Source organism: Centruroides vittatus, unplaced genomic scaffold (assembly GCF_030686945.1).
Source record: "Centruroides vittatus isolate TY-2023 unplaced genomic scaffold, ASM3068694v2 contig_564, whole genome shotgun sequence".
Taxonomy (NCBI): Eukaryota; Metazoa; Arthropoda; class Arachnida; order Scorpiones; family Buthidae; genus Centruroides; species Centruroides vittatus.
Genome location: NW_027122335.1, coordinates 2253613 through 2325701, shown reverse-complemented (window position 1 = coordinate 2325701; position 72089 = coordinate 2253613). Strand labels below are relative to the sequence as shown.

Below are 72089 nucleotides of genomic sequence, written 5' to 3'. Positions count from 1 at the left end.
GTAGGGAAGGGGATTTTTTTTCTTTTAAACCTACAGTTGGTACTTGTAGGAAAGGGAATTTTGTTTCTTGTAAACCGACAGTTGTTATTTGTAACAAAAAGGGATTTTGTTTGTTTTATCTTCTTAGCAATATTTTCTTGCTATTTATATTTTATTCTTTTATACTAAAATAATTGATATGTTATTTATTCGTTCATATATATTTTAAAAAAGATTTTTTGCTATTTATATTTTATTCGTTTACATTAAGAAGAATTTCATGTTAGTTATTCGTTTCAGTATCTTCAGAAAAGTTTTTTGTTATTTAAATTTTATCCTTTTATACTAAAAAAATTTGATATGTTATTTATTCGTTTTTGTATATTCAAAAAAAAATTTTTGCTATTTAAATTTTATCCCTTTATACTGAAAGAATTTGATATGTTATTTATTCGTTTATATATATATTCAAAAAAAGTTTTTTTGCTATTTAAATTTTATTCCTTTATACAAAAAAAATTGACATGTTATTTATTCGTTTATATATATATTCAAAAAGAAGTTTTTTTCTATTTATATTTTATTCGTTTATACTAAGAAAATTTCATATGTTATTTATTCTTTTATATATATTCAAAAATAATTTTTTTTGTATTTATATTTTATTCGTTTATACTAAAAAAATTCGATATGTTATTTATTCCTTTTTGTATACTCAAAAAATGTTTTTTTGCTACTTAAATTATATTTCTTAATACTAAAAAACATTTAATATGTTATTTATTCGTTTTTTTTTATATTTAAAAAAAAGTTTTTTGCTATTTAAATTTTATTTTTTCATACTAAAAAAAATTGATATGTTATTTGTTCGTTTTCATATATCTAAAAAAAAGTTTTATTGCCAAATATATTTAATTCGTTTATATTAAAAAAGATTGTTTGTTATTTATTCCTTCTTTATATTAAAAAAACAGTTTTTCTGTCAATTATATTTTATTCGTTTATATTTTAAAAAGTTCATTTGTTATTTATTCGTTTTTTTATATTCATAAAAAGTTTTATTGCTATTTATACAGTATTTAATTCGTTTTTATGTTAAAAAAAATTTGTTATTTATTTATTATTCATTTATATTCAAAAAAGATTTTTGTTGTTTTTATATTATAATTTTTCAAATATCATTAAAATATCTTTGATATATTTTGTATAGTTGCTTTTGAAATTTTCAAATAAATAATAAATATGTAATCTTATTATGTTAAAAATGTTTTTTAATAAATCAAATGTTTTAAATTAAAGTGTTTGAATGAATTATTAAATTTGTTAGTTCAAGAATATCATTTGGTGACACTCTATAAGGCTGTTATAGTTTTAAACGTTAAATAAAATTACTACAAAAATAAGAAATTATATTTCATTTATAGAGCATTATAAAATAAAATTTAAACATAAAAGCTTTTATATATATTCTGTAAAGTATACTTTTTTAAGTATACTGTATTGCAATATACAGTATATTGAACTCACGCAGAGCGTTTTAGGTGTTCATACATACAAAGATGAAACATATCTTTATTCACAGGCTATTAAAATCTTTGCATATTAAACCCTTTGCATTAATATTGTATTATCATGGATGTGTTTCTTTGACTTTCTCTATTAAATTTCAAAATTCCAAAGTTAATTGAACCTCGATCCTTGCCACGTGGGATGCGCTCTGCAATTCCTTAGCATAGCTGCAAAGGCGACCCTTGTCCTCAAACAATAAGAAAGTTGGCAAATCGATTAAAATACATTGCTCTAGACAGAAGAAGCACAACAAAGAATGGTGGAAAAGAAGATAGTTTCCAGTCTTGGTTGGCCAAAAAGAACAACGAAAACTGGCAGCATTATACTGCAGGCAAGCAGGATACTAAGAGAATTGTAGCTGCAGCGCAAGCAGAACATCATCGAGATCTTTATGAGCAATTTGACATTTGGGATGATAACATTTATTGATTGGCAATAGGGTGAATGAGGGCAGCACGTGATATCGAGCACACGTGCGTTTATAATAAGAATGGTCAGTGTCTGCGGGATAAGAAGGAAATCTTCAGCCATTGGCGCGAACACTTTAATGAAATCACAAGCATTTAATTCCCACACCCCCGATTCCCGAGTCTTCACCGCGTTGGGTTTGTCCTTCGGATCAACCCAACGCGGACAAGACGATAACTTGTATTGTTTTGTTATAAACAATACATTGTAAATCGTTCTTTTTCTATAGAAAGCAACGCTAGCGACGACAATCTTTCCTCCGACTGAGTGTTCCTGGCGAATGTATGAATTCGCTTCATTGTTGAAAAACTACGCTCAACAGACGCACTGGTAGATGGTATTGTAAAAATTAATGATATTAAACCATATAATTCTATTAGTACGTCTTTGTTTAGGTCATCATTAATTATAATATTTTTTATGTCTAAGAGTGACTTGCCAATATAGTCCGGACACGAATATAAATATTGCAATTCACTACGTAATTTACATAAATCAAAAAATTCTCCATAAAATTTACGTAAAGCATTAAAACTCTCTTCGGGAAATTGTTTTTCATAATATTAAAATTATTAAAATCTAAAAGTGATAAAAATTCTAGAGATTTTATGTTGGCAAATCTGTCAATACAATTTTGTATCAATGTATCCATTATTTCATAAAACAGACGTCTATATAAATCCTTTTCAGACTCAATATCAGTATGTCTCATTCCTCTTTATGGTTGAATTTCTAAAAAAGTTTCATTTTTTTCAAAGCGTCCCAAATCAAATCAAAATCATTTCTTTTCTGTCGTAAAAAATCAATAAAGTGATTTATTCTAGTAATACAATATGCTATATTAAAATTTTTTTTTGTAATATATCAAAAAGGATATCTGAATGTGCAAATATTTGATGAAAAACTAGTAATAAAAAGTGAAAATCAAAATCTATTAAATAATGGTATAATCCTCTTGCGGCAATTGTAGTATCAGAATCCCATTGTTCTGGACTTTCAACCATATTCAACAACAAAAGTTTTAATTCTTCTTTATACTCCATAACGCAGTTTACAATCCTGCTATAGTAATTCCATCTAATAGGTGTGGCTGAGGGAAAACGCTTATTGACTTCTAGGTCTAAGGCGTGAGATCTTTTAGAAGATTTAGAAAAAAATGAAGAAAATCCTGTCATAGTTTGAAAAAATATTTTACATTCTTTTAAATATCCAACAGATTGAGAGAAAACTAGGTTCAATCTGTGAGCATAACAGTGTACGAAAATAGCATGTTTGGATATTTCTTTAATTTTAGCTCGGACACCATTATGTTGTCCGGCCATTACGGCAGCACCGTCGTATGTTTGTGCCACTAATTTTTTAGTGCATTGAAATTCGTCTAAGTAACTCTTAATGTGAGTGAATAACGAATTTGCGTCTCTGTTCTCACTCACATCAGTAAAGCCCACAAATCTTTTTTCGACGTTACCGTTTTCTTTCACGTAACGAAATACAGTCGACATCTGGGCTCTGTGGCTAATGTCCGTTGTTTCATCTACAATTATAGCAACAAATTTTGCGTTTTCAATTTCTTTTTAAATTTCTTGCAATAAAACGTTTCCTAACGAATTAACGAGCTCATTTTGAATTTTGTTCGATAAGCCAGTAAAAACTGTAGACTTCTCTAAATGCATTTTTAATTGATTATCTGACGTACTTAATAAAGAAACGAGTTCAATATAATTACCTCTGTTATTAGATCCAATACATTCCCTATGCCCTCTAAATGCCAATTCTTGCTTTGCTAAAAAGCATGTAATATCTATTAATTTAGATACAATATATCTATTAGCCGTAACTATCTTGTTATAATTTTCAATATTAATTTTATATTGTTTACTAATGTTAAATTCTATTCTATTTTGATTTCCAAATTGCTTCAATTTTACGAAAGAATCGATGTGACATTTACGATTTTCGTGTCTTTTTCTAGCTTTACTCAAATTATTTAAATCGTCAAAGCCATTCTTATTCCACACACTAATTTCATTTGAAAATAATAGGCAAGGCCAACAAAACAATTTTTGCATTTTTATGCATCCACAAAGCCATTTTACGCCTTGATAAATTTTATCGTGAAAATGTCGAACAAATTTTTTTGTCGAAGTACTTATATTTAATTTAGGCGTTGGTCTTTCTCTTTTAATAATGGCTTTCTTTTTCATTATATTGTCTTGAGCCAAAACTTTTTTTAAGTAAATTTTCAATATCACAATTACAGTTTAAATCGCTAGCCATGATATAAGGGCTAAAATTAAAAATAAAATTATTAAAACTTACTTAGTAAAATAAAATTTGTGATGGATATACAATTATACATACCTGGTACAAAATATTCAATTGTATGAATATACTTTTGCGAAGAAACGTATATAAAAATAACATAAAATATTGTTTATTTTTAAATATTTAAACAATCCACTGAGTTAAAATTGCTCCCTGCGAGTGGCTCACGAATGGAAACAGAGACGATTTTGGTAGGTGAACAGTGAATGCATGCATGACAAATCCCGAGGGTGCCGATACCGGTCAATGTCAAATGCCTCTTTTGTCGCATCACTAGTATATCTCAAAGGACGCGACGGGGTTGTTGTAGATTTTAAACGTTTCTCACCATAGATGTAAATATGTTAAACTTAATAGTCATTTGTTTTCTAACTACTGCAATTCGTTTTAGTATCAGGTGTACACGGAAATCAGTTTCCCACTGTACTGAGCAAGTGACTGGTTCGGTTAAGCTTTTGTTTAAGTAAAATTTTGGCTCTTTCAGTAGGGTTTTATTTATGTCCCCATACCCTAATCTCTTAATTATTTAACTACTTCTTAGTAGAAATAAGTCTTACTTTGTACTTGAATATCTGTAATCTTGGGAAAACATCGGAAAGACAAATTTTTATGACAACCGATACTTAGATCGTACATTTAAGGAAAATAAATTCTAGAACTTTTTTTGTACCATTGTACGTCTCATTCATTAAATTTGGTTGTAAATGATGATGCCAAAGTAACAGTTAATTTTTTAACATTATACAAGAATTGTACACGTTTTTTCTGCATTCCCTTACAGATGGGACATACTATAATCGTAATATCACCGGTTTAACATTGAAACCCGTAAGTAATATAAGATGGGAGAGCAGACTAAATACAGAATAAATATATCAAATATTTTAATAGATTTTTTTAAACTCCTGTCAACTATACAGAACTATCGTAAAAACATGTCAGTAAACTCCTATCGGTTGGGTTAAGTTATAAATCTAGTCTAGGGTGGGCAATCTTTTTTATAACACGGGCCAGAATAAATTTTACGTTTTTCCGCGGGCCGTAGTAGTTAATTGACGCCTTTTTGTGACTCGTAATTTTTTTAGTCTGCAAATATAAAATAAATAAATAAAAAGTTAATTACTACATTTATTTTTTTTATCGTTTTCGAAAATTACAAAGAATTGGAAAAATAACTAATTAATAGTTATTTTTCCAATTTAATAATCTATTAAAGATCTCGCGGGCCGGATAGAAACTTTTCGCCAGCCGTAGCTGGCCCGCGGGTTACCCGCCGTTGATCTAGTCTGCTCATGATTCACATAATCGGGCGAGGGTGGCCGAATATCTAGCAGGCGGCTAACAGCCCACAACCGCTCCGAGATATAAAGTCGCGTACTCTTTACGCGTGTATCGCTTCTACCAGCTAAACCGGGTGAGGTTGGTGCACTGTAAACCGCATGTGCTAATGCCTATATAATCTGGCTGATTGGAGACTGACCCGGTTTCGACATTCCTTCCGCCACCGAATTATTCGAATATACAATAGCAATCTTATCGTTTTTTTTCACATGTAGTATAGAAATTTGTAAAAGATACATAATGCAGTTATAATAAAATATTAATTAATTCAAAGTACGTTAAAATATGAAAATTTATATTTTATAAAATTCAAGGGAAAGTCATTGGAAGGTGGAATCGGCGCTTCCATCGCTTCCAATGACGGCACGCCACTGAAGTTTAACATAGTTAGATTTTTACAGCTACGGTGAGAAACGTTTAAAATTTACAACAGCCCTGTGGCGTCCTTTCAGATATACTAGTGATGCGACAAAAGAGGCATTTGACATTGACCGGTATCGGCACCCTCGGGATTTGGCACGCACACACTCACTACACACCTACCTGGACCGTCACTAGTTCCATCCATTAGCTACTCGTATCAAGATATTTGACTAAGTGGATTGTTTTAAGATTTAAAAAGAAAAGAATATTTTGTTATTTTTGTGTACGTTTCTTTACAAAGCTATATTTTAATTATAATTTTCTTTAAAAGTATATTAATACAATCGAACAATACATTGTACCAGGTATGTATATCCACCGCACATTTTATTTCACCGAGTAAGTTTTTATAATTTATTTTTAATTTTAGCTTTTATATCGTGGCTAGCGATTCAGAATGTAATTGTGATATTAAAAATACATTTAGAGAAGTCTACAGTTTTTACTGGCTTATCGAACAAATAAATACGAATGGACCCTAGACCAGTAATTCTTAACAGGGGGGCCGCGGCTCCTGGGGGTCCATAAGAAGTTTGCCGGGGGCCGCCAAATTATGCAAAATTTCCTTCAGAATATAATAAAAAGAAAATTGATGTATAATCCGAATATCGTATTGAAAAGTGAAATAAGAAAGATAAAGTTTTTCTATTTAGTTTTTATTTATTTATTTTGTATTTCTTCCTACATACAACTTTGTTAGTACAGAAGAAATAAATGCAAATATGCTATTTACACCGCAGTATTTACTTCTTTTATTCCAAAGCAATTTTAAGAAACTATTAATGCTTGGAATTTTAAAAATAATTAGGAAAAATAGTAGGCTTTGAAAATTTAAATATTTTTGCAAAAGTTATGCAAAATCCTTACGACAAGTGGGCGTTTTAGTTTTAGTTTAGTTTTAGCATCGACATTGGATCGATTTATCGACATGTTTCTTATTTTATTTTCTGTTAAAAATTAATGAGTTTTCATGTTTAATTGTGAAGTTTGAATGTTATTTAAATAGATAATGAAATAATAAAGTTATGATTTACATTTATTATATAAAAAATAAAGCAATAATAAAAAAATCAATTTATTATAGATAAATTATCAAATTATCAAATATAAATTATTATTAAAAAATGGGGGTCACAAAAAATTATGAAATATTTGGTGAGCCGCGAGTATAAAAAGATTAAGAACCACTGCCCTAGACCATCACTGACGCGCAATTAACTGATTGCCCCTGGAAGTCGGCTTCTTACAGAAACACAGCTTCCCTGTCATCAAATGTCACTGCACGCCACTGTTAAACTTAATAGTCATTCGTTTTCTAACTAATTCGTTTTAATACCATGTGTACACGGAAATCAGTTTCCCACTGTACTGAGCGAGTGATTGGTTCTGTTAAGCTTTTGTTAAAGTAAAATTCTGGCTCTTTCAACAGAGTTTTATTTATGTCCCCATTCCCTAATCTCTTAATTATTTAGTCACTTCTTAAGTAGAAATAAGTCGAAACCAGTTACTTTGTACCTGAATATCTGTAGTCTTGGGAAAACAGTGGAAAGACAAATTTTTATGACAACGGATATATAAATCGTAAATTTAAGGAAAATAAATTCTAGAGCTTTTTTTTTTGTACCATTGTATGTACTGTACATCTCATTCATTAAATTTGGTTGTAAATGATGCTGCCAAAGTAACAGTTAATTTTTAACACTGTACTAGAATTGTACACGTTTTTTCTGCATCCCCTTACAGATGGGACATACTAAATCGTAATATCACCGGTTTAACATTGAAATCCGTAAGTAATATAAGATGGGAGAGCGGAATAAACGCAGAATAAGTATATCAAATATTTTAATGGAGTTTTTTTAAACTGTCAACTATACATAACTATCATAAAAACGTGCCAGTAAACTCCTATCGGTTGGGTTGTTATAAATCTAGTCTAGGGTAGGCAACCCTTTTTATAACGTGGGCCAGAATAAATTTTACGTTTTTTTCTGCGCCGTAGTAGTTAATTGACGCCTTCTTGTGACTCGTAATTTTTTTAGTCTGCAAATATAAAATAAATAAATAAAAAGTTAATTACTACATTTATTTCTCTTATCGTTTTCGAAAATTACAAAGAATTGGAAAAATAACTATTAATTAGTTATTTTTCCAATTTAATAATCTATTAAAGATCTCGCGGGCCGGATAGAAACTTTTCGCCAGCCGTAGCTGGCCCACGGGTTGCCCGCCGTTGATCTAGTCTGCTCGTGATTCACATAATCGGGCGAGGGTGGCCGAATATCTAGCAGGCGGCTAACAGCCCACAACCGCTCCGGGATATAAAGTCGCGTACTCTTTACGCGTGTGTTGCTTCTACCAGCTAAACCGTGACGTTGGTGCTATGTAAAGCGCATGCGCCAATGCCTATAATCTGGCTGCTTGGAAGTTGACAGGCAGGTGGCTAACAGCCCACAACCGCTCCGGGATATAAAGCTGTACTCTTTACGAGTGTGTCGCTTCTACCAGTTAAACCGGGTGAGGTTGGTGCACTGTAAACCGCATGTGCTAATGCCTATATAATCTGGCTGATTGGAGACTGACCCGGTTTCGACATTCCTTCCGCCACCGAATTATTCGAATATACAATAGCAATCTTATCGTTTTTTTCACATGTAGTATAGAAATTTGTAAAAGATACATAATACAGTTATAATAAAATATTAATTTTAATTAATTCAAAGTACGTTAAAATATGAAAATTTATATTTTATAAAATTCAAGGGAAGGTCATTGGAAGGTGGAATCGGCGCTTCCATCGCTTCCAATGACGGCACGCCACTGATGAACTCGAAGCTCTTGCTATAATAGAGGCTTTAAAGAAATTTCGTGTATATCTATTGGGAATTCCATTTAAAATAGTCACCGATTGTTCTGCATTTGAGAAGACTCTGGCGAAGAGAGATTTATCCACTCGCATAGCTCGTTGGGTTTTGATCCTACAAGAATTCAATTATGTTGTTGAGCATCGTTCCGGTACTAAGATGGCTCACGTCGACCCCCTTAGTAGATCTCCCGTAAATGTACTTTGTATTTCTGTCAACAATATTATACCAAAGTTAAAATCAGCCCAGGATAATGATAGCGAAATAAAAGCAATTAAAGAACTGTTAGAAATTTCTAAGTATGAAGATTATTGTGAGAGACAAGGAATCTTATATAAATTTGTGGACGGTAAAGAATTAGTCCTTGTACCTGAAAGTATGCAAACAGAGATTATAAGAGACTCTCATGAAAAGGGACATACAGGAATTAAATATACTGAGAAAAACATCGAAGAATATTATTTTATCCCCAAGCTTAGACAGAAAGTAGAGAAAATTGTAGCCAATTGTGTTCATTGTCTACTAGTGAATCGTAAGAAGGGAAAGAAGGAAGGACTTTTACACCCACTTCATAAAGAAGATATTCCATTAAAAACTTATCATAATGATCACCTCGGACCATTGGAAAGTACACATAAGAATTATAAGTACATTCCAGCAGTAATCGACTCATTTACCAAATTTGTGTGGATTTATCCTACGAAAACCACTACATCCGCTGAAACTATTGCGAAAATTAGAGATACAAAAGGCTGCATTTGGGAACCCTTCTCAAATTATATCCGATAGAGGTACAGCATTTACCTCTAGTGAGTTCGCTGGCTATTGTTCTAAAGAGAACATTAAGCATCATTTAATAACTACTGGCCTGCCTAGAGCAAACGGGCAAGTAGAACGTATAAATCAGACTATTATATCAATTCTTTCGAAGTTATCAATAAATAATCCAGCTCAGTGGTACAAGTGTACAAATGAACTGCAGCAAGCGATTAATTCCACTTATCAGCGTAGCATAGACACTACACCTTTTGAACTACTTTTTGGAACGAGGATGAATGTGAATGGACTGGAAAAGCTCAGGGAAATGATCGAAGTTGAATTTCAAGCAAATTTTGAAGCTCAGAGAGAAGAACTTAGAAAGCACGCTAAGCAACAGATTTCTAAAATACAAGAGGAAAATAGGAAGACGTACAATTTAAGAAGAAAAGAATCTAGACCTTATCGAGTTAATGACTTGGTTGCCATCAAAAGAACTCAATTTGGACCGCAATTGAAACTAAAACCAAAGTATCTTGGACCCTACAGGATCGTGAAAGTTAAAGAAGGAAACACCTATGACGTAACGAAGGAAGGATGTCACGAAGGACCAAATGGCACGACAACGTGTTCCGAATTTTTGAAACCGTGGAATGCTATTCCAGAATGCTAATGAGAAGACGACAAACAACGTTTAAAGACGAAAGGGCTGCTTAAAGAAGACTTAATGAGCCTTAAGACGAAAGCTGCTTCTTATCCATTTTCCAAGAAGACGGACGTTTGACGGACTTAAAAGACGATCAACCTTAGAACTTTTACTTTTCGAAGACTTCTATTTTTGTAGTCCTGTTTTCTTTGTTTTTCGTTTGTATTTTAGTGTCGTTGGAGGTCCAGACGAATCCAGGACGGCCGAATGTGGTGCCCGTCCCCCGCGCTAGCGACATGGTCAAGCCGAATGTCGTGCGTACCCATTCTGGCACACGCGGGAAAAGACGAAGACGAAGCTTAAGCGCATTCTTCTCCCCCGAGGCAAAAAAGAAGACGACGGTAAGAGTAGGAGAGGAAGAAGCTACGACGCGTCCGCCTCAAGACGATTTGTTAGTGTTCTTTGTGTTGTAACGTCCTCTGTATTATATTAAAGTGTACGTCCTTATATGTTATAAGAAGTTCTTCGTGTTTTCTTAAACTGAGTTCTACATGCGCCTCTTAACGCTCAGCTCAGCCATCCACAGACCCCATATATATCATATATATATAAATATATAATATTATATTTCAGTGATATTTGCCGATTCTTAAAACGAGTCCACTTGTAAAGTCACTTATTTATGCTATGCTTGGGCACGCAACGCTCATCATTTAAAAATTAAAATTATGAATATGAAATTTTCAAATCTCTTTAAAATTTGTCAATGTTTTCACCAAAAAATGTATACTTTAAGAATTCGGAACATGTAAACATTTATCTTTGATTCTTTCGGCTCCGCGGCACTAAGACTAACAACGCCTTTTAATCGTACCCATCCCATTGTGAGCGTGGGTTCAGCTACGCTCACAATAGGAGCGCCCGTGTTGTGAGTGACGGTGCCTGACATATTCGGGACAGAACACCTCCGAAAAATTTCTGGGATTTTTTGACCGCTCGGGTCATAGAAACGTTTAAGTGTGACGCCATAACCTCCTCGACCTTCTGGACTTCACATGTAAACATTTTCGGAATCTTTGAGATAGTGTTACCACCCGTCCGGTTTTCACCCGGACAGTCCGGGTGAACTATTAATTTTGTCCGGGAATTTCGTAGAAATTGTGAAATTACGATGAAACAAAATTCTTGCAAATATTGTTATAAATTTACACTATTTGAACAACGAAAGACCTCACACTCACTGAAACTCGTCTGCCGACGGCCGGATGGCCGAGCGGTCAAGGTGGCAGCCTACCGCTCTGGGGGACCCGGGATCGAATCCGAACGGGTCGAAAATCCCCAGGAATTTTTCGGGGGGTGGTCCGTTCGGATATGTCGGGCCCCGTCCCTCACCACCCAGTCGCCCCATTGTGGGCCTGGCCGAACCCATAATGGGCCTTCTAAAAGAGGCCCTCTTAGTGCCCACAGGGCGGAAAGAGTTAAAAAAAAAAGAAAAGAAACTCGTCTGCCATTCCGCCATGTTACTCTGTTTATGCTGACGTGCAACCTGTCTCTCGACATTTTTTTTTTTTTTTGCGTGTTTGTTACAGGCACGTTATTCTTCGCATTGTAAAATGACATTGCGCATGCGTCAGGAACTTCTGTTCGAATAAACCTGACCTCCCGTCCGGGTCAGCGATTTTGTAAAGGTGGCAACATTACTTTGAGATGTAGTCACAATTTAAAGCATAATTCTTGAAAAATCAAGATAAATATTTCAAATATATTTTAAATTTCGGATATACTTTTATTTTTAATCAATACAACTTTTTAAAGTGAAATTCACTTTATTATTTAAATTTCTGTAATAATTTATTACTTTTTATATTTTTCTGAATAAATACTGTATATAATTTTAACGCGATATATATATATATCGCGTTAATATATATTAATATATAATATATTTAATAATAAATAATTAATAATTAAATATTAAATATAAATAATTAATAATAATAATAATAATTAAATATATTTAATATATAAATATTAAATATATTTTAATTATGACGAAAATTATTATGTCATAATTAAAATATATTTAATATTTGCTATATATACTGTATGAAAAATAAATAAATAAATAAATAAATAATCGGCCTTAAATTCACCTATCGACGCTGCTAGCGACTCTGGCGACAATTTTCTGTATTAATTTTCGGGAAATTTGAAATTGCTTATAATCATTTGTGTTTTTGTAAGTGATTTTTATAATGGCCGACCTTTTATTGGCTCCAGAAGCGGAAGCTCGAATAAAATCTTTGCAGACATTTGATGTTGCGTCTGTAGGATCCACCAGGTGAAGACTGTTTTTGTTACTATGGCAACTATGAGCACTTACAACATGAAAATGTTTTGCTGATTGTTTTTATTGAATATATTTTATTATTTCTGTTGTGAATGGAGTAATGGACTAAATTTGGGTTATTATAACACATACACAGTCCTGTCAACCATATATGTAACAGTGAGGGACAACATGGTCTGAAACGAAGGACATATGCCTTGCTCTGAGGAACAAAGTTTATACATTTAAAAATACAAAATTCTTTTGAAAACTAGAAGGGCATTTCTATGTCTTCAAAAATGTAGAAGTACTTACACTTTATTATAGAGCAATGCAAATCCTGCCTTTTATTGATTTCTAGAACAAAAATGTATTTGTATTCTAGAAATTGAGAGTTTTACAAAGGAAACGTTGTTGCTGAAATATTGTTTTAAGACTACCAAAAATGCAGTTTTTATTTGTGAGAAAAATTATGGTATTTCTGGAACTCGGATGAGGCATGGGAATGCAGGACCGTCCCTCTGGTAGTAGAATGCTTGACGACTGAATTCTTAATTGCATTATGAAATAGATATAGTGGGGTTCTAATCCAGTCTAAACTCTGAAGCCTCGTGGGCATTTAGAAATGAATGAACTCTGGTCTTGGTTTTAAGGTTGCTACTGTGCTTATATATATATTTATTTATTTATTTATTATATATGAAAAGCTTAAAATGCAGTTATTCACATTTAAATGAAAGTAATAATACATTCAGTTTTTATTTGCACAGGAATTAAAATCAAAGCCAGTCTTGAAATTATTTTTCTATGAATAAATAAAACTAGACGCTGTCTACAAGGTGGAAAGAGTGAAAAGAAAATTTTGTGATAAAAAGAAAGCTGTTTTTTTTAAATTAATTGACTTGGACAAATGTGAAATTTATAAAAAAAAAAAAAAGTACATGGTTATTTATGTATTTATGATATATTTATGAAATATTTTTAAAAGTTAACTCTTTATAATATAAAGAAATATTAGTTCATTCTAAAATTTATTTATTTATTTAAATTAATACAGATAATGTCCAATGGAACAAGAAAGAACCTCCCCAATAACAAACTCTTAAATAAAAAGCAAGAAACAATAATTAATATACCATAAATGAATAAACAATAAAAATATATATTAAATAATCAAATAGAAGACATAATTATTTGTATCTATTGAAATATATACTTTTTTATTTACATTTACATTATTATTATTATTTATTCAAAGTTTATTTCTTTGGAACAATGCAATCATCCCTATTTAATTAAGAAAACTTTCAAAAATAATATTTACTATAAAGTAAAAATTAATTTATGTTCATTTATCTTAAAAGATAATTCAATATTTAACATTTTCTAGGTGGTTGCAACAACATGAACATCTAGTCAAATTGAGTATGCAAGCTGTTAAAAATGTTATTTCAAGAGAAGATGAATTCATTAAGGAATTCTTTATCTCCTATGATAAGGTATATTACTTTTTCTCAATACGTAGACTTTTAGTCTTGAAGAAATATACTGTTCTATTCTTAGCATGTTTGCTGCCAGTTAACATAATTCAGCATCATGCAAAGGTCCAAGATGGAGAATTATGTCAACTGAAAGTGAATATGTTAAAATACATAATTCATTCTATTTTAAATTTTTTTCAGAAGAACAAACTATCCAGAATTGAGGAGTTCTATGGAATAAGGCACTTAGGTATCTTTTTCAATTAAGTGTTTTATTATGCATATCAAATAGAGTTTTATGGATATGTATATGTTATAGTAAAAACCAGTTTTTAGTTAGAATGCATTTTAACTAGTTTCAACTAGTTAAAATGCATTCTAACTAAAAACTGGTTTTTACTGTAACATATATATACTCCTTACTCTAATATGAACTTTACTCTCAAGCAAATTTGACATTTAAACTCTACTCACTTCATAATAAACCTCATGGAAAAAAGTTTTTTGAGAATTCCTGAAAACATCAAAATTTATCTTAGATGCCTTATTCCATAGAACTCCTCAATTGTAAGTTAAATAAACAATAGAAAATACTGAAAAAGTTTCAGTAGCCTTATATATATATTAGAAAGATGTTTCTCAAATTTTGTTTTACAGTTAATATTCTTAACACACAATAGATATGACTGAAGTAAGTAATAAGCTTTGTTACAACAAGAACCACTTCAGTCAAGATCTCTGATAAAATACTTGATAGAAGAAATGAATACTTATAGTACAAATAATAATATATGAAATATGTTGAAAGAATCAATCAATCAATCAAGTTTATTAGCATAGTAGGCATTAGCCTGTTACAAAGGGGGTTAAATATACATTTTTTAGGATAACATAATCTACAATTTTAGGTATCCTTTAACATTGTATACCTTTTCAATTTATTAATTAGCCATAAGGCTTAATTAACTATTAACACATTGCCTTAATAACCTATTGACAATATTATACAGCCCATAAATGTCATTACTATTGACTTTATCTAGTTTTCTATACATATCAGTTTCTGTCTTTTGGTTATAACTTTGATCCTTGATAATATTTAAATCTTGTTCTTCCTTCTCGTTACATCCGTAGATTAAGTGTAGTTTTGATAATTTTTTCCATATTTGGAGCAGGTACATTGATTATATTCTATGTATTTATTTATAATAACTAGACCTTTTTGATTAAGTCTTAACTGAATGAAAAACTTTTTAACATTAAATGGGAGATTTGAAAGCATATAGTTGTTGATTTAAGAGTAGTTAAGGATTATATTATAGTGTGAGTTATTTCTTCTTTTTCTTATATCTTCATTTTTCTGGCTTATTGAATGTTCCATGGCTTTATATAGTAATTGACTGATTTGTTGGTCATTATTTTTGAGATACTCAAATACTAGTTCTATCAAAAATCCATAAGCATTGAAAATCTTTGATAATTGAGTTATCCAATTTCGTTGAATGTTTATATTTCTAGATCTATTGTATAATAAGTACATTAGTTTAGATGACAAATCTTCTGCATTAAATATTTTTTGAAGCCAATTAATATATCTTTTTACCGGAATAGTATTAATTTTGAATCTCTTAAGTTCCAAGCTCAGTGCACTACCTGGCGTATTGTATTCTAATTGAAATGTTTTTCAAATGAATATATTTTGGATTCTTTCAAAATCATAGAATTTGTTTAGACTCCAGATTGGAGCGGCATAGCACAATGCATTTATTACTATTGCATCGAAGAGCTGAAAATGAGTTTTGATATTTCTTATTTTTGCCTTACAGCATAGAGCTATTAAATTAATTGTTGAAAGAATCATTTAATCAGATATATTTTTTTGTAACTTTATTTTTATGAAATTTTTAAGACATTGTATCATGTAACAATTGTATATTAAGAATATAAAACTGTAAGTTAAATTTAGGGATTACATTGTTACAATATTTAACTTCTAAATTTGCTCAGTCAAACTATATTTTCTCCAATTACAAATTTATTCCTTATCTCCTCTGATTAGTGCATTAAAAATACATAAAAACAGAATAATAGATCTTATAACACATTACAAATACATGTTAATATATTTTAATAGTAATTTATCATCAAATTGGAGTTTTTAAATTAAACTATGATTCTATTTTAAAATTCTGAATTTAACTCTCCACTCATTTAGAATGATAAAAAACTTTTTAATATATTTTTAAAATTTATTATCTTCAGAAATAATATATACATATTTATAGAATTTATGTAATTGTTTTAAGTTAAAGTATGAAGTTTAATTTAAACAAATATTTTAAATTAAAATTCATAAGTTCAAAAGAAATGCTAAATTAGAGTAAAAGTATCTTCTCAGTTTCTCCTCTTTCACACCTTGGAATTGGATAATGTAGTCTGAGGAAGCTTCTGAATTTATGAATTTTAATTATAATTGTTGTCCTGGAGTTTTATTTAAGTCTTTTAAAGCTAGTTGATATTCAAAATAGATAACATTATTAAAAATTTTAATTATTTTCTTACAGATAACAGTATTGATTCATGAATTAATATGTGTTGAAGTTTGGAAAGAAAAAGTTTTTTACCAGTTAATAAAAGATAGATTTGAGCCTACATCAAATATTTTTTTATATACTGTTGTAAGTAAAATTATTTTGTTTTTATAATAATTAATATTACAACTTTTTTATTTATGCCTCTTATGCAAAAATAGATTAATAACATAAATACAATGGAAACTCGATTATCCAAACTTGATGGGACAAAGGAACTTTTGGATAAACAAAATTTTAAATAATCCAGAAACTTGTCTGTTTTTGTGTTTTGGGTAGATCAAGTATTGTACATTTAAATTATCACGAAGAAAAAATACTTTAATACAATTACTATATTTGAAGATAAATTAAATTATTCAAAATATAATGTAATGTTATGTATCTGGTTGTAAAGGTGAAATTTAGATTTCTGAAAGAAACTTTATTGACAATTGACTCAACAACAATTACAATTCAGCCTGCTAGGTAATCATTCTTCAATATCAATTACATCTTGCTATTTTTGCTGCAAACTTTCAATCTTATAAGAAAAATCCCAATCATTATGCTTAAGAGAAAGTCTTGAGCATTGAGTATTGTCATTGAACTGTATATTGGCAATAAGGTTCTGCAGGACACAAAATAGATTGGTAGTCATTGGCATCAAGTCAGGGCTGTAAGATAGATAAGGCAGAACCTCCCAGCCTAGACTCTAAAGTCATCTTTGGTCTATGTGCTGGCTGTTGTGGTGGTATTAGACTTGGTCAATTTTTGGATGAAGTTCTTTGATCTTGATGTTCAAATGATCTAATTATTCACAGTAGAGTTCTTTCATGATGATGGTATTGGTTGGAAACAGCTCCATTATGATGGTACCAAACAAACACAGATCATTGCTTTTTCCTGCACTATTGGCTCTTTGATATTTGCAATAGATGGTTGACCTTTGTTCATCTATGAATGCTTCAACAAATGCTTTGCAGATGAGATCACAAGTCTTTGTTGTGTTCAGTGCTGTCTTTAGAATGTAAGGGGTCCTGGGCCAGAAGAATGTTGGGGGCCCCCGATGAAGAAACAGAATCAATACTAGATTACAGACCTAGGGGTTGCTGGTGTAGCTAGCACGGGCGAGACCGGTTATGGATATCATGCTATCACCCTTTTAACATATCCCAGAAAATCTGTTGACTTTTATTTTAGCCAGTGAGATTTTTCACCCTGTACTCAACACTTCACACTATGTGTTGGAGGAGTAATTTCAATTGTATTATTAATGGTTTCTTCATTTCAAGTAACCTATTTGTTTTCTTTGAATCCAAAAGTAATAAAGTTACAAAACTTTATTACTTTTGGATTCAGGGGCCCCTACGACCTTGGGCCCCTAGGCCCTCCCCTAAAGATGGCACTGGTTGTGTTGTGACTAGTTTTAAAGTGATAGACGAATATGTTCTTTTGAAAGTTTCATATTGCCTGACAATACTAATGTGCCTACTTCCAATGAAATATATGATGAAATACCATTTGGTTACTTTACTTATATACCCACATTGAACATTCTTGGCATTTTTTTTCCAGTCATTTCTATAAAATAATAATAATGTGTAAATTTTATCTTTACAACCTAATATATGACCTACTTTATGGTTTTACAGATTTTACAGATGATGTAGTGATTTCCAGTTATGTGAGGAGAGTTTGGTTTCTGTGTATTATACTTTGTGGCATATACAATGCTACACCATTTTTTTCTTTGTTTTGAAAATTATTTTGAATATGTTGAATTTCTTGTTTTATCAAAAGAAATGAAAAACAAATTCAGTCTTATCTCTTTACAAAAACTTACTATTATGTTACAAAAAATACTCTCAGCTTTACATATGCTGGGACCCTCTGATGGTGCTTGCCCAATTACAGTGATCTTTAGTGTTTTTTCATTTTTGCTTACACATTAAATACAATCACCAACATTATCCCTTAAGCCAAAAACAAGACTCTCAAGACAAAAATTCTAACAAATTCTCAGACTGTTTTTTTTGGGCTGCAATTTGACAAAATTGTAGACCTATAAATTCCCACTGTCATCTGCCCATTTGTTGTCTTTCCTTAATCTTAAGGATCTAACAATGGAGTTAGGTAGATGAAATCTGAGACCAGATATGGAAATCTTAAGGGCAAGAGACCCTGATTAACTATATATGAACTTCTGATGCAAACCAGAAGTCATGTTATTTCAATTCAAAAATTTTCCCCAGATAGGTGTTAGATGACCAGCATGACTCTATTGTTAAAGGAAAAGTACAATGTACAGGGGAAAGCCATTACTAAATAGAAGTGTAGAGCATATATTTTAAATTAAATAAATTAAAAATTGTAGTCCAGCATTGTTACAATGTCACAATAAATAATTGCTCATTTCATTCATTGAAAGTGAATTAATTTCAAAGAAGGGTACACACATTTTAAGCACTTGGCAATCATTTTATGACTATCTGGACACAATCCAAGAAAATTGATTTTATTAATTAAGGAAAATTTTATATCATTTATAACATTTATTTAAATTTATATTATTTATTACATAGATTTAAATTGTAAATGTTTATACTAAAAATGTGGAGTACACTTTTAAATATCAAAGTTATTCCAAATTTTGAAATGTTGTAACATTCTCATTTATGAAAATTATTCAATTATTCAAACATTCTACAATTGATTCTCATTTATATTCCAAAAATTGAATGTAAAGTGATATGGACCTGATGCAAACCTATCACTAGGTTGAAAACATTTGTCTGTGTTGAATTAAAATTTTTGTTGGTATTGTATTAAGGTTATTTTTGTATGCAAAGTGCATAGTAGCAAATGCACTAAGATAATTTACATGATCATGTCAAATAGTGAAAAATTGTAACAGGATTATCTCAGAATTAATATGAATATAGCAGAAATAAATCATTACAGTAAAATCCAATGCATTGATTTTAGGGGGTGGAAATAATAAATAGGAATAATTTCAGGACATCATTAAAAATTATAGGTAAGAACCATTGAATCATTATTATTATTATTTGAAATATATTAAATAATGTTATGATATATTTAAAATACTTATTCTTTCTGAAGAACTCTAATTAACATTTGTTTTGTGCAAACTTTATGACTTAATTTAAAGTACAATTTTTAAAAGACTAGAATGCTTTCACAAATACTGACTTTCACATAAAAGAAAGAATTTACTTTCATCAGTATGACAAAGTTTGCATAACTTTGAGTTTACTATATTCTTTTCTGCTAGGAAGCTGTCACACAGCTCTGTATAAGAATATAAGTCAGTATGTGGGGAAATAAAGATAATGATGCAAGAGGTTCTGTATTAAGAAATGCAATTAAAGTAGTAAAATTGAAAAATAAGTTAATCAAAAATACTGCTAAAAAATATGTAAAAATTAAAAACGGTAAGATAATAATCATCAGTAATAAATAATTTTGTATTATTTTAATTTACATACTTTTAATTTATTTAACATTGCAACTTATACCATACACACTTACCAGATATACAATATACATTTTTAAAATTATTCAGATTTATTTGGTATAATTTAAATTTTTAGTGTTGTTAATATTTAAAAATTTTAAATTAAATTTCTATAGCTATATCATGAAGTTACTTTAGTAACATTATTGGAAGCATTTTTATATTATGAAGAAGCTGTAGAATGCATTTCATCTGTGGTGATTGATTTGTTGGATTATTGTGCTCGTAAATTAACGTGGTTATGTTCCTGGTAAGAAATGTTAATGTTGATTAGACTTTTTAAATAAAATAATGATAAAATATTTCTTCCTCTCAGTTCAAAATGAATAACTTTTAATGTATTAATAATGTGCTAATAACAAAACAACATCTAAATTAATGAAACAACTAAAAAATTTTCAAGAGAGTTAAAATACACACCAAGCACAAACAACACAATGTCACATTGTAGAATACATTGACACACAGAAACAAAAACTTGCAGCCAAAGCCTGGTAACTCAAGCAATACAAAATAAATTATTCACAAACAATGGAAATCTTTTCTACAGGTGAATTATTACCAAATCCATTACAGATTACCAACATAATGGCATGCCAGCTGAAGAAGAACTCATAAATTATTGGTCTTCTCTTTGGTCTACTGCTGTCATGCACAATGCTGAAGCAGACTGGATCAAAGAGGAAAAGACATGCAGGACACATCTAGTATGCATTGCTTTGAAATAAATACACAAGACATTCATTGCACAATGCAGAAAGCAAAAAACTGGACAACATCTTGTGTAGACAACATTCACATTACAAAAAAATTTACATTCCTGCACCAGGAACTAGCTAAACATTTAACTCATATCATCAACAATCCACAAGACATGCCAATTTTTCTCACACAGGGCATCACCTTACATAAAACCAAAAAAACATCACCACCAAAGCTCTTTGCACAGTACATACCAATTACATGTCTTCCAATACTCTTGAATTGCAAACAAAATATACAATCATATTGATGAAAACAACATTCATAGAGAACAACAAAAAGGCTGCTGTAGACATCACAAAGGTTGCAAAGAATAACTAATCATTGACTCTGTTATCCTACAGCAAGTTCATAATCAACACAGAAATGTACACATTGTATACATTGATTATAGAAAAGCATTCGACAGTGTCACACACACTTGGCTGGTGCACACACTTCGCATCTATAAAATCCATCCCCAACTCATTAATTTCCTTGATTCTTTCATGCTCTACTGGAGAACAACATTACATCTTAAACTCCATAAACAAATCAAATACACATCAAGCAAGGAATTTTTCAAGGAGATTCCTTGAGTCTTCTTTGGTTCTGCCTTGCACTTAACTCTTTATCTAACACATTGAACAAAACACAATATGGCTACAATATCAAACAAAACAAAACAACACTGTTCACCTTACCACACCTCATGTACAGCACATGGACAATATCAAACTTTATGCATTTACACAGAATCAGCTTTATCATCTCTTACAAACTACACACACATACTCAAATAATATACAAATGGATTTTGGTCTAGACAAATGCAAAACATTACACATTGAAAAAGGAGTTCTGAAGAAAGGAGACTTTGTACTCAGAAGTGGAGAAATTATTGAGTTCATGGAAGAGGGAAAGTTTTACAAATATTTAGGATTCCAACAGGCCAAACTTACAGAACATGCACAGATAAAACAAAGGTCAACACACAAATACCAGAACACATATGCAGTACTAAAAACACACCTAAATACAAAACATACTATTAAAGCTATTAATATCTATGTTGTTCCTATACTCTATTTTTTTGGAGTTATACACCGGATACACATAAATCTCGAGCAACTCCAAAGGAAAACAAGAACAACACTTACTAAGCATAAACAATATCACCCAAAATCATATGTAGAAAGACTAACTCTTCCTTGTAAAGAAGATACCATGGCTTGACTAATTTTCTACCAACTACACTACAAACAAATCAGACTCTGTGGGAGTTTTCCACAAAAAACAAGAAACATTAAGATTACATAAAGCTATAATTCTGTAACCACACACTTTTAAATTTACATTCTGAGTACTGGACATAGCTCAACACACAAAAAACAGACACTAGTAGGCTGTCATGGGCCCAAAAGGCATTTTATGGCAGACATGCTGATGCCGATTATGTTAACAAAACTGAATCCAAACTACTGGATGACTAGGGGCTGCCTATTTGGAGAGACAGGGTTTTATGGTTGCTATTCAAGATCAGGTCATAAACACTAAAAACTATGGAAAACACATCCTGAAGGATACATCACTCACAAATGACTCTCGTAGTAAATGCCAGAAACAATACAACATATAACTTTCTGGTTGCAAGCTCTTAGCACAAACAGACTATTTACATAGGTATAATCAAGTAGCAGATACCAAGAGCTTGCATACACAAATTATTAAACATTCAGGTACCATACTATAAATATACTCCACAGGCAGTATTAGAAAATGACACACAAAATATACTATGACAGAGCCATAATCACAGATAAAACAATTCATTGCAATAAACCTGACATCACTCTCATTGACAAATGCAGTAAGATCACTTATAGACATCTTTGTTCCAAACACTCATAACATAAAAAATGCTCACACTGAAAAAATCAACAAGTACATTCCACTTACTCAAGAAATAACACATGTGGAGATTGGATAGGGTATTTATTGTGCCTGTTGTCTTCTCTTCTACTGGTGTTATATCACATACATTGCACAAAAGACTAGAAACATTAAACCTTAATAAAAACATATATATGGCACTACAGAAAGTTGTAATATTTGAACACATGTCACATTGTTAGGAAGTTTCCAGACATTGACAATAACACAACTTAATGTTATGCTTGTTTGGTAGTTATGCTTTGACTTTAGTCTGGCATAGCACTTGGCACCAGTATGAGCTGAGCATGACATTTGCAACATTATAATAATAATAATAATAATAATTTATTTTAAAGAAGATCTGTTGCATGATGGTAAACATTTTGAATCTATTTCACATCTAAGATTTGAAGGTAGGCCATTAACAATTGCATTACTTTGAAAATTAACTGTATGCTCAAGTTGTTTTAAATATATTAAAAAGTCAGTTAATAATATTTTTGAAAAAGAAATATGATTTAGTTAACTATGAATTTTATGTAAATGTAATAAATTATTTAAGATTTGTTTTTTCATTTGATTTCAGTTATAATAAGGATGAAGCATTTACTGAATCTGAAACTAAATCTGGAATGGATGAACTTATTAAACAAGAAAATGTGCTGAATTTTGAAATTAGCATGAAAATATTGTCAGTTGTTGGTTTTCTAACAGAACATTATTCTGTGTTAGTATTTGATTTTTAACATTATTTGAGTGTATTAGAATATTTATTATGGAATATTTAAAATTAATTATACATTATGAAGTATTTTAAATTCATGTAAATTATTATTAGTATAATAATATATATTTTGATTTATAAATTATTTTAGAAAAAGGATTAATTTTTATTATTTTTAATATACCATATTTTTCTGTACGGGATATTGATTATTGTGTACTTTAGAAAAAATTTAGGTCATGTGAAAGTGGAAGTGCAAAATAAATCAAAACTTATTTAAAATTCCAGTTGCTTTTATTAACCTTAAAATTGTTCAAACATGGGTTAATGAGAACCGATTGGATTTTAGCTGCAGTTATTCATTTTTGTGTTTTTAACTCTTTTCACCCTGTGGGCACTAAGAGACTCTTTCTAACAAGCCCATTATGAATTTGACCAGGCCTACAGCGGGCAGCTGGGTGGTGAAGGATGGGGTCTGATATATTACGAAAAGACCACTTCCCAACAGTTATTCATCTATTAATGATGGTCATAGGAACAATCTTATGTTCTTCTGATAGTCCTGTGCTGGATTTTCTTCTTTGAATGTCTTTCCCATTCTATTCTTCATTCTGTAAACAGTCACTGTGGTCAACTTTACAAGAAATATCATGAAAAGATGTATTTATTTTATGCATTCCAATAATTCAGCATTCTCAAAACCTGACAAGTGTTCATAAAGAGCTCTAACTTTACATTGTGAATATAACTTTATAAGTTACTTTAAAAAGAGTACAAAAAATATAAATGTAAATGGAAATGTTTGCATTTATATTTTTTGCATATACATTTACATTTATATCTATATTTAAAAGGCCTCCTTAGCTCCCAGGAGCATGAAGAGTTTTTTAAAAAATCACTTTTTTGGTACAGTTGAGTTTAAAAGTACTATAGTATTTATGTGCTTGGTTCATTCATAACAAAGCTTTTATAAATTATAAGAAAAATGTATTCACTTATATATTTGCCTTAAGTAATGCAAAACCTCAGTTACTTGGTATTTATTTTGTTTTGAAATTGAAACATTTTTCTAAAGATGTCATTTTGGCATTATTGAGGACAATTCAAGCCATTAGGATTGCTACAGAAGATTTCAAAAATAGAAGGCATCTTAATGCCTTCTATTTTTGAAGTCTTCTAATACAAATTCTTTTGACTAATTTTTCAATATTAGGATAGTTACCTAATATTGAAAAATCAATGTTCAGAGGATAAAAAGATAAGTCACTTTTTATCGATTCTGAGTTTTTTGTAATTATAAGTCTTCACTAAACATAATGTACTTTTATCTTTATCACACTAACATCCTAGACAAATTAATTTACATTATTTTCATCTATATAAGCAAAAATCAACATTATAACAACCTAAAAAATGAACTACAAAGTTTTTTTAGTTTTCCAAAAGTTGATTTTTTTGACTTATGCCTTTTTATCCTCTGACCATCCAAATTATAATAATTATGTATTTGACATTACCTCAAAAGTAATTTCTGTATTATATTATATTTTAAATAAACAATTTAATTATCCTACTTTATAAGAAATTTATTGTAATCATCTAAATAATTTTTGGATTAAAAATTATTATGCAAGATTGCAAGTAATATAACTTTTCTGCATTTTTCATCCTTTACTAAAACTCTAAATTTTCTTTCCTTACTTTATTTAAAAATTTCTGAAAAAATTCTGAAACTTATGGTTATGATTTCTTAGTATCTTCATGTTAACCCTAATAACATAACTATGTTCTTACTAGGTTTTTTCATTTTCCAGTCTTTTGCTTGTCCTGGGATAAAAGTGAACTGTTTCCTGGGATCTTGGGAAATCCTGGGATAGAATTAATTATTTTTTAAGATATATGAGGTACAAATATCTTGAAATCAAATGATATAATTATTTTTCATTTTTTAAAGTAATTTAATATGTTCTGCAACCTCCAAAATCATATTAATAATGCTGTGTAAGATATATATTAAAAATTACCTTTGAATTATGTAGAAATTTTCACAAATAGAAAAGTTTTATTAAAGTTTGCTGGAAACTGCATACAACAACAACAAAAATGCCTTTGAATTGAGTTGAAAATTTAAAGAATAAAATGAACTTAGATCAAACTTCTAAGTTAGAAGGTAATTTTCAATATTTAAATAAAACATAATACAAAACAATATTGTAAATTTTTATAATAAGATTTTATAAAGCAAAGATGGTCAATATTTTGATCACTCAATCTGATTCTTATTTTAGTAATGAAAAATCCTGGTACTGAGAATGCCCTTTCTGATTCAATTGATGTGAGTAGAATTGTGTTTAATGCATTTAAGAGAAGACAGATGTTATATGTTTTTCACATGTAGCCTGGAAGATTTCTAGTTCGTTTTCGAGATTGTAGTACTTCTTTTGCTTTCTAGTATTCTTGATTTGTCTTCCTCGACTGTGCCTGCTTTAATAGCGGCATCGAGCTTACAGTCTGATAATTCGAAAGTTTGTTTGGTTTTAATAATCAGGTTTAAGAAGAAAAATTTCATACTTACAGACTTCCTACTCGTTTGCATCCTTGCTCAATTTGCACAACCTGGCATTATGCAGTTATTGAAGCTCTACTTGGCATGGTTAAAAATTAAGACAGCATAAGCACATTTATTTCAGATATTACAGGTTCTGACAAGTAAAGAATTTTCAGAGTCCTCTCACAAATAGGCTACATATTGATTATTGACAATCTGTGACATGCCATAACGAGGAAAAATTAAAAAAAACTAATAAGTAGGTTTAAAATTAATAAACACAAATGTATTCTGACAGTTTATGAGTTAATTATACTTTCTATTTTAAAATTTTCTCAACCTTAACATGAAATAAGAAAAAAGTGAACTTTTAAGACATTTGTGGGATTTCCCGGGTTAAAAAACAACCAGGATACCATTTGAGAAACCCTAGTTCTTACATATAACTAATTGTAATTATACTCTAATTAATAAATTCTTTCTTAGGTATAACAGTTCAGCTTTGTTGCAATTAATATTTTTTCTTAAGAAGAATTACATAAGTCATTTAAATTCTAATTTTATTATTTTAATAACCATGAATATATTTAATTTCATAGCTTTTTAAACTTATTCTTAAATCAGGTAATTTAATTCCAAGATATATTTGCATGTGGAAAGTAAAACAATATATTAGATTGGTTTTCATATTTTGTTTCTCAATTGCTATATTCTAAACACCATTTCAAATAAAATGATCAATTAATCACTTCATTTTCAAAAATGGATAATGATTGATGTTTTTAACATTATTCTAAATAAAGTAGAGTGAATGACAAAATTACATGGTGTTCTGTAGTTTCTATACCTTGTTTATTGATGAAATAACAGAACACCATGCACATGTAGTTAAAAAAGTCATTAACACTAAATCTCTATGGAAACCAGGAGCAATACAATAGCAACAACATTATCCTCAACAAGAAGATATCCATAGACTCTGTTGTGATAACTTAAATTGAGACCAAGAGTAGACTATCTAAGTTATTGTATGTTATCAAAAAGGACATCATCTGTAATTATTTAGGATATGTATCTGTTTATTTCAAATAATTAACATACATAAAAAGTGTTGTTATCTTTCATATTTCTACATTTTTATTTCTTAGTATATTGAAATACTTAATTTAATAATTTAACAATAACTATTCACTACTAAAAAAACTGGATTTAATTATAAGTAATGAAATGATACTAGTAATATCCAGAAATTTACCAAATAATAATGACATCATCACAATGCCGGGTTGCAATTATTGATTTATTTAATTTAAAATATAATATTATGTTCTCCATTTCAAATTAGTACTGTAGTGACTTATCCCTGTACATCATACTTTTCTGTTAGCAATGGAGTCATGCTGGTCATCTATTAACTGCTTTCAGAGGAAAAGTTTTGAATTGAAATAACATGACTTTTGGTTTTCATCAGAAGTTCATATATAGTTAATCAGGGCCTCCTGCCCCTAAGATTTCCATATCTGGTCTCAGCTCTCATGTATCTAACTCCATTCTTGAGATTAATGAAAGATAGATGAATGACGGTGGGAATTTATAGATCTACAATTTTTTCAAATTGCAGCTCAACAAACGTCTTCTATAATTTTTAAATTGTCATCATCAGGTTAAAATGGCAGTCAAACATATATATAAAAATTAGAATGTCACTTTAAACAAAATGCTCTACTGCTATTTTAACCTGATGATGATGATTTAAAGATTGTCGAAAACATTTGTTATTATTTAGTACATTGCTAGTTATTACTGATATAATTTTGTTATCTAATAATTTAGTAAAAATAAAATTTTAAAATAATTTTATGATTTAAATTTTAGGTTACCAATAAGTGCTCTGCATCGATTATTAAGTACTCATGATTTTCCTATATTTCTAATCACGATTCTTGAAATGAAACCATGGCTTCAGTTTCATTCTAATGAAAAATGCAAAAAATATTTTGAAGGTAAATGGATAGAAGTAGATGCTGAAGAAAGATTAAAACTGACCAAAACAGAAGGACAGGTAATAAATAAATATATACAGTAAAACCTGTATAAACTGGAATTGCACATTACCAAATATATTTTTCAGTTTGGCAGGTTTCCGTTTTAAAGGGTTTATTTAACATAGAAAATTGTTTTATTTTGAAGAATTTTTTATGTTTAGACAGGTTTTATTTTATTCAGGTTCCATTTTGGACAGGTTTTATTGTACATATGTATAATTTTTTAATTTTGCATACAAGATTTGGAATCACTAAATTTGCCTTAATATCCATTTTCTTGAACCAACTCTACTACACAGCCTGTTTCAAATTAAAGTATTAAACATTCTATTTTAAATAAATGAAAAAGACAAGTTACCATATTTACTCGCATATAAGACAAAATTTTTATCCATTTTTCACCGCTTCAAAAACCTAGGTCATCCTATATGCACGAGTGAAGGATTCTTTTCATTTTTGTAACTGTGTATTTGCATTTTTTACTGTATTCTCACCCTCTGGTGTTTAAAAACAAAAGTATTATCTGGGTTGTTTGAATCGTTCTTGTATATTGTCAGGAGTAAAGATGAATAGCAACGGGAAAAGCAAAGCTTTTGAATTGAATTCCAAAATTACACAGGAGCCCGATATAAGTTTTAATTCATTCCCACGTGAAAACAGATGATTATTTGGAAATCAGAAACTGGAAGAAACTCTCAAATGTAATTGACAAAGAGTGAATTTGACTGTTAAGAATTGGCAAAAAAGATTCCTGATTGTCCAGCTTTATGTGAACAAATTATGTTGTCAATTTTACAAGATTTTTTCTTGGTTTAACACGTTGACTGCCATCTACGAGATGACTCGTAGTTACCGTTTCTGCCTAGGACGCCACCTACGAGTTATATCGTAGTTTGTTTCCTTGCCATATTTGTGCAGCTACGATGTAATTCGTAGTATATCAGTGTAAATATGAATAGATAGCTTCAGGGGCAAGAACAAAAAATCAAGTTTGGCTTACATGAACAGAACATTTATTAATTAATGAACAGAAAATATAATCATAAAAAGTTTATTCAAAATCGAAAGCAAAACAATATTTTTATTGTTTGTGATAATTTATAAAACAGAAATATAAATTTAAACAAACAGAAAATATTATAAAATGTTTATTCAAAATCAAAAGCAAAACGATATTTTTATTGTTTGTGATAATTTTTAAAACAATCTTCTACGCAAAGGGCTGGCTTCTCAAGACAGATTGGACAGAAATAACGCGTTTCTCAGCGTTTTTTAGCTTTGGTACAAATTCGACATGGCTTTATCGGATGTTGTTTTTTCTGAGTAGATGGGATACTCTGTAAATAGTGAAGCTTCTGAAATTTAATTTTTTTTGAAACTGGTTGAATCTCTTTTCCAATCAACGCTTTGATGAATGCTTCTCTAAACTTTTAGTTTAGAGAAGCATTCATCATAATGAGAAGCATAACTTTTATTTTAGAGAAAAAGAGAAGCATAAGTTAGCTTATAGAGAAGCATAAGTTTTATTTTAGAAGAAGTTGCTTTTTGAAAGAGTTTGTGCGCATTATGTATATATATTTCTATAATATGTAATGCAACCTTTTTGGGCCATCTAATAGTCTTTCTTAGAGCTGTGTAGTACGATAGCATTTGATCTGATCGTCAATGCCAGACATTCCATGATTATAATCTCGAATTATATTCGGTTTCATCGAACATTTTCCATTGCGATTGAACACCTCTACCATTTCAACAACGTGCATGTTTGAAATGGTAAGGACTTCTCGTTTGTCTTTCCATTTACATACAGTAACAGGACCATTTCGCTGCCAAATAAACTCCCCCATCCTCACCAAAAATTTTGTCAGATTCTGAATCACTTAGATTAGTGTAGTAATCAAGTTGTTTTTTAGTCAGTGGTCTTTTTTTATCCATTTTGGGATATTTATAATTTGATTATAAAAATAAATAAAAAATAACACTCTCAAAAAAGACGTAAATGTGATGTGCTCGCCTCTATATCCGATTTATTACTAATGAATTTAGACGCACATCTCTGATTGGCTGTAGCGAAGTGACAGGACGAATCGTGTCTGTGCACGAATTAACTCGTAGTTTGGCTTTAGCGAAGAGCTTTCTGTTACATAAGCCAACTACGAGATAATTCGTAATACCTTTATTTTAAGAAAAACACATTCTATATGCTATTTGATTATTACTATATACTCTGATTAGAGTTTTTAATAATATAATATAATTAAATTAAGTTGGCGTTTTACAACAGAATCCTAAAAAGTCACATGGCAGTCAACGTGTTAAAATGCCAGTAATTTTTGCGGGACAATGTGTGCATCTATGTGCATTTGATATTTTATTTGTTATTAAATGAAATAAAATTAGAATTGTATTAATAAATCTAATTTTCTTTATTTTGATCTTTAAAGTCACAGCTTGTCCTATATGCAAGGTTGTCTTATATTCGAGTAAATACGGTATATATAATACTACAGATATAAAAATATCTGTAGTATTATATATGTCTTGTAATATGTCATTTTTCTTTCTTATATTTTAGTTTTTAAAATCTTCTGTTTATCATAAAAATGTAATAACACAAAAGAATACAACAGCAGATTAAATTCAATGCTGAACAGCTGAATGCAAAACACATTTAAAGCAATCAACAAATTTCATTCCAGCATTGACATATTTATTTGAAGTTATACAATGGGAAACATACAGAACTAGAACAATTTCAAAAGAAGAAAAACACAAATAGCATTAGCAAAATATAACAAACATCATTTTAACTTCTCTGCAGAAAGACTGTCTTTTCCTTATAAATGGGAGGACAAGGCCAATGGCACAACCTCAAGTTAGCAGGCTCAGAGACAGACAGTTAAGAGTGGACTCCCATATCTAGATCAGAAATCTCAGAATAAATTTTGATGCACTGCTACTGACAGTATTATCTAAAAAATTCATTATGGACTAGGTATAAATTGAAATGCTTGTTTTACAATTTTTCAATCATTTTTTTTTTGTTTGTTTATTATCTGCCCATTGTTTAATGCTGTGTGCAAAAGTGATAGTTCTTCAAGAATATCATGCTGTGAGCAAATTTATTTTACATTTAATTTCTTAGAATACATAAAAATGCATAGCTTGTAATAAAGAATAAACAAACATCATCTTATTTCATCAGTGCTTCATCAGAAAATAAAATACAATCATAAGAAACACAGCAACTGTGATAAAAATATATAAATGAAATTTGAAATTAAAAGAATATGTAAAAGTTCAGGTCACACCTTTCACCTTGTGATGGCACACTGGTTGCAGAACACTGATCTATGGAACTCCATTCATAGGAACTTTTTGAATTGAAATTGCGTGATTTCCAGTCTAGACCAGAAGTTTGTATATAGATAATTGGGACCTCCTAAGCTTTCCATATCTGGGACTTTCATCCATCTAACACCATTCTCAAAATTAAAGGACAGAGACAGACGGACAACAGTGGAAATTTATAGGTTTACAATTTTTTCAAACTGCAGCCTAATTTATGAAATACAGGAATTTGACAAGATGTAAGGTAGCAAGACAGAATTTTTTATTTATAGTTATATTTAATGCTACTTTATTTATTTTCGGTTTTTGGGTTAAGATATGTTAAATCTTGGTTTTTGGGTTAAGATATGTTAAATCTCAACTGCTATCTCAAAACTTTTCAACTAGAGCTTCATGCATAATTTCATAGTAAGATTTGAATAATGAATGGAATTTCTTCTCACAAAATAATATTGTAGTCACATTTATAAATATAAGTAGACAATTATATAGAATTTTCTAATCATATTGTTAGAGGCATAATTTAAGCAAAACCGTATTTCTTATAAGCATATATTGTATGTAAATCAGCAAACATATAAAAGAACATTGCCAAACTGATGCAGCAAGCTAGCCTTCACTTCTGTTGTTGTGTGTAGCTATTGAATTGTAAGCAATTTGTGTTGATTAAGGGTTTTTCTTTAGCTAGATACTTTTTTCTAATCAAGTTAAGTGTTTTAAGAGATTTTGGAATAATTGTAATTTGTAATTTTTACTAATTATGAATTTTTTGTTGTAATGTATTTTTTGTTTGGAATCAGAAAGTCCAGCTGAAATCTGCATGCAATAGAGAAGATTAGATTTAAGTATCATTCTGGATCATCTTTCAGAATCTTCTAAATTGCTTATTAATAATTATAAATTAATTTAATTATTGTTGCAAGATACATAAGTTTAATTGTGTATTTTCAAGCTTAATCATTCTTCTTATAACCTGATCCAATTCATTAGACTTTATATAATTTTTATGCAAATTAATTCATAATATTATCTATTATATATCTATTTTGTTAAATTTTTTTAGATTTGGATTAGTTTATTTCATTTATTACTTGATGATGATTGCAAGAGAAAATATATAATTAATAACTACAGAAAAAACAAAATTTTAAAAGTAAGAAAATCTATTTTCTGCAGTTACTTGTATAATTTATAATGGATAAAAAATTTTTATGTTTAATTTAAAAATTTTTTTCTAATGAACCTGTAAAAGGAATGCTTGCTTTTTTATATTTTTAGCTACAAAATTATTTGAATGATATTATCATCGATCAGATTCCAGTTTTAGAACAATTACAGAGATACTTATATTATCTTTCTATATCGGATCCGCCACAAGGAAAATCTGAAGTAATAATAGAACAAGTTAGTAATTTAAAATAAACTTTTAAAATTTTTAGTTGTTATTTTTGTAATTTTGGTGTTAATTTTTAGGTGTTGAAATTTCCACTTTTTGATCTTTATTACATTTATTGATGTTTACATTTTTTTAATATATAGTAGCAATTTATGTAGTAAAAATAAGACTAAATTTTTTTAAATTGATTCCTGTTTTTATTAGTTACATTGTTCTTGAATGTTTTAGTAAAAATTTCAGATTACTTTTCATCCTGTCATTAAAATGTAACCTCGATAGTGAAATAACAGAACTAAAATAGATAGTTTTTTTAATTCTCTATTTTTATTTCTGTTATTCTATTAAATAGAATGATTTATTTGAAATTTTTTAAAATAAAAATTTGAATTAAATCAAAATTTTTTGAATATAATTAATCATGGAATAAAATAAAAATAAGAAATTATAAATATATTCCAAAGTTAATGAAAATGATGCAAAACTTTTAAAAAAAAATTACAAAATTAACAAAAAAATTATTTTATAAATTTATAAACCTTTTTGTTTTAATATAATTAATACCTATAACTGTTGGTTAAGATATTTATTTCTATAACTTACAGTTACTCAGTTACTATTGAATTTGTTACTTGAATTATACAAGTACAGTTACTCAGTTACTTTTGAAATGATTATACTTGACATGTTCAAAAAGTAAGTTCTGATTGAGGACTACTTCAAAACTTTATTTCAGTGATATGTATATACACTATTTGTATTGAGGTATTTATCACAATGTTGTGAGGCAATTTATATTTTGTCTAGAATTTCAGATCCTGTTTGTGGAAAAGTACATTGGCTGCTTCATTAGCTAATGAATATCTCTTTGTGGAGATGTGTTTCTTCAGAGATCCAAACAGATAGTGTTACTACTAACTGTTTGGCAAGATGATCTGGAACCGAAAGTGATTTTATGGAATGAAAGTGATAGAGAAAAAAATATGAAGATTTGAGTGGAGAATTCTTTAAATTAAACATTGATCCTCCTTTGATTCACCTCTTCTGTTGTCCATGTTAAATATGGAAAACAATGTTGCAAGTTGAGCTTGTGTTTCTTGTCTTGGGACTTCAATATTTTATCAGTCCAAAAATTTTTAAATAACTTTTCTAGCCTTCTGACATTTTGATTATTTCAATATAAATGAAATTTCACTACAACCAATAAATTTTGTTATACCAACATTTCACTGTAATTGTTTTTCTGTTATGATTACCATATATTCCGGCGTATGAGACGACTTTTTAACCCAGGAAAATCTTTTCAAAAGTCGGGGGTCATCTTATACACCGGGTGTCGTCTTGTAGGGTGAGTATATCCCAAACTCCATATTTTAACTGTAAAAGTTGGGGGTTGTCTCATATGCCCGGTCATCTTATATGCCGGAATATATGGTATTGACAATTATTTAGGTTGAATTAGCTGAATTGATAGAATTTTGATAATTATAAAGGACAAATCTATTTTATAGCATTTATTTTCTATCATCATGTTTATGATTATCTTTCTCATTTGTATCTTGTGATGATTACATTTTTTCAGTTTTTAATTTGTGAGATTTATCATTATCTAATTTCCATTCAATTTAGCTGAAGTATAATCTTTTTTAGTTTGGAAAATTAATAACAAAAGTTTTCTTATTTCCTTTATTTTAAAAAGTATATATTGTATTGAAATATATTAAATATTGTACTACATACAAAAAGTACAACATTAAATGCATATTTTAGTTTACTTTGATTCCTTTGAATTTTTGAACTGAGTTTTCTTAAAGGTATCAAATTTCATTTTTTTCCTCAACATTTCATTCTGAAATTTTAAATAATTTAACATTTTCTTAAAAGTTAAATAATTTGCTGTTAAATATTCTCTTTAGATATCAGAAATACGAGAATCATTGCTTAATAAAGGAAAAGAAAAATGGAAAAATATTGCCAATATTCAAGCTGTGAAGTTTTTTAATCCTGCGCAAAAAGAGATGATGGATGTAGCTAAAAGGTGTATGTTTTTATAAATTTAAATTTTTTGTTTAATGAAATATTAATTATCTATTTATGTCAAATATAATATATTTTTAATTTGAAAACATAATTCTAAATACTTACAAATTACTTGAATAGTGATAAAATGTAAAACACTAAATCATTTAAAACTGTAAATTTTTTAATATTAATTTTTAAATTATTATTATTAGCATCAACAACTGTTTAATAGAATAGAATAGATTGTGTATAAAAAGAACTTGAGTCTTTTCAGAAGTTACTCCAAATCAGTCTAAATTGAAGATTGTGGAAATCCAGTGATGGATTGGCATTGTTCTCATAGTTCAAAATAAAATATTTACTTATAAAATAAATACTTTTCACCAGAATATCTAAATTGGGTTATCCAGAGTAACATTAAAGAATAAAATCATAAATTAAAAATACAATATTTCTTTTTAAAAACTGGCTGACATATTTACACATTAGTAATAATACATAGAAAGACTAAAATGTCTTCACTCTTGCCATGTTCAATCATCAGGAATGACAATCTTCCACTGCAAAGATGACCTTTCTTTTATTTTCTGGGCTTGTCACTGGAGAACTTTTAGACTGATTTTGCATGTTTTCGCAGAAGTGTAGCCTCTAAAGAAAGGTTGTCTCTAGTGGAAGATTATTGTTCTCAATGATTGGACATGGCAAGAGTGAAGACATTTTTGTCTTTCTATGCATTTTTTAATTTGTAAAGTTTTTTAAATCATTGTACTCAGTGGTATTGTAGAAGGTATGAAAAAATATTATAAATGACTTGTTATAACATTTGTTTCCAACAAACTAGAAAATACTATTTAAAAAATTGATTTTAGAAGTTACTGAATCAAGTATCTCTATATTTATGCAATACACTAAGTTACTTTTAATTTTAAATTATGCAACAAATAAAAATCATGTTTTAATAATTTGTTACTGCATTAGTATTTTTGTAAAATACTAATTTTAAGAAATTTTATGTTTAACAAAGTAATAATAACAATAGTAATTTACTATTTTATTTTCAGTCTAGAAAAATTTTTAATGAATTATCATTTGGTTTTTCAACAGTTATGTTAGAAAATTGATATTAAAAGATTTCTTAAAGATCATATTTTTTATTTTCATGCAAATTTAAACTAAAAAAATAAAATTTCTTTTTTAGTTACTGTTCATTGTTAATAAATTTTTTATATTGTTACTGGATATAAATGAAGATTTTATTTACTTAATGCACAAAAAAAAATTTGTTAAAATTACTTTATTGTTAAGCTAAAATATTTATTATACAGATATAAATTTGAATATATCTCTTCATCATAAAAAATATCTATTAAAAGACAAAAAATTATTTTCTTTGTTGTTAAGGTTGTTAGAACTGTATGATTTGGATATTATGGAAAGTCTGCAGTCCAGTTCTTCAAAATGTGCAACATGTAGTAATACTGCTAAAAAACGATGTTTACGTTGTGGTACTCAGTGGTATTGTAGAAGGTAAATAACCTGAAACAAATAATAATTATTAACTTAGTTATCATAAAATGTATAATTTTAATGTTTAATTTTATTTTTATAGAGAATGTCAAGTAAAAGATTGGCCTAAGCATAAAAATGTTTGTAAAGTTTCTGAAAAAGAAACTTGAAACATTTTCTTTTATTTATAATTTATTAATTTTTAGCATTTTGTTCAGTTGTTTGTAGATACAAAAACAAATAATTTAATTGTTTATTGTTTTTATTTATATTACAGTTTATTGTTAATAAATTTTAATGTTTAAATGAGATTTATATATTTCAAAAAAATATTACTTAGATTCTAAGTTAACTCATTTAGATAGAGTTATCTTTACTATTTTTATGTAAATTTTAATTAAATATTGTAATTGTTTTAAAATTAACTGTTAATCAATAAATAATTATTAAAATCATTTTTATGTGACTATTTATTGTCTTACCTTCAATGTGGATAATTTTAATATTTAAAAAAAAGAAATAAATTAAATTCTTAGATTTTATTATTTGGGTATATGTTTTATTGACGTATACAAATGTTTTTTTCTTATAGCTTAGATAACAATTAAGCATTAAAACAGCCCTAAGTATAAGAATCAAGTAACTTTATTGAATTTAAGAGTGAATAGTACACACAATAATTGAAATTATTGTGTATTCTATTTTATTTTTAAATATCAACTATTTTTAGGTTTCTATTTCAAACCAATATTAGCAAATAATTTTATGGATATATTAAAAAAGCAATATTTTTTTTTATCCAGGAAAAAGTGAAGTTTTTCATACCAATAATAACTGATTGATTTTGTGTGTTAATATTGATAGATTATTCAATATATCATACCATATATAAAAAGTTTAATGTTTCTATCAAGAATAGCACAGAATTATAGTGGACAAATGTAAATCTAAATCCGATTTTTGTTAAATTTATGCTTGATAAAGAATTATTTAAAATGTGTTTTAATAACAGTTAGATATAATTATCACAACTTATTCTATGTATTTCAGAAAACAAATTTTCATTCATTTTTTTTCCACTAAACAGAATTAAAAGTTCAGGTTATCCTTATGAAAAAAGTAAAATTTAAAGATACCTTCATATCAATATTTTTATATTCCACTTTTTAATAATTGAAAATGTCCATATGGGCTAATAGTTAATGCACATTCCTATATAACTATCTAAACCCTTCCAAGCATTATGATATCCTTTGAAAATATAAAGTTATAGGATAAGATAAAGTACATATTGATTAAAAATAGGACAATTAATACAGTGATTATTATTTTACATAATAGTAACAAACATTTCAGGATTTATTAATAATCTCATAATAAAGTTACATAAGCTATTATTTTTTTGAAAAAAAAAAATAATAATAATAATGAACTTTACATCCACTTATAAAGTTACTTTTGTCTATTTTTCAACAATCCATTTCAAAGAGGGTAACAATTATATGTAATCTATTGAAAGGACAGTTCTTATCTCAGTTTAACATCATTATTGTGAATAAATTTCAAAACACGATTTTTGTTTTCACTTTCTGTCTCCTCCTGTTGGCACTAAGAAGGCTTTTTAATCATACCCATCATAGGTCCAGCCGGACCTAAAATGGCGGAGACTATGCGTGGTAAAGGAAGGAAGACCACAGATCGCCCATGAAATATTCCTGGAGTTCTTCACAGCCTGAACTCTATCCCGTGTCTCCAAGAGCGGCAAACTAACTTTTACAGCATTTTTCACAACAATACAGTTTTGTAAGTTTGGTTTTATTCGTATGCGGCAATACGAAACGTGGGCGATCTACCAAAGGAAGAATGCCTCTCGGGAAGTCTTCTATGGGAAACTGGACCCTATTTAGATGATAGGACCACAAAGAAAACTCTGAAAACACGTGGCCAGTCCTTTCACGAGGCGCGAACCCACGACTAACTAACAGTGTTCAGTGGTTTTATTCATTCGGCCACTGGTGTCATCGGTTGTTTCGATTTATAGAAACATGAAACCTTATTACACTTATAATACTTCTGTATTAGTCACAAAAATTTCCTAAAACTACGCTAATAGAAAATGTATTTTTCTGTTCAGTGATCGAAGCGTTAAACTATTGTAAACCAACATTTCAAAAAATAAGAACTCTTAAAACATTCATTACATTAAAGTTATTTAGCAAATATCTTTTGTGAAATTTCAATATACCTAATAAAGAGAGTTTCAAGGCAGGAAGGCGTGTATTAATTCATATTTAGCACAATGAAAATTAATACGAACTCGTTCCATTTTTCTAGATCCAAAATTGATGTGATGTATTGTTCAAATTCAATTTCCTGTGAGCGCTTATTGACCGAATTTTCGTTTTTAAAAATTGAGAAATAAAACCTATAATCTAGCTAGTTTCTAAGTTAATGAATTATTTTGCGAAGATAATTATCCGTTTATGAAGATATAATTTGTAATACAAGCAAAAAATACAATTGACAATAAGTACTTGTTAATTTTACATAACTTTGTCAATTGAAATTCTTACAAAATTATAATAAAATTAATTCATTGTTAAAGTATATAAGATATAATGTAATTCCAAATCGGAGAATGATATAGATTGGATTATCACAAAACAGATGAATTATATAGAAACTAAATCTGACAAGAAATGTACAAATCGGTATCACATCAAAACGTATAGCACGAATACATCATCTGTTATTGCAGATTTAGACGAAAAAATGCGTTAATTTGACGATGAGAGACGAATTTAACTAACTCATTGGCTGCATTCGGATTTAGAAATTATATGTACTGGTCGACATATTTTATATGAAAACACAGGTCTTTTATTGAACTAAAATGTGCATGTAATAAAGATGCCAAAGAAAAACAATGATATTTAAACTACGCTCCGCAGGAACATTATATGACAAAATTAGATGACCGGCATGACTCCATTGCTATCACCTTCCAGGGAAAAATTTTTGAATTACATGACACGCATCGGAAGTTCGTATATAGTTAATCGGGGCATCCTGCCTCTAAGGTTTCCATATCTGGTCTAAGCTTACTCCATTCTCGAGATTAAAGTCCGTTGCGCTAAACAATACAGTATATCATTGTTATCTATTGTCACGGTTTCACGGACATACGCGGTTCAATTTTTTTATTGATGTATTTAAATATTTTTTGCATCTTCCCTACGCATCGAAGCATTTGTTTTCATAAATTGAATTTTAAAATTTGTTTCTCTGTAAGTTAAAATGCCAGAACGAGTAGTGGATCTTTTAAGCAGCTAGGACGCGAAATTTCTGGTGGGTATTTCTGTAAAGTAACAACACGTTTCCGCTGCGTATTCAGCCTAAGATATGTCTACTCAAACAAGTAATTGAATTAGAATCAACTCAATTACTTCTTCCAATACGTATACATTATATGGAAGCGAAACTGTCAGAGCATTTATGTCTAACAGTTTTGCTTCTGAACGATATTGGACTTCAAATTTTAGACAGATTTTTAGATTATTAATGTAATGTTTAAAAGAAAATAGGTATAATTTCAAATAAAGGACAAGATTCTTAAAATAATTTTTATTAAAAACTAAACTACTTTTTCTCGATTTTAAACGAAATAATTAACTAAATTCGTCTAGATAAATTATTATTCAATCTTTGTAATTAGGGTGTATAAATTTTCATAATTTGTGCTTATTTTTCTCACTAAGAAATAATAATTTACTGTCGTTCAACTACCGCAAAAACATTATAAAATATGTAGACTGTGATTAGACTTTTTTATATTTACTTTAATTTTAAATTTACACAAAAAAAAAAAAAAAAAAAAAATTTGAAATTTTTGAAAATGAATTACCTTAATAGAAATTCTAATAAGCTAATTCTATTATCTTATCTTATCCTAATAAAAATATCTTGTTATAGTGTTGGTGGATTGTATTCTCAGTTTATATACCGGTGCACAAGAGCAATACATAAATAAAATTATTATTTTGTTTATGTTCTGTTCGTATGTTTATCTGTGTTTAAGAAATTTCTATGACACGTGTTTAGTATGATAACTTTATATTGTGTGGAGTATGTACCGTTGTAAAGTTCTAATGTTTCAACAGATACTTTGTAATGTATATGGTATGTCACCTGTGCAAGAAAGGATAATAGGACATTCTTCAGGACTTAGACATTTTTCACGAATGCTTTATTTCGTGGACGAATTTGAGTATTCGTTATTGTTACTAAAGGAATATCCCAAATTATAATAATATAAATAAGTAAATTGTAATAGGTTTCTTTTAAGAAATGAAAATGATTAAATTCAAATAATGTTATAAATATATAAAAATATTCATTTATTTTAATATCTTCGTGAATGATTATAATTAATACATTCTTAGAGAATTTATATTTTGATATTTTTGATGGATTTTAATGTAATATTTAGCTGCATTTATCTATAAAAATAATATTTAAAGTAAGTATTTACAGTTTGTAAACTAAGATAAAAAAAGGAGCCGTAATAGCGTAGAAATGATCATTATCTAGTATTTTAAAGCGATGAAAGCAAGATTGTTAATTATAGTAGCGTATAATCAGTTAACTCATAAACATTTTAAATTGAAGATAAGTAATATTAATGAAATTCAATTTTTCCATGATAAATGTTAGCGTAACTACGTCTGATGTGCTATTAAATTTAACAATCGGACTACTTTGTATTCTTTCCTTTAATTATCTATATAACTTATAATTTATTAAGCTAATTATAAATTAAAATTTCTTTATAATTCATAATTTAAAATATATCTTTATAAATGTTTTCAATGGAATTATTTTCATCTGTATTATTTAGATTTTAATTAATTCACATCGTAATTAACACGGAAACTCCTTATTGCTTCTCCATTATCTTTCAGCTGTAGATATTTCTTAATTCTGAATAAAGGAGTTTTGATTTATGTATGATTATAAAATATTTAATTTTTAATAGCTTTTAATTTTTCAATTTTAGAGTCTGATGCCACTAAACATAACTTTGGTTTTGACACCGAGTGAAATAATTTATCTTTTCATATCTGGATAAGATGTACAGTACAATTTATAATTCAGTATATTATGTACTTTTAATGCAGATTTAAATCAACTTAGAAATTATTTATTTTATAAAAATAGAATAGTTTTCGTTTAAACTTTTCTGTTCAGTTAAGAAATCTTATAGAGTTTAAGGGTTAATTGTGTATTCACGTGGTTGTGAAGGATGTATGAAGACATCAAAATTTCATTTGTATTTACTCTTCGATACTTTAAAAAATGTCTAACTCACTTATAATTTAATTACGACGATAGAAATTTGTGAAACATTACTTGATATTATAGAATTTTAAAAGGGGGAAATTTCAGGAGTTTATTGTTATTATTATTATTTAGGGTTGAGTTTATTTTTTGGAATAATTATTTTTCTTTGTTTCGTATGCCTGAGAGAAATTTTTAGGACATAATTTTAACAATTGCAACAGTTTAAAATTGATATATTCGGATATCTTCTCGCCTTAATGATTATTCACTTTCTGTTAGGTTAATTCGTATATTACATAACGTAATATTTTTAATTTTAATATCCTCCTTTCTTTACGTAGCTACAATTAAAACAGCTTTTCTTTAGATATTGTGTAACAGCTCACTATTTTCTGAAATATATGAGAAACGTCTTCCATAAAATTGTATTTTTAAAAATACTTAAAAATTTTAATAACTCTTTCTTTCTTTTTTTTAATTTCTTCGATTGTAGGTAAATTTAGAAATCCAATAGTTTATTACTATTATTACGAAACACGTGTAATATGTATATAATCTCTAAGCTACGTGATAGTAAAAATATATACAATTATATACAGTAAAACATGTCTAAAACGGAAACCTGCTAAACTCTGTACCGTGCGAGTCTGGTTTACACGGGTTTCACTTTCTAAGTCATTTCAATTGCTTCTTAATTAACACTTTCAATTTCGAAATGAAAGGCAACTTACATTTAGAATTGAGTTTGTTTTCCGCTCCAAACTTAACAAGAAGTTGGTTTTTGAATTTTATGTTAGAAATTAAGAAAATTGTGAACCTAATATAATATAATTACGTTATTGTTTCATATTTTATAATTGATAGAAATGAATATAATAGCACAGTAAATTTAGTTGCCATGATTAAAAAGAAGGAATCATATGTAAGTTTGTCTATTTGTTATAACAAATTTGAAATACAGTAGAGCATCGATTATCTGACCCCCGATTAACCGACTTATCGGTTAACCGACCGCGTTCTAGTCGGCAAATTCAAATGTCCGCTAGTGATGCGGCGCTACAATATTTGGTTATGTCTTGGCTACTTTAATATTATTTTTGTTAAATTTTTGCATGTTTTAGCTGGCAGCACTGACTCGATCATGAAAGGGAGGCTAGTATTTAAACCAGGCCTAATACACTATACTAATAATGTATTTTTTAATACTTTTCGGTTATTCGACTTTTCAGTTATCCGACCAACTCCAGTCCTCAATTAAGTCGGATAATCGATGCTCTACTGTATTTATATTAAAAGTACAAACTTTTAATCATTATTAAAATATAAACATTTCACTGTACTGTACGGAAAGATTGTTTTAATATTTTTTTATAAGGGTTAAAAATTTATAAAAGTGAGTTTAAGTTAAGCATAAAAATTGTCATTCGATAACGTAAAATAATATTTTAATAACGATTCGAAGAATTTAGTGTCTGTAACTTGCATCATAAATTGTCAATAATGAGAAATAGCAATTAATAAATTAATATATATCGTTATTAAAAGAATATTCAATTTGTTTTCTCTTATTGAAAAATTTAAAGTTAAAAATAGTATAAAGTTCTCTGTATTTTCATATATGTTATTTATTCTTAACTAATTTCCTTGTAACAAATCCTAATGCGTTTCGAGAAAATTTCACAATCCTTCCCACTATAAAATGTATAACAGAGACGAGTTTATATAATTTAGTTTCGACCGTTTTAATGTATTCTATATGTTAAAATAATTTATATGTTTATCATTAAATCATTGATTATAACGGATGAAAATAATTTTATTGTTGTTTAAAATAAATTCATCATCCAACCGTGAACGTATCCGATTGACGTCCATTATTTGTATACAATTCTTGTATTTAGAAAGATTTTACATGAATTAAACCACACGAAATTTTGTTGATATAAGGTTTGACTAAGAAAATATATATATATTTTACCGTAGGAAAAGTCTAATAATGCAGATAGCTAATATAATACTGAGATGAGGTCGCTTAGAATAGGATAACGTTGAAAGGAATAATTTGGTAACACGTACTTCTCTCTCGGGCGTAGTCTAGATATAATAAATTTAGGTAATAAACCAATAGATATGAAACCTAATTGGAGATGTGACGGAGTTAATAAAGATAATCAGGAACTTATGTCTAAGATTTAAGAGAAATATAGAATTAGTGGTTAGGAAAGATAGAGTTAGGGATAGGGAAGTAAATGATAGTCGAACAGATCGACAGACTAACAGACTAGAAAAACAAAAGATGAATCCACTTCCAACTTTGAATAAGAGAACGACTACGATTTCAATAATTAATTATTTATTTCTGCCTCTTTTAAATGTATCAATATCTTCAACTCCACCACTAAAAATTACAAATAATTATCATTAATTTCTTTGAGAAACTGCTTTATTTATTTTATATCTGAAACGTTTTCGAAGTTTTTACAAAATTCGTTTTCAGGGGAATTGTATTCTGTACTGGATAGTCTATATAATATAATTTTGTATAGGTATTTCTTTACAAACTTTTATAAAGGTGTAGAAAATATTAAAAAATAAAAATAAATGAAAAATCCTCGAAGGTTTGTAATGATTATTTGTAATTATTAACTGGTTTATTTGTTAAGAAACATTAAAAAATAATATCAAATAACGTTTTATGTTTTAATATTGAGTATTTATGGAGAAACAATAGCATATTGCTAAAGACTATCGAAAGTTTAAAAACAAGAACAAAAGATGCTATACCATAATTAGTATATTAATTAGGATATTGTTGATAATAACTTTCAGGATAAATTAATTCTTAGACTAATTTATTTTAAAAGTTTAATCTTAATAAGCTACTTTTGGTTATTTATTTTGACTTAAGTTCTTAAAAATATGTGGGAAACTTTCTCTCGTTTCATTTAAAATGTGTTATTTAAATAAGAGCATACAATTTACGCATGTATACGCATTAATTACGATGCAGTTTTGCAAATTCTGTAATACGAAAGGAATATCTTTTAAATATATCGGCTCTATTGAATTAATAAGTCGTTTATAAAACAGTGTTTATTTAATTGCGTTATTTAGATTGAAAGTACTTTACAACTAAAGAATGACGTCTTTAAAGTAATATATCAAGAGCGACATCAACAATTCTTGTTGAGATACGACGAGCAGAACTAATGTCATAAAAATATCATAAGACCAAATTCGTTTCTTAAAAGCTAACGGCCTTCTTTTTGATGTAAAATATTTAATAAATTCCAATAAATTTAACTGTTTAAAACCGTCGTCGAGACGATAAAAATAAGAATTTTTATCAAAATAGTGGACCAGGACATTGTTTAGTTCTTTGTAATTCAAAAAAGATCTCGGTTGAAGGGAAGAAAAATTAGTCGAAAGAGTTCCACTCGAATTGAATCGATATTTTACGAGATTTTAAAGGAGTGTTGCAATTAAAAATGCATTTTCTTCTTCATTGATATAAATTATCACATCCGTTCAAATTAGACATTATCGAGTAAAAAATGACGGCTCTCTTTAATTAATTTCCCTCAAAAATGAATATTAATAACTTTTATTCCGTAAATTATTATTCAAAGATATATACAAATATAGCCTTTTCTGCTTGTGTAACGTTGTGTTTGAAACAAATGATTTTATACACTGGGATAAAGTATATTTGATACCGGCAATTGTCATTTTGATGTTCTAAATTATTATTTATAAAATTATATTAAATATTAATAGGTTATTATTCGTAATAAAAACAATAATAAAATTATTTCTAATGGTTTATCATAGATTATAAAACTTGAATTTGAAGCGAATGAAAATAAAAAGCCGAAATAATCTAAAAGCATTTTTGAACGATTGAAGCTAATCTTTGAATTACTGGAAAAGTGCCGACAAGGCTATATTCTTTTTTAAATGATAAACGTTCACAACATAGAATTAGCTTTAAGCTATTGTCAAAATTTAAAGACGACCGCTTCATTATTATTTATGGATTTAAATTTCGAAAAATAAACAATAAATTGTTTTCGTAATAAATGTTAGTTGTTGCAATTGCTTTAGAAAATTGCACAGACCATTTCACTTAGCCTTGGTTACGTCAATTAAATAATTTATTAAATATTATTATCCAATTGTCTTTTTTTATACGTATATAACTTTATTTTTGATAAAATACTACATAAAAAATAACTTTTATCCTTACTAATGTGTGATATATAGGCCTATATTTACGTGTAACAATTTGTTAATTGTTAGTTATTTAAATAACTAAGATATACGGTAAGTTATTGCTTATTATTCTCCTTTGCTTATTATTTATGGACCTTAGATCATGCAAAAAGGCCGTTTACAGAACTTTCTTGGTTTTTTTTTAAATCTGAACTATGTACAGCAAATATCCTATATACAGTTATTAATTTAATCGTATACAGAACGGTTAATGATTTAATATCGCAAGCAGAAAACAGCGTAGAATGATTGCTTTTCAATAATTAGTATTCTGTATTTCTCTACGAATAATTATCTTTATTAAGAATATCTTTCGAAATTTTTTCAAAATAAAATTTGAATTTTATACAAATAAACTTATTTTTTACAGATATGGCGACTCCATATTCTTCTCCTGTCGAGTTCTTATCAACAACTAATAACTGGAAATTCGTGCGGATTTAATAATTTTAGTTAATTTCTCAGCTAAACAATAAGTTCTTAGAATAATTGATATCATAAAAGTAAGTCCGATTCATATTATTTGGTCATCAAGCAATTTTTTTTCCTTCCATGCGTATGATTGAGACAAATACATGGATAAACGAGGAAATCTTACCGAGTTTCGAATATTTATTGGATGAGAATTAAGATCTTAAATAGTGTAATGATTTTTTTTTTGTTCTTTAAATGTCGATTATTATTATTATTTAAATTTAATATTTATTTAGTAGTTGAAACGGTTAGTAGATTAAATGAACTATACCAAGAGAAAGTACAATTGCCAATAATAAGTCTAAAAATTAAGAACGTCTCGAAAAATCGCGCATATTGAACAATTAGCAAACAGTTTGACGTGTGAGGCAACTATCGAACCGATTTTTACTATATACAAACCGGTCGTAATGTGTTTTTGTTTAGGGAATTCAGATATAATAGATGAATATACTCATTTCTTATACCTTATCTTTGTACAAACGAAAATATATTCTTTAAATTTTATGTCCTAATGTATCTAAATGACGATTACAGTAATATGCATTTCAGTAAACTTTTCTGGGGGAAAAACCAAATATAAGATTTATATCACTTCTGCCTATTGCAGATAACTCGCAATCGTTTAATGTGCAGATTTGCTTTATAGCAAATCTGCACATTAAATTGTCGATAGGCCTATAGTGAAGGAAGTTAATAGTATTGGTTAATAAAAGAATAGGCCCTACTTTTAATCTTATTTGAAGAGTATTTCAATGCGACCAAAATTATTGCATCGCCCTTCTGACATCAGAATGTTATTACTATAAAACGTCTTTTTACATTAAACAACTATTGTGTAATACAGTTTAGTGATTGCATCAGTAACTGCCTAGTTTTATAAAGGGCAGGAAATAATAATTTCTATTTGTAACAAGCCAATTGTTTAAAAAAACCACAATTATTATTATTTCCCGTATGCTATAGGCTAGTGGCTTGTATTTACTACGTATACGCATACGTTACTATAGTATTTTTTTCGTATACCTCAAAAAGATATAGAATAATCTTTTATGTTAAGTGTTTTTGTATTTGTGAGATAATGTTAACTTTAATTATTCGACTATAATAAGATAATTGGAAAATGGAAGGAAATTAGAGATGTGTGTCAACAGAAGTAGAAAGATATTGTCTACTCTAGCATAGGATAATTCTCAAAATAGACAACCTAACTAAGAGAAATCTAAAAATGTAGTTATTTTCCAATGACTATCCATCATTGGAGAATAGAGGATAGTTTTTACACTTCATACTTTTATACGAACTTAATTATATTTTGCTAAATCATCTACCAATGATAACGCATTTCGGGATTGCATTACACTGAAAAGAACATCAACTGGTTGATGAGCAATGAGCACAAAAAAATAAATAGATATAGTCTAAGCTACAATAGACTAAATGATCACGCTGTTTATTCAAAAGATAGTAAGAATAATTTATCCAGAAAATTTGGAAATTCTTTTAGAAATTTCACAGTAAAAACAGTTTAGAAATAGGAAAATAGGACTACTTTTACCAAATTTATACACAGCAATGACGATTTTATTTACAATACCAGTTACAATTGCTTCTTGCGAGTGTAATTTCAGTAATTGAAAATAATAATAACGTTTAAGAATCACCATCTCAAAAATAGTTTGACTTTATTGTCGATTTGAAGACAATTATTCCCAAAAAATAAAATACATTAGACTCATTCTCTCATTCTCCTTCGGTTTGTTTGTTTAAAAGTAGATTTAGAGTTAATTCATCTTTATCTATCTTTGCATAAATCCACGTCGTTCCTCAACATCAAAGTAGAGGACCATAGCGAAGCACAACTCAATCGTTTAGCTTCGTTAAATATTATTTTAATTCCCTGTATAATACACCTATCAAAGACGGATATTCCTATCTGGTTTAATTTTTCTAATATAAAAAAACATTATAAATAAATAAATAATGTGTGCTCTTTTATTTAAATAAGTTTTTACATATTACTGTTTAATAGCGCATCTGTTATGTTCAACTGACTGCTTTTGAAGCTTTCGATTGACCAAATGATATAGTATTTCGCTTTGTACTTTCGTATTGTCTGTCTGAAATTTCTATAAATCAAATACTTAAAGGCGCAGATTATCCTTCTAGAGACTTGGAGACTTACAATGCCCTCGAACAAGAACAATTAAAGTTTTTTCCACGGAAAAAAATAATTTTAAAATGATTTTATCATATCGCAGAGCTATAGTAGTGAATTTTGCTTTTAATATTTTATAAATAAACATTTTTTTCGTACTGTTTATATTAAATTCATTTATAATTTGCCATCAAATTACATTATACTGTTAATGCAACGTTAAATTTTGCATTAACGTTGTTTTGCTATCCGAATCACGAAATTGTCGAGACCTAATTACAGAAAGACTTGGCTAAAGTTTAGTAGATCATCATCATTTATCAACTAAATATGTTTAAAATTTTACCAAAACTTTTATCAAATATAAATGAGATGTAAAAATATATAAATAGTTTATTCTACCTTTCTACCATTGATATTTTTATAGTTTTTATGGTTTAAAATACAAACAAATCCTCATAATAATTAATAAAATATAAATAGGCTACTTGTATTTGTAATATATTTTTTTAATTCTTTCGTCTTTACTGTTTTTCTGTTTGTAACTCTATAAAATCAATAAGCTTTAAGATTTATAATTAAATGTTACTTTTGAGCAACAAAAAATGTAGAATAGAATGTTGACAATTAACATTTTAGAGAAAGTCTACTTATTGTACAGTAAACCAATAAATGAATGGATTTGTGGAAAAACATGATAATGATTTATCCCTGATGGATGACATAAGGCGAAATTGAGATTGACAGGGGAGGTCACAGTTTTCAACGATATTGCTTGTGTGGATAAGCCTTGGTAAGAACTTCTATCGAGCAAAGGGATAAAGAGCGCTTCTCAAACGTTTTCAAGAAAATCGAAGTTAAAAGTCCCGAGCAACTTATGAGTATGCTTTGAAAAATCTTTTAGCAGAAACTCCGTGGCTCGGCGGCATTTTGTCTATTTATTTTCTATTTAAAATATGCATTTTTCTCTTCTTTGAAAATTCGTTTTTGAAATTGATCTGTTAAAAATGAATTTAAACTACAGTGAACTGCCGTATAACGCGATTTCCTATAATGCGAGACGTTCTACGGGATTCCGCTATATGTTACATTTGGGGAATATTATGATGTGATAATTCGACATTTTAAGAAATTAAATAAATTCAAAAAAATTATTAGTTACTACTGTCTCCCAATATCACATTAAATTTGTTGTATGTGACTGTAAATAATCATCTTTCAGTGTCACTTTTCCAATTTTTTTTTTTATTTTTATTTATATTATTGTGTTTATATCACAAGTATATTCTCTTTTCGTAGCTAATAAAATAAGCACACAGTAAAAATAAAGTAAGAATAAATCATAAACTATAAAATAATTAATTATTTTAGTTTTAAAAATAAACTTTATTTATTTTAAATAATTCCAAAAACGAATTTTTTAAGAATATAAAAATGCACATTTTCAATAGAAAATAAATAGACCAAACGTATTAACCCAGTTAATTTACAATTGTTTTATGTAAAAATTGCATTGATTCGAAAAAAGAAGCTTACTGGTAGAGACAATACCAATTATCAGTCAGGTGCTCTGTCACTGATCCACGGAGTTTTCACTAAAAGATTTCTCAAATCATACCCATAAGTTACTTGGGACTTTTACCTTCGATTTTCTTGAAAGGTTTGAGAAGCGCGCTTTCTCCCTTTGTTTAATAAAGGTTCATACCAAGGCTTATACACATAAACAATATCATTGAAAATCGTGATGACCACATCGTGGCCTCCTCTTGTGAGATTAATTAATAGAAAAATACAAATAAATATTACGCACAAAATAGACTAAACAAGTCATTAATAATAATAAAGGTATATACTGTATGTGTTCCCGTTAGGGCTCGTCAAGTTTGGACTATTATTTTGACCAACTCAAAATAAATAGTCAAAATAATAGTCCAAACTTCATGGGCCCTAACTGGAACACCTACCTTATATATAGTTTTATTAGTGTTGTCCTCAAAAGAATAAATAAAAAAAAAATGAAATCATTTGAATTTTATTCAATAAAGAAATATTTTTATGTATAAGCAGAACGTTTGTATTATCAATAAGGTAACAAAATTACGCAAATTTTAAGTGCATATAATTTAGTAACACTTGTGAAAATATAAAGTATGTACTATATTTTTTTTGACATTTTTTCAGTATTTGAAAAATGAGCAAATACAATACAAAAAAACACTTTTATTTATTTCCTTTCAACTTATACATATAATTTGACCAAAGATTGTTGATATTTAATTTTATTTTTCTAGAGAATAGTTTGCATTAAAAACTTCTCTATCCTGGTCACTTTTCCAGTGGTGTAGCGAACATAACTGGCGCCCGGGGCACGACACTTTATTGGCGCTTCTTCCCCACTCCAGAAACACATATAGTTTGTCTTGGAGACCATTGGGGCGCCCCTCTGCATGTGGCGCCCGGTGCATGATAGACCCCCTTGCACCCCCTCGCTACGCCACTGCACTTTTCTATAGCATTGGATATTCTTGATTCACCACTTCGGCCGTACCAGATTCAATCGTAAACGTATTTACAGGTCTCTGTCAGGAAACTCTTGGGGGATTTCTGCCGTTGTAAGTTTGTAGGCTTTACTGTCCGATCTTTAAACAAGATAACTTTGTATCAATAGTAAGCAATTTCGTTATCTAGAATTTCATGCTGCTCAAAATGGTTCAACTCTGGGATGGTTTTGTGAATTGTACAGGCTAATCATTTACTGTACATTACAGTTACAAGCGCATTAAAAATTATACGAATCGTGAAATTATTGTACAACTACGAGAAAAATATAAAATATTTAAAATAAATTGATTCGAAAATTTAAATTTCGCTGGTAGTGGCACGAGGAAACATTGTTCTAGTCACAATACAATTTCTCTTTACAACAGTGCAAGTCGGGAAAGAAACTTTGCGTTTTTAAGCGATTATTTTATAAATAACATATTTTCAATAATGAGAAAATAGAATGAAATCAGATTTATACATAAATCATTCCGGATTTAAATGTTTTCATTCTATTCACAAGTCTGTTTTTAATCGGTTAACAAAACACAAATTTTTCAGAGTTTCTGATGTTATGTTTTCGGAAATTTTCTTTGCAAGCCGCTTATTTTAAAATATAATTTATTTAAATTCGTAAAAATTCCATTTTGTAAACGTAAAAAAATATAAACAAAAATGCCACGTTACAGTACATAAATTTACGTTATTTTTAATTAAGCCTCTATATATGTAAATAAACCTAACTTTTGAAATTTAATTTCTTTATCTAATGCCTATATGCCTAGTTTAAAAAATCATAATATGAATGCATAAAAATAAGTATATATGCATATATATTAAAAATTTTTCAATTAACAGCTTGTGAAATAATTTTTAATTTTTTAAAAGTTGTTCCCCTGTATTAGACCTGGTTAATTTTGTTCTAATTCTAGCATCAATAAAGTTGAATTGCTGCATCCTTTCTTTCATGTATTCGTATTAAGGTCATTTGGAACTATTCCAGAATATAACTTTCTTTCGTGATTATAACTGAGAGACCGCGCGAATAACCAGTAAACAAACAAATGTTACAGTTGAAATTATTGGTTAAATAGTCAACGGTGCAACTATAAACGTTATCTAATTTAATCGATAAATTTAAAATTTGTTATTCCAGTTCAAGCCAAACTTACATTCATTAAATATTTAATTAAATTTTTTATGAAAAATTGCAAACTTTTCCAAGTTTAAATCAATACGAGTGGTGCTTCACAATGTGCCAAATAATAGTAAATTTATTCTGAATTAAATTTCTCTCGAGATATTTCTCTGTTTAAATAATTTTGAAGTATGAATATACGAAAGTTCTTTTTTAAGCTTTCAGAAAAAAAATCATCGGTTTTCTAAATAAAACAAATGATTTATGAGATTAAAACAAATGTTTAAGATATAGAAAATTAATGAAATTAATATCACTAACCCGATAAAAGCAAGCAAATTTCAGACTATTCTCTATAATAAATCTGTCTAATCGGAAACATTTATAAATAAAATATGATTCTCGTAAAATTGCTTGGATAATTCAAACGTTTAATTGCAACTCTCATGCTAGTTATAAGAAAATCCAAGCATATTTTTATGGATATGCCATGTGTCAAAGGCTATCTCTTGGATTAAATATGAATAATTAAGATAAAGTTATGTAAAATTCTAATATACTTTCTATAATTTTAATGCTTCAAAACATTAAAATATCTTAAATCTAGAAGTATTAAAAAAAGAATTGTCTTTTAAAAGGACATTCTAATTCGAACTAACATTGAATAAATTTTACATTTTTAATTTCTTTTTTAATATTTTTGTTTTAAAACGAAGTATGAAGATATGTAAAATAAGTTACAAAATTTTTTTTATAGTAAATATTTAAGACTTTCTAAAAGCAAAATGATGGAAGATGCTTCATAATTAACCCGTTCATTCCTTCCTATATTGAATAGATTGGGTCGAATTTGTTGATTCGAGTCTCTAGAATGCAATGTACTATATGACTAATCAATTTTTCTCATTATGGACGAGTCTGAATTCTCAATAGGATCTATTAACATGGACGAGAAGAGGAAACGGCGATCCACTCATAAAAAAATTAACATGTTCATATAGGATTCGAAGATGGATCTCTCACGACGATGTAAGAATGCCTGACAATCATCCGGCTGATCTCTACGAAATAGAAAAACTATTATTTGTTGTCAGTCAATTAAAGTATTTTTAATAATTATGAGTTTAATTTTATTTAAAATTCTCTTTTTCGAATATATTTATCATTGAAGCAGAGAGTAGACTATTCATTGAATAGACTATATAAGTTTACACAGCAAAACAGATCTAGAATAAACTTTAAATTAATTTTTAAAAATATTATTTTTGAAAAGTTCATTTAAATATGTTAATGATATTGCCTTAAAGATTTTTTTATGATGTACAGTATATTAGGTTAATATAATATTATTTGTATTTGTATTTGGGGAGTTCTGTTGGGTACCTGTATTCAGAAAGTATGCATTAAAAATATTTTGAGAAACTGTACAAAAGTCGTTGATCTCAGTAACTGTATTTATACAGTATATTTTAAATGAAGTAAAGTTAAATATTTCTTATTTTTGGCAACATGATACAATAGAATATAAGATAAAAACCGGTAATTCTGAACAACGTGCACCAAGTTGTAAGCAACTTTCTTATCGAATCAGAATATAGGCCTATCTTATTTTGAATGACTTAAATTCAGACTGATATTATAGTTGAAAATAATTATACATATATCAATAAATATATAAAATATAAAGCACAGATAATAAAATTTGGAAATTACATAGGTAATGCTCTTAAAATATAGTATTTACAATTAAAAACCAACACAAAAGTCTTCATATTCGTCGTTTTTATATTACGAAAACGACAAAGTGACTTAGCTAAATAGATTTTATCTTGTATCATCCTCAATATGTAAAATTATATATTATATTAAACATAATTTATAAAATTCACGTGCTAGTGAATTTATATGCATACGTCGTATTCAGAGGCAAATGTTGTTCTACACTAAAATACAATTTTACAGTTATATTAACATTATAAGAAATGTAGATATAAATGAATGGAGGAGTCGTACAATATCAGAATTTTAAAATAAATTGAGTTATGGATTGAGAACTCTTGTTTATATTACTAAAATTATGTTTGACGAAGCCATAACTTTTTCCCTGCAGATGACTTGATCCGCATTAGAATCAATCATATTTTTTGAGAAATGAAAAATAATTCCTCCATTCGTAATGAGAAAACAATCATAAAAGTCAATATTGATTTAGAGCTTGGATTCCTGGTGACGATAGGACAATACGAGACCACAAATTCGACTTGCGAAGAGTATAAATATGACGAATACATGAACACAAAACCACACTACAACCTTTGATAAATCAGCAGTTTCAATTTAATAAGCTCCAGCTAAATACGAAACGAACTTAAATTTAAACGAAGCCATTCGTTACGATTAGTTGTGTCATTTAACATAAAAACAAATAGAATAAATGTGACATAAATGTGAATGTAAAGCAGTGATAAACAATTAAATGCACACATCTGTTGAAGTCACAAGGGGGTTTAAAACAACGCTCTTCACGCCTGGGAAACAGTGAATTAGAATAGAAAATTAGAAATCTATATATAAATCTTTGCAACAAAATAATTCCATTAATTATAAGGACCAGAACACTGATACTTATGTGTGAAGAGCGTTATTTGAAATACTCTTGTCATTTCATTAAATGCTTATTAAATTGAAGCTGTTGATTTATCAAAGGCTGTAGTGTTCGGTTCTGAATCAGTTAAGTTGTGAACGAATTTAGGAAATTCTGTTAAAAATTGAGATTTGTTTTTTTAATACGGCAATATGAGTAAATATGTTAATATGCCTTTGTAAATGAAACAAATAAATTTGTTTAATGTAAAATAACATAAGGAGGAAAAGGAGAAAAATAAGGTGATTAAATAAAAGGAAGCTAAATAACTCGCGATACTATCAAATATGAAAATAGTATGCTTTTTCATAATGCACAGAGTACAGTACATATAGGAAGGATACAAACACATATAACAATATTATTTATAATTTAAGATGCACTTGAATGTTTCCGAGCCTTAAAGTTGGGATATATCTTAATTTTGGATATGTTTTTTATTACTATAATTCTGAAAGATATGATAATTTTATACAGCAGTATTTTATGTTAAATACATCATTAACATGTTTTACTCTCTAATAAATTCATTTAAACTATTTCTAATTATTATCAGCCTTTTTCCCGAAAATCCCCTTTTAAGAATAGGGATTCTTAACTCGAAGTAATATACAGTAGTACGTGCTACATGCGTGTGTTTATTTATATCCATCGAAAATGTTATTGTTTCCAATTACGTGCATTATCTTTTGTCTCGCCTTTTTATCGATAAAGTTCTTTTTATGGATTATCGCAAAGACGTTACAGAAATTAAATTTTAGTTTCCTAACTCGCTAAAACAGATTTTTATAGTTTTTCTTCTTAGATAATGCATAAAAGTTTCAATATTTAACAGGAATTTTAAGATATTGAATTAGTATTTACAGCACTTCAATAAATAGAAAATGTTATATTATTTTTATTTTATTAATCGAAAAATATTTTAAAATAGTTTCACAAGTTTTTAAACATTTTAATGCTAATTATATACTTTTAACTTTTTTTTTCAATTAAATATACGGAGTATTATTCCAATAATACTCCGTATAGATATAGAAGATGTCAATATCGTAATCAACTGATTCACTTGTGTAATATTTTGTGAAAGCCAATCCTCTATTTGTGTATTGTGCAGATTAATCTATTAAAATATTATTCTATATATTTTTAAGTAAACTATTTTTGACAAGACAGTCCCATAGAAATAGTCTGTTTGAAAGTTTATTTAGCAAATATTAGCGAGGTTGAGTCCGAAGTTTTAAACGCGTGAACGTGAACGTCGGACGTTCAGCGTCGCTTTCCTGTAAGCCTAGAAGTTTGGCAATGGCGTTTTGAACGTCGAGCATGATTCCACTGACTTTCCAAACACCGTTGTCAAACTTCTAGGCTTACAGGAAAGCGGCGCTGAACGTCCGATGTACACGTTTACGCGTTTAAAACTTCGGCCTCAACCTCGCTATTGTTTAGTAAATACAAGAAAAATAAATACTGTTGTCATTATCACCTTATCTATGTATCAAATGACGTAGCTTTAATTTTATTTTATATTATTGTTGTTATACAATATATATAATAACAATAATATAAAATACATAATTTAATTCAAAAATATGTCGAAACAATTTCGTTATATCTTCATATGCATTAAGAACGTAGAGAATTTTAAGGATTGATTTTAAATTATACTTGTTTTAAATATAATACTAAAATTAATTACGTCGTAAAATGCTTTTGTTTTTCCTTACTGGCGATTTCGGAGGTTATTTTCCGTTCATTTATCGTTGTAAAATCAAAATAACCTTCTTTGTAATTGAGAGATTTCGGAGAAAATTATTTATTTTTTATTAATCATAATTAAGTGGTAATGATGCAAAATGCCAAGAAAATGTCTTAGATCGTGTTTGTTGAGACTAAAAGAATGGATTATCATTTTGTTTTTTTTCAAATGCTTGATTAAAAATTAAGATTTAGGATTAAATCTGATTTATTTCATCATACAGCCTATAAAAATAGTCATTTTATACAATCATAATCCCAACTTTTAATATACCTTTGATGATAAATGGTTTTAATCTTTTATTTATTAATTATTCTCCGTCAATCTTAGAAAATAACATTTGTCTGATAATAATAATGTTTTATAATATTGTTTATAACTATTAAAAAGTAACTTTCTAAAAACATTTTTATTCTATTTAACAAATTTGAAAAGGACTTTTACACTGTCTGAAGTTGCTATCTTATGATAAAATACTAATGTCTATACTAAGTTACCAGATATATAATTTTAAACAGAAAAGTTCAATATATTTTAAATTTTTATCTATTACCAATAGTCGTACGTTTGTCCGAAACAATCTGATAGCTTAAGTAGTCTCTATAAGAATAGTAAATATACATTATTAAATCTTAAAAGTATGTATAATGTTTGTTACAAATTAATAATAAATTATTCAGTATTTTTAATATTGTTGTATACTAATAGTTAAACAACTATTAATATATGTTTAATATTACAGATACAGTATGTGTAGCATTATATTAACTTTACAGGCCTACAGTATGTGCATAAGGTTAATATAATGCTATATCATGATATAGCTCCGTACATATTTATAGTTTATATTATGGCAAAATAGTATTTCTATTATTTTTGTCACAATCTTAATTACATTAGTGAGTAAATATCAGTCTTTCTGCTTAGCTAATGGCTAGGTAAATTCTATTTAGCTACCCACTAAACTAACACATCTAATAAAACAATTTACTAGCAAGCATTTCATTGTATTTATTATTATTACGTTAGTTTAAGTAAATCTGAAAATAAATAAAAATTAATTCGAATTAATATGTAGGCAAATATTTTTTTTTAAATCAAATGAAAATCAGAATCTCGATATGCATTATCGAGATTCTGATTATGTTTCTATTTGTATTTTTTCTCGCTTAATACAGTGAAAGTTAACAAAAATATTAATAAAGTAAAAAGAAAACTAATTGAAATTTTGAAAAAATATAAGCAAATAAAATTATTTGTTTATATTTCTTGTTTTATTTCTTTATTTTTTAAATAAACGGAATGTTTTCGTGTTTTTTTCGGCTTAAGAAAATAATCAGAGTAACTACATTAAAGTTTAAATATTTCTTATACTCTTATAAAATTTTATTAAATTCGTTAATGATAAAAGTAATTTCTCCCTTAAAAATTAATTTTCGTTGAAACATCTTATTGTCAAGCTATTTTTCAAAATATAATAATAAATAAATTATAGAAAATTTAATAATACATATATTAATTATATTAAAGTGACAGGAGATATTACATTCTGAAAAATAAAAAGATCGTTTTTGATTATTTACTTCCTGAAAATACGAAATCGAAGATGTTAACATTAATTTTAAATGTAAACATCTTTAAATATTAAACATAAATTAATGTTATTCGTTTTTATTATTATAATTAGTAGTAGTAGTATTAGTTTTGTTTGTTTAATTTTATTTTTAGTTTTTATATTTATATTATTTAATACAATTTTTTAAAAAAGATTTCTATTTGGTGCTCTTTTCCTTCGCAGATATAATTCAAATGATGTTTTGATATAGAAATTTTGATAACTGATAGTACATGGATCTACAAATGCAAATCTTTATTGACATATATTTATGCTTATATATAAGCATAAATTAATTCATTACATAAAATTAATTAACGTTTTTAATCTAAGCATCAACTACATAATAGCTTCGTTTTAATCTATTAAAAATTTCGTCTTGCTTAGATTGTGTATTTTATTTATAAATAGATATTTATATTTTAAAATTTTTTATAATAAATTATCATGAAAAACATATGATCATCCATAAGTTATATTTTATGTGATACATATATTAAAATTTGATACAAACCAAAATGTAAATAAACATAGATTAATTAATGGAACATGTTTTAAAAAATGATAAATTTAAAATATATATTAACAAATACACTATGAAAACTTTTTATTTCTACAATTAAAGGAACATCGTGTTATAATTATTCACCTCAAAAAGTTAAATTATTTTATTATATTTTTACGTAAATAACGTATAAATTGTGGAATAATTTTTTCATTATTCACTACGAAAGAATCAATGTAAACAATCTTCTATGTCAGACTTTTTTTTAGATTAATATACTGTATTTGTTTTCTTTTGGGAACAGATTTAAAAGCATATTGTCTCCTTGAATTAGGCTTATATCGATATCATTAATTTTTTAGTCAATTCATATTTCAGATAATATAGATGTGAATTAAAAATATTCATAAATTTATTTATTATAGATAGGCTAAGTTTTAGTGAAATTCTTATCGATAATAATTCTTTCCCATCGTCAATGAATATTTTAATATAGGACTGATTGACATAGAAAAGACATTGTTTATCTATAACAGTGGTCCTTAACCGGTGTTCCACAAATTTGTTACAAGCATTCCGCTAAATTATGAACCACTGTTACTAGATTAAATTGTGATTGGATAAACTTTAGCGTAAATTCGCAGTTTACAATGCAAACAAAACGCAACTTGCATTTTGTAGTGAACTTCTGTTGTTACCCTTGCAAAGACAAGAAATCAAATATTATATCTAAGCAATATTTTTTGCATAGAGAATCCGCGGTTTCAAAAACATTGCCGGCAATGATAAAAACTATACCAGACTAAGTTGTACAAATGTTAAGTTACATCAAATCAAGTGCTTTTTTAAAAATTTGAATATCTATGGAAGTTTAGTATAAATCTTTGCTTTTGCATGCTGAAGCAAGATTTGTCATTCGGGGCATTTTTTAGAACTTAAGAATGAATTGTTGGCCTTTTTCTAAAACGATTGATATTTCGTTTGTTAAAAAGGCATATTTAGCCGATATTTTTAATTACTTGAATAGCTTAATCTAAAACATGAAAATATTTTGACATTCACTGACAAATGTTAGCGTTTCAGAAAAAGTATCTTTGAAAAAATGAACTTCATAATAAAAATGTCGAGGGAATTATTTCTGTTATAACAGAACTTTTAGCACTATTGGAAGAAAAGATTGCAAGTTACTTTATTTCCTTGAATATAGAAAATTATGACTGGATACGAAATCAATTCGGCACAGTTAATACGTCGAGTCGTGAATTTTTGATACAAGAACAACAACTTGTCAACAGATGACACATTAAAAATGAAATTCTCTAAAATAACTCTTGAAGAATTTTGAATTTTACCCAATCCGAATAACCAGCTCTCTCCACATGGCACTAAAAATTTTGTTACAGATTTCAACATAATATTGTGTGAACTCGGATCTCACATTCACCGATATAAAAACCCAAAAAAAACGAGAAAGACTAATATAGACGAATAAGCAAGAGTAATTATATCACATAGTATACCTCATATTGATGATATTGCAAAAACCGACCAGCTCATGAATTTGTGTTATAATTAACTTAAAGAACTTCCATTTTGATAAAACTTTTATATTATTTTAGTTACAGTTTTTACAAATATAATTTTTTAAATTACTTTTTTACTATTATGTATTCTGTAATCTATAATTTTTAATTAAATGGTATGTTCACGCATATTTATATATATATTTTTTTATCTTAGTGATTTTGCTATTCCGCAAATTTTTCTGATATTCAAAAGATATTCAAAATACAGGTAACTCTCGTACAACACGTTTCGCTCTAACACGGTTGGAAAATTGGCTTCATCCCCTGTACAACATGGCTTCTGGTTTCGCTCTAACACGGTTCGAGAATTCATCCATTCAAAATTTCACAATTATTAAGTGTAAACTCTATTATTCGATATATATATATATATATATATATATTTTTTATTCAAGTAAGCATACGTGCCATCTCAAATTTGTCCACGAAGTTTAGAATATTGATTTTTTCGATTTGTTCTGTGCCTTTCATCAGGTTTACTTTAATGAAAACTGATAGCCTAATTTTTCCCCTTCTCCTAGCTTTCTTATCAACCAGGTATTGTTGACATTGCTTTCAGACATTAACATTTAAACTGTCACTGTGTTTTGTTTTTATAAATTAATCTTCGTATTTATTTAGTAAAGTTTATTTAAACATTTTTAGGTAATGTTATTAAACATTTTTTTAATGAAATACGGCGATATCTCGATACTCGAACTATTCCCAATTCTAACAATTCGGTATTCGAACACAAATTCTGGAGAAAAATAGCTCGATACTCGACTGACAAACGTGGGCCCTCTAGAACAAATTTTCGATTAATAACATATTTTTATTTTGTCATTTATTAAAATTTTTTATGATAAAAATAAGAAAAATGAAGACGTTGCTGATATTTCTGACCAAGATCGACAAAAAAGCTTAGAAGATGACTATACTATGTAAAAAGAAAACGTCCTGGTTTAACTAAAATTAATGTTAACGCATAATACTTTTAATTGTGATTTTTAGTTAATTATTGATTGGAAATAAATTACTGTTGATTGCTTTAATAAACATATTTTGCTTAGTGATGGAAAAAATAATATACTTTTGTTAACTTTTGGAACTTAACTCTATGTTTTGTATTAGTTCTTTGATTCGTATACCACAGATTTGCGTAACATCACACTTTTTCGGAACATAACTACTGTGTTATACGAGGGATACCTGTATAAATTTTATATTATTAATCATAATAAATGAAATTATGTGTAGTGCCATCTGTTATGAGATTTTATTATAAACTTTTTATATTATTAATTATTATTATAAAATGGCAAAAAGCTTAATTTTGAGAGATGAATTTTATGAAAATGAAGATGCTAATAACAAGTAAAATCATTATGTCTGACCTCTCTCGAGATGTGATACGCAATCTACTTCTATCTCTTCATCCCCTCGATCTTTAACCACCAAAATTTAATAGCATCAATGCCTCATCTAGTCTATATAAATGTTACCGGTCAAATTTCGTTTCTTAATTTTAACCACATGAACTAAACTAAATGCTAAAACACACACACTTTTTCTGTTAGGTACGTGGCTGTCACTGCCGAAAGTTTGCGCCTGAAAGGTAGGATGTGGTGTACGATGACAATGTACTGTACAGTACGATGACACTCGTTACCTATGACCCTTTGAATTATTGTTGCTTTTTTGTAACGTCTTATGTTTGTACCTCTTCGATGAATAAATTCGTATGAAAGTTTTATCCGTCTCCCCTTTTTATCCTTGCTGGCTCAATTTATCCAACTCCACCGACAAACTTCCCAACAAACGGATATGGGGCCAGGTAATATCTTTACATTTTTTTGTTCGGTTGGATACTGGATTTATATGTGATTTGGTGGGATATCCGAAAGACAACGTGTGAGATGGAAAATTTACATGGAGTCACCTTCACAAAGGAAGAGTTCATCAACTTCCAAAAACTAGATGGATCATCTAATTTATCATCATGTCAATTCAAAATAAAAACGCTGTTGATGAAGGAAGATCTGTGGGCAGCAATCGAGACGCCGGTAACAGAACGCGATCCTACGACGAAGGAAAAAAGTTGTGATCGAAGGGCGTTAGGAACGATAGCCCTGACAGTTGGGACCATATAAAAGTCGATATTCAACATTGTACAAGTCAAATAAGCGTGGGATACTATAGCAAATCTCTGCGAAGATAACAGTATGCTGAAAAGGCTACAGATAAAAAGAGAACTTTATTCTATCGATTTTAACACGTGCTCATGTATGGCCACTTATATTAATAAAATACAAACTCTTATTGATCAATTGAGGAAAATCGATTGTACAGTTGATGCTCAGGAACATGTCGAATTATTATTAATGCGTCTACCGGAGGAATATGATAGTTTAGTAACCAATTTAGCGATTGCCGCGGACACAAAACTAACCTCAGTTGCAGTTAAAGCTAAATTGCTGCAACAGGTTGCCAGAAAAAATGAATGCAGTAGTACTTTACTAATGACTCAAAAGTGTTTAGTGCAACAATAAACCGTTTCGATAGAAGAGGCACTACTATAAAACAAAAACATGACGATTCAAGAATTTTTAATGGAAAATGCTTCAAGTGCAACAAATATGAGCATAGAGCATTGCAATGACACAGTGAAACAAATCCGAACCAGAAAATCGTATAATGTTATGTTCCATTATAAACAAAAGTGTTGATGCATATAACTTTGACTCGATACAAGACAGTGGTAGCGCTAATCATGTGATATTGTGGCAAATGATTCAAGTTTGAGGGTAGCAGGTAAAGGCGCTTAAACGTGAAAAGTGTACCCATCAAATGTATACTAAAATATGTTTGGTATGTACCCGAAGCTACTGTCAATCTGTTATCAATAAGCCAGCTTACCAAGAGAGGCTTGAGTACTCATTTATATGGAAATAAATGTGTCATCAGAAAGGACAAACTTATGCATGTCACAGCAAAGAAAATAAACCATTTATATGTACTGGATACATATAAAAACATTATTAATATAGCTAGTCCTCAAAGTAAATATTGGTTATGGCACAAACGAATGGGACATCCAAGTGAAGCTACCATGAAACATATATTAAAAGGGAAACCAAACAGCATCGACTACAAAACAGTACCAAATGAAGTTTGTGATGTCTGTAACAAAGGCAAAAGTCAACGCCAGCCGTTTGGCCAAAGAAAAAAAATCATGAATCAAAAAGTCTATTAGAGCCACAGTGACGTATGTGGCCCTATGGGAGTGACATCACTTGGAGTGCGAAATATTTGCTGACTTTCATTGACGATTATTCGGGATGGATCCATGCATATCTCCTAAAATCAAAAGGTGAAGTACTTAATTGTTTTATAAACTATAAAAGATTGTTAGAAAAGCAAACAGGTAAACAAATAAAAAACCTGAGAACTGATAACGGCGGTGAATATGTGAATAGTCAATTTAAAAGCTTTTTGAGTAAAAATGAAATAATTCACCAACTTACTTCTCCGTACTCACCAAAACAGAACGGAAAATCCGAGCGGACGAACAGAACTTTATTAGAAAAGGCCCGTTCAGGAACGGATCTACATAGGGACTAATAGGGCTTAAGCCCTGGGCCCCCAAGTGTCAAGGACCCACAAAAATTGAATTATTATCATAAATTTTTAATATTTTTTCATTAACGATGACCACTTATCGTATAGTAAAAATAGTTAATATTAATAATATAGTAATAATGATAATTTATAGTATTATTTGTTTTATTGTAATCAATGTAACGTAATTGGTAGTAATTAATCAATGTAAATATTTCTTTATTTCTTATGTTTTTTATATAAGATAAAGTTTGTCGTTCAACACGATTTCGTAAATAAATATATTTCAACTCTGATTTTGATGTTATTAAAATTGGATTTTAAACCCCAATTTAAAGATTCTTAATCTAACAAAAAATGGAGTCCCACTGGGCTTCAATAAGCCCTAGACCCCGAAAAACCTAGACCTGCCCCTGGGCCCATTGTATGTTGCTCGAAGCTAATATTCCACCGGAGTACTGGGGAGAAAGTGTATTAACAGCAGCTTACATCGTCAATCGTATTCCACAAAAGAATGGAAATATTTCGTATGAGAAATGGTTTAAGCGAAAAGTGAGATTATGACATCTTAGTATTCGGACGCACAGCTTATGTAAATACCCATAAAGTGCAACGAAAGCGTAAGTTTCAAGCACGAGACAAAAACGCATCTTGCTTGGTTATGAAAGCGTACTGAAAGACTGTCTGATCCCAGCAACAAGTCCATTGTGATATCACGAGACGTGAAGTTTGATGAAATGTCAAGAAGAGATACAGCTGACAAGAAACAGAAACGTATTCCCGATCTCTAGTTCAGATGAGAAGACAAGATTCAACACAGATGAACATCAGAAGTCAGCGGGGACTGATTCCCAACGTGAAGACGATAGACAACATGACGTTACTCAATGTATCAACGTTGACTCCATGATCTCCGATGAATCTGAAGAGCACGAGTACAAATAATAGCAGAACCATTCATCTGTCTCGACATCAAGAGCTCGATTGAGGAGAGATGTTGGACCATCACAAAGATACGGCAATCCAATTGTCTATGCAGTAGGTCAAGTGTCTTTTTCATATATGCAAGCAATTAAGAACCAAAATTCTAAAGATTGGATTAATGCAATGAAAACAGAGTTAAAGGCGATTCAAAATCGAAAGGTATGAACATTATATAAATTGCCTAGTGATAAAAGAGCGATAAAAACTAGATGGGTTTTTACAACAAAGAATTAGATGGGACAAATCTAGGTTAGTAGCTAAAGGCTGCGCTCAGGCTAGTAGAGTAGATTTTGGGGAAACATATGCATCGACCGCTAGGAATATAACAATTCGGATGCTGTTTGCATTAGCCGCAATGAAAAACTTAAACTCGGGCAGTTTGATTTTGAAACAGCTTTTCTTAATGGACGAAATCTATGTAATTCAGCCAGAAGGTTTCAAGAAAAGTATAGAAGGGAAAGAAAAAGAAAACTGGGTTTATAAGTTGCATAAAGCGTTGTACGGATGAAAACAATCAGGGCTCGTGTGGCAACAAACACTAAAAGAAAAATTAATGCAGATCGAATTGCAAACGCCAAACTCTGATGACTGTTTATATTATAGTGCTGAAGGTTCGAAAATTTTATTACTGCTGATTCATGTAGATGATATTATAACAGCTCACAATAATAGTAAATGGGTGGACGAAATTAAGTGGAGATTAACCGAATCGTTCAAACTGAAAGACTTGGGTTCTCAAAAATCCTTCTTAGGGATAAAAATTAAAAAGAATTGCGACACTGGCACAATTACACTAAGCCAAGCCAGGAAAATACATTCGTAAAATTCTAGAACGTCTTTGCAATGCACTGCACAATGCAATGCACTTTCACACCGCACTTTCAACTCCTTGCGATTCCAGTTTAAAACTAAATAAACCTGAGGTGATAGATTCTGAGTTAAGAGAAGTGCTATCAAGCGAACTTAAGACAAAAACTATTTGTATATTTTCCGATAATCAATCGGCAACATGTTTGGCCAATGGGGATGGCTCTCACAAAAGGGCAAAACATATTGACGTAAAATTACATTTTGTAAAGGACCTCGTCAGTGAGGGTAAAATCAAACAGGCACATCTCAACTGAAAATATACCTGCAGATATATTGATAAAAGCACTCGGTGCTAGTAAAAATAAGAAACATTGCAAACTATTGGGTCTTAATATTCACTAATACTAATATGTTAAATTGTTAACTGTTATCATTGACCTGTGGAGACGTAATGGCCAAGCGGGGGTTTGTTAGGAATGTGGCTGTCACGTGCGAAAGTTTGGCGCATGAAAGGCAGGATGTGGTGTACGATGACACTGCTTATTTTCTCGTTACCTATGACCCTTTGAATTCTTGTTACTTTTTCCTAACGTCTTATGACTGTACCTCTTCGGCTCTTCGATAAATAAACACGTATAAAAGTTATCCGTTTCTCCTATTTATCCTTGCCGGCTCAATTTAGCCAACTCTACCGACAAACTTCCCAACAAGTACTGTACTTTCCTTTTTGAAAGAATTTAGAATTACATATATATTTTAAATAAATTTTAATCGATCTCCCGTAATATACGAGTAAAGGATATTCATATTAGGATAAAATTAACGGAAAACGCGTCATAAAATATCATGATATTGGAAAATGAATTCGCTCCGGTTTTCATCTTAATACTTCTTAATCATTCTATTGTGGAAGTGTATTTATACTAAGAAACGTTTAAATATTGAAAGAATTCTAAAATGTTTTCCTATTAAATCAGATGATTATAAGCTTATTTTTATTTAAATAGTTTTAAAATTATTTCAATATATTTAAACATTTCAACAAAATAATAAACGATTATTTTATTATATTAAATCTTAAATTAATCGATGAGTCAAAGTCATTAGAAAATCAAAATTACGAAACGATCAAATTGACTAATCAAAATGATAATATTCTAATTTTATTGTATTTTAATACATTAAGTATAATATATTGGAAATTTTAATGTTAAATTAAAAGATAGGATAACAACTTCAAAACATTAAAATATCTATCAAGCTAAAAAGATAGTTCTTTATAAACATTTATATGTCAACGATTTAAGTAATGAAAGGTAGTAAATTATCTAGTTAAAAATTTCTAAAAATCTGTAAAAGCAAGCAAAAATTTCTAAAAACATCCATGCAAGTATTTACAACGCTGTAAGATAATTTCAATTTTATAAACATTCTAATTGAAGCAACACGTAAGCACGTTATTTAACATGTTACGACTACAATACTCTCATTGTTAAATTTGGGAGCTATGTATTTTTTAGTATATAAAATAAGCATTGAAAGTTTTGAAAATAAAAATAAACACAGTGAAAACTTTTTAGTTTTTCATGTTAAAATAATAATAATAATAAAGATAATAGATTTTTGAAAACAGTGAAGTAATGACTACACGTCATATAATCATAGCAATAAATAAATCAGTATTTAGGAGGCCCACTTATTAAATAATGGTATTCTCGTTGATATAAAAAATTTTTCTTATTAAAAATGCTTTTTTTTTTCCTTTTCAAAATTAACACAAAAATATTCTTTATACTTATACATATTTATAGAACTCATAGGAGAAAGTAAACATCTCAGAGCACTCAGTTTACTTTCTTTTTATTATGAATTATTAAAATTTAATTCTAGTAACGTTAAATACAGTAATGAAAATTAAATTATAAAATATAGAAATTCGTTTTAATTGCTTTAACTTCTCTTAATAGAAAACTGTTCGAAGTGTATTAATACATTTTTCATTAATGCATTGTGTGTTAAATACTCTATTGGTAAATTAATATTTATATCTAATAAACGTAATATTATATAAAGAATATTCAGCTAATAATTTTTTTAAAATAATGAAAGCGTATTCAATGAAAAATTCACGCAAGAAACGATAGTATTGATTAAAGCGGATTTAGTAATTTAGCAAATTAGGGGACAAAAGACCCCTTGCTAACAGGAAACTCTACTAGTCCAGGTTTTCACTTTTAATAACTATTTTATATTTGACTTTTTATTACTTCGGACATTTCATAAATCATAATAATAAATACATGGGCCCGTAATATTGTTTAATAACTTTCACGTTTCATTTATATTATTTAACGTTAAATATTAATAGAAAAAAGTTGCTGAATTTATATTAGCTTTCCGAAAAATTCCTATCCAATTAATTTCTCATATTTTTATTCAGCCATCACTCGTATATTTCATTTTATCTACGTTCCTGGTATGCAACTATCGAAGATTAAATGAAATGAACGACCATCTCATCTCCCTCTCTCTCTGCAATATGAGAAAATACTCAGTTTGTATATCATAGCTGACAACAATTTAATTAATAGAAAATTTTTCTACAGATTTAACTATATATTGATGACGATAGACAAATTATAAAATTTCGAAACCTTCGTTAATTATTACAAGTTAAATAGATCTAATTATAAATGATAATAATGATAATTAAAATTTATTTAATTATTTTTCACTGTATGATAAATAATTTTTTAATTTATATCTCTTTAGCGGGAGATGATGGATATTTTTAAAATTTATAATTTAAATATGTAATAGCTGAATATAATTTTATGATAAAAATAGAAATATTATAATAAAAAATCTAATAAAAGTAACTCCATTAAATTTTTATCGATAAGAAGAAATGACTCATTTAAACTTTTTAATTTTATAAAATTACTAGGTTTGTTTCAATAATTAAGATTTCTCTTCGTAACAGTTACTATCGCTATTTTTATGAATTTAAGAATTACGTTAAGTCATTAAGTAGAAAATAATGAATTATATAAATTATACATGTCATTGTAAAGAAATATTCATTCTTACCTTTCTATGTCGTAGGTTGTAATGATTTAATATTAGCTACTGGTGGAACATCGGATGGCTAATGGTTTATGTATCAACGTAGCTTGTCTGTCAGTCATTAACGGTTGAGTACAGTTAACCGGAGGCTTTGACAGAGACGAATGAGAAATTACAGTGTGTTCCGAAACTGAAGGGTTACAAATATTCAGCTGTTTCAATTTATGATACTGCAAGCCTATAATCTTGTCCACCGAGAATTCCTGACAAACACTTGGCCTTATAGACAGAGGACTCGCATAAACGAATGGAAGTTGCATGGGATGCAAATAAAATCCAAAATTACAAGGGATTTTATCTACGGTTGTTGGATAAACAGATCTGTTAATAGTTTCTACATAGCACGATTCTTGTATGGACGAAGTTTTGAATTCATTTACGCGCGTGCGAGAGGATGAGGAACAGCGCCGTCTCAGTTTTCCCGTGTTTCCACCGATGAACACATGTTCGCTGTTTGGATGTAGCATCCAATAGTTTCCTTTACCCGGATCGTTATAATGTCTCGGAACTTTTATGAAACACTTGTTCAAACTTAGGTTATGTCGAATCGAATTTTGCCATCCTTGCTTGTTATCACGATAATACGGAAAGTTCTTCATAATAAATTCGTAGATCCCGTTCAGTGTCAATCTCTTCTCTGGACTCTGCTTGATCGCCATCATAATTAGAGCATTATAGCTGAACGGAGGTTTGGTCACTTTAGAATCGTCCTCTGTTTTGGCCGTGTGAATTTCTTCGTCCACAATTTGTGCATTAATTTTTGAAGGAATTCTCAAATCTGTCGGTTCATCGGTCCCAGAAATGGAATCGTTACTATCTTCGTCGATAATACTTTTAATACTGAAAGAAATCTTTTGGGAATTAAAATTTGTGGATCTTCCGTTTTCGTTTTCGAAACGCACCATCTTCGCTCATCAAACTGTAAACAGTAAGTATCTCGAACGACACATGTTAGCGACTCGAAATTGCTGGAAAGCGTCATCTAGCAACTAGCCAATCGGAAGCTATGTAACATTTAAAATACGCCCACTTATACAGTTTCTCGGCAACATTTGTTCGCTAATCTATCGTTTGTTGGCAGAAGCGGGGAGCGAACGAGATGTTTTCTCCAATCAAGGGAGAAACATCGGGGTCAATTGACATCCCCCCTGCATTGTTAACGAAGAAAAGAGAGCATGAGAACAGCCTAAATGTTGTTTCAGTAGCGAAACGGTGCGTCTTCTCGGTACTTGTTTATTAATGACCGCCTAATTAATAGAATGAATTGAATAGAAAAAAAAACCGCAAGTGAAACCAATCCTGCTCCCCTCCCGTGGGATTTCTCCGCCTTTCTCAACGTCGTAGCAATTAATTGTCCCGACGTCTCATTATCAAATTGGCGCAGATTATACACAATGCTACCGAGAAAGAAAAGTTTTTAAGAGATGAGATGCTGTCATTTCGCCAAATATTAACGAGATTTGCACGCTTTGACACATCCTCTGATTTTATCCATCTTTGATGTTTATCTAATGCATTACAACTCACTCCTTTTCGATTACGCTAATCCCATCTAACTATTCCGCGTTTACTTTTCAGCGCATAACATTAGAAAATGAACTATATAAACAGGTTTATACATTTATATTTAAATAAGATTTTTCCATAGAAAACAAGTTAAATGAATTTTATTTTAAGAATAATTTTTTCCGCATTTTGTAAAAAGAATAACAAAGTTATTCAATCAAATTAAGTAAAGAATATCACTTCTTACTCTTAAGTACAGATGGACCTATCAAATAATAATATTAATATTTATACATTAATATATGCTCTTATAAGGTTTATGTGAATAGTATATAAAAATTCGCCATTTTGAATAAATTATATCTGTGTAAATACTTTAAATATTCATTTTTAAGAACATAAGAAACAATGTACATTCATATTACTTGAAGAAAGGCCTATGCGAACTTTAATTGTCTGTAAAAAGTTCTTTAAATATTTAATAATTCGTCAACAATATTTTTAAAAATTGAAAACAGGTTAAATTTAAAATTTCCAATTGAGAAAATCGTTATTGACAAAAATAAAATACTTTATCCAGTAAAAGTAATGTTTTATTAATGACGAACGTTAAGCTTTCTTCTTTTAAAAATATTTAATAAATTATTTACGCATTAATTTTAGAAGGATTTTAGTAAGATAAAATAGAGAATATGTATTATCTTGTTTATTTAAAAGTGATGATGTAAAAGTATGAATAATAATTAATTTTTATAAATAGAATATATTCGTTGTCATTGAAAGAGTTCTATTACGCATTGAAATAATGTTCTGATGTCCTTGAAGAAGAAAAATATCATTTAATTACGTATTGTCTCAGAAATTATTATTCACATTTATTAAATGTAAACGAAAGTATCATTAGTTTTAAAATTATTATTTCACTGGTTTCTGCCAGAAATAAATCGTTCAGTTAATCTCAATTAATCCATAACTAAATAAGATCTCATCCCAAAAGTAGAACCGCAATTAACCATTATAAATCTATTAATTAGTAAATTTATTGCTTAAGTTAAAAGGTTCTGAGAAGAGTCAAGTTAAAGGATCTCGATCTAGACTTATTAATATAAATTTGCTAGCTTGTTACTTCTAATCAATTTTCTAACTAGTAAAAATTTGAATTTTTATTTTAAATCATACATTAACACAGTATTATAAATCTTTATTTATAAAGTAAAATATTTTGAAAAAGTTGAGGTTACTAACTCATAAGCTATCGTATTTTTAAATAAACTTTTCTTATTTTAAAAAAATTAACTCTAAATTTAAAAATTTATTACAACCATTAACTTGAAAATATGCTCGATTTTTTAAACTAATGTTAAAGATAACTTTATGACTTATTTAAAGTTACGTCTACTTCTAAAAGTATAGTAAATAAGTAAATAAAAGTAAAAGTAGGGTAAATACAGTAAATATTTCTAAGTACAGTGTAAAT

General features: G+C 28.6%; 3 protein-coding genes across 6 annotated transcripts; 1 reads left to right on the top strand and 2 right to left on the bottom strand.

Annotated features, from left to right (window-relative positions):
- Positions 1 to 2748: 2748 nt before the first annotated feature.
- LOC136978938 (zinc finger MYM-type protein 1-like) lies at positions 2749 to 3518 on the bottom strand. Its single transcript, XM_067274774.1, has 2 exons — positions 2922 to 3518; positions 2749 to 2805 (listed from the first exon to the last, which is right to left on the bottom strand). The coding sequence occupies exons 1-2, from the start codon at positions 3516 to 3518 to the stop codon at positions 2749 to 2751; spliced, it is 654 nt and encodes a 217-aa protein (XP_067130875.1).
- A 9006-nt stretch (positions 3519 to 12524) lies between these two features.
- LOC136978973 (zinc finger MYND domain-containing protein 10-like) lies at positions 12525 to 36775 on the top strand. 2 transcript variants are annotated; one of them, XM_067274861.1, is made up of 11 exons: positions 12525 to 12712; positions 14091 to 14199; positions 16746 to 16859; positions 20409 to 20542; positions 23555 to 23695; positions 28116 to 28302; positions 32700 to 32789; positions 32915 to 33025; positions 34946 to 35067; positions 36453 to 36578; positions 36661 to 36775. In XM_067274861.1, exons 1-11 carry the CDS (start codon positions 12627 to 12629, stop codon positions 36725 to 36727), a joined length of 1287 nt encoding a protein of 428 aa, XP_067130962.1. In that variant the 5' UTR covers positions 12525 to 12626; the 3' UTR covers positions 36728 to 36775. The 2 variants fall into 2 exon arrangements, with proteins under 2 accessions (XP_067130962.1, XP_067130961.1); XM_067274860.1 differs by having other exon boundaries at positions 32915 to 33040.
- Positions 36328 to 70059, bottom strand: LOC136978975 (forkhead box protein fkh-2-like). 3 transcript variants are annotated; one of them, XM_067274862.1, is made up of 2 exons: positions 69071 to 70059; positions 36328 to 36587 (listed from the first exon to the last, which is right to left on the bottom strand). In XM_067274862.1, the coding sequence occupies exon 1, from the start codon at positions 70009 to 70011 to the stop codon at positions 69103 to 69105; it is 909 nt and encodes a 302-aa protein (XP_067130963.1). In that variant the 5' UTR covers positions 70012 to 70059; the 3' UTR covers positions 36328 to 36587; positions 69071 to 69102. The 3 variants fall into 3 exon arrangements, with proteins under 3 accessions (XP_067130963.1, XP_067130964.1, XP_067130965.1); XM_067274863.1 differs by lacking the exon at positions 36328 to 36587 and adding an exon at positions 53225 to 53541; XM_067274864.1 differs by lacking the exon at positions 36328 to 36587 and adding an exon at positions 68362 to 68512.
- Between the last annotated feature and the right edge of the window lie 2030 nt (positions 70060 to 72089).

Excerpts from the sequence above, each read along its gene's own strand:
- LOC136978975 (XM_067274862.1), bottom strand. The coding sequence starts at position 70,011 with ATGGTGCGTTTCGAAAACGAAAACGGAAGATCCACAAATTTTAATTCC.
- LOC136978938 (XM_067274774.1), bottom strand. The coding sequence starts at position 3,518 with ATGTCGACTGTATTTCGTTACGTGAAAGAAAACGGTAACGTCGAAAAA. Across the intron at positions 2,806-2,921 it reads ATTTTCACTTTTTATTACTA|AAAAGAAATGATTTTGATTT; the intron begins GTTTTTCATCAA and ends TTTTTACGACAG.
- LOC136978973 (XM_067274860.1), top strand. The coding sequence starts at position 12,627 with ATGGCCGACCTTTTATTGGCTCCAGAAGCGGAAGCTCGAATAAAATCT. Across the intron at positions 14,200-16,745 it reads TCTTTATCTCCTATGATAAG|ATAACAGTATTGATTCATGA; the intron begins GTATATTACTTT and ends ATTTTCTTACAG. Across the intron at positions 36,579-36,660 it reads ACTCAGTGGTATTGTAGAAG|AGAATGTCAAGTAAAAGATT; the intron begins GTAAATAACCTG and ends TTATTTTTATAG.